This window comes from Nycticebus coucang, chromosome 6, assembly GCF_027406575.1.
Source record: "Nycticebus coucang isolate mNycCou1 chromosome 6, mNycCou1.pri, whole genome shotgun sequence".
Taxonomy (NCBI): domain Eukaryota; kingdom Metazoa; phylum Chordata; class Mammalia; order Primates; family Lorisidae; genus Nycticebus; species Nycticebus coucang.
This window is the reverse complement of record NC_069785.1, coordinates 50799145-50871233: the sequence shown is the minus strand read 5'-3', so window position 1 is coordinate 50871233 and position 72089 is coordinate 50799145. Positions and strand designations below refer to the sequence as shown.

The window sequence follows — 72089 nt, the reverse complement described above, 5'->3', positions numbered from 1 at the left end:
CTCAACCTAGACCTCCCATTCGATCCTGCAATCCCATTACTGGGCATCTACCCAGAAGGAAAAAAATCCTTTTATCATAAGGACACTTGTACTAGACTGTTTATGGCAGCTCAATTTACCATTGCCAAAATGTGGAAACAGCCTAAATGCCCACCAACCCAGGAATGGATTAACAAGCTGTGGTATATGTATACCATGGAATACTATTCAGCTATTAAAAAAAATGGAGACTTTACATCCTTCGTATTAACCTGGATGGAAGTGGAAGACATTATTCTTAGTAAAGCATCACAAAAATGGAGAAGCATGAATCCTATGTACTCAATCTTGATATGAGGACAATTAATGACAATTAAGTTTATGGGGGGGGGAAGCAGAAAGAGGGATGGAGGGAGGAGGGTGGGGCCTTAGTGTGTGTCACACTTTATGGGGGCAAGACATGATTGCAAGAGGGACTTTACCTAACAATTGCAATCAGTGTAACTGGCTTATTGTACCCTCAATGAATCCCCAACAATAAAAAAAAAAAAAAAAAAAAGTAGGTAAGGAAAAAAAAAAAAAAAAAAGTCAGTGAGAACATTCTCTGATCGACAGCCTGTCCCCCACCCCCAGTCCTTTCTTTGTATGTATCTACTGATGAAAGTTACACTCACTTGATATTAATTATGGAAATCCTTCACAGGGCTCAGGGCGACAACTCCTCACTACTAACTAAAGTGGTTTTTACTAGGAAACATTAAGTTGTAACAAAATTTAAGACAACCCCGTGACAGTTTAACTGGAATAATATAATTGGTATTTCAATCATAAAAAGAAAAAAAGAAAAATCTAAATGACTTGTTTACAAAGGTTTTTTAAGGGTCAAAAACATTGAGTTGAAGGAGATTTTTCTATTTCAAATGATAATGGCACTTCCAAATGAAGGGGAACTATAAAAGATTTATTGTTTGCAATATCATTAGATAGTATCTTCTAAAGAAAGATTGAGATTTAGAATAGTGCATGAAAATAATCTGAAGGACATTATAATAAATCTGGGAAGTTATTTCCTGTTTTTAAATAGCATGGCCTGAAGACTTCACTGCCATAAAAATGAATTCCATGTCTGACTTTTTATCTGGTTTTCAGAATTCATTTATATAATAAATTCATTCCTTTTTAACTCTTACCTACACCAGGTTATTCACTAAACAATTTATTGCGTAGTTGATCTTACCATCTACAAATCATTTTTGACGTTATCAACTTCTGTTTTATTTGTTTTATATGCAACCTATATTCTCAAAGGAGCTAGGAGGGTTTCCATTTAAATCTACCTTTTAATTACTTCTCTTCCTTCTTTTGGCAATGTCTGAGTCAGCTATAGAGGCAAATTTCTTCATTCATTCAACAAACATTAGTGAGTAAAACTGTTCTCAAGGAGTACACACTCTTAAAAAGGAAATAGTTACATAAATAATTATGCACAAGACACAAACAAATTAAGGCAGAATGTGGCACAATAAGCTAGAGGAATTTTTTTTTTTTTGGAAAGAGCGTCTTAGTCTGTTGCCCAAGATAGAGCGCCATGGTATCAGCCTAGCTCACAGCAACCTCAAACTCTTGGGTTCAAACAATCCTCCTGCCTCAGCCTCCTGAATTGCTGAGACTACAGGTGCCTGCCACAACACTTGGCTAATTTTTCTATTTTTAGTAGAGACAGGGTCTCAAACTCCTGAGCTCAGGGGATCCTCCCACCTTGTCCTCTCAGAGTACTAGGATTATAGGGGTGAGCCACTGTGCTCAGACCTAGCTAGAGAAATTTTGAGTATCCTTTCAGCCCGGAAATGGAGCAACGATTTTCAATATAGGAGAGGCATGCTAAATAGAAAGAACTGCATGAGCAAAATCAGAGGTGTAGAAAAGCAGTCAGCCATCAGAGACGTTTCTAGACTGAGCAAGGTGCAGGCTCAGAACTTGCATTTGTAGTAGTGACAATAACTATGTTCTGAGAGCCTGCTATGTTCCAGGCAGTGTTCTAAGCACTGGGAATACCCAACGGTGGGCACAATAAACAGGAAAAAATGTCATATACATGAAAATAACAATCCATAAACAGACAAGATAAATGAAATGTACAGCATTTTAGAGGGCGATAAGTGCTATGGAGAAAAAGCTGGGAAGAGAGAGGGAGTGTGTGTTTGTGTGTTGTTTTAAAGGGGGTGTTCAAGAAGGCTTCACTCAAAAGTCACATTCAAGCAAAGACCTGAAGTGAGGGCTTGAGCCAGGTGAGATAAATGGGGCATGTCCCCAGCAGTAGAAGTAGCAAGGCCAAAGGTTCCCAGGTGGGGGTGTGCTTGGAATGATATGGGAATGGTAAGGAGGCCAGTGTGGCTGGAACTGAGTGAGTGAAGGTGAGGAGGAAATAAGGCAGGGGGCATGGGGGTTGGGCCTGATGATAGTGGCCTCAATGGCCACTCTAAGGACTAGGGCTTTTATTCTAAGATAGGAAGCTCCACTGAAGAGTTTTGAAGAGAGGAGTGATGTCCTGATTTAAGATTTTATGGCTGACTCTGGCTTACTGGGAGATCATTTGCTGCAGAGATTCTGATGTAATTGGTGTAAGGAGGGATCCCAGTATCCTAGCTTTAAAAGTGCCCCAGATTAAAAAGCTTTCCTCAGGCTGGGCGTAGTGGCTCAAGCCTGTAATCCTAGCACTCTGGAGAGGCTGAGGTGGGTAGATTGCTTGAGCTCAAGAGTTGGAGACCAGGCTGGGTGCCTGTAGCTCAGCGGCTAGGGCGCCAGCCACATACACCTGAGCTGGCAGGTTCAAATACAGCCCGGGCCTGCCAAACAACAATAACAACAACCAACAAATAGCCAGGTGTTGTGACAGGTGCCTGTAGTCTCAGCTACTTCGGAGGCTGAAGCAAGAGAATCACTTAAACCCAAGAGTTTAAGGTTGCTGTGAGCTGTGACACCAAGGTACTCTACTGGGGGCAACAGAGTGAGACTCTGTCTCAAAAAAAAAAAAAAGTTGGAGACCAGCCTGACCTGTCTCTAAAAACTAGCCAGGCATTGCGGTAGGTGCCTGTAGTCCCAGCTTCTTGGGAGGCTGAGGCAAGAGAATTGCTTAAGCCCAAGAGTTTGAGGTTGCTGTGAGCTGTGATGTCACTGCACTTTACCGAGGGTGACATAGTAAGACTCTATCTCAAAAAAAAAAAAAAAAAAAAGACACTATTAATCCAGTATTAAGTGGGGACTCATGGTGAGCCTGAATGGATAATACTTGGTCCTTCCTGAGCTTGCATTATTAAACGCTATGTGCTCTATGACTCATCATGGAAGAGATAAAAATGATCCAAATACAAAATAAAGTTTCCACATCTTTGCATTATGAATTGAGCTGCTATAAATGTTCAAGTGCAAATATCCTTGTGGTAAAATGATTTTTTTCTTCTGGGCAGATATCTAGTAATGGGATTGTGGGATCAAATAGGAAATCTACTTTTAGTTCTTTGAGGATTCTCCATACTTTTTTCCAAAAAGGCTGTTTGTACTAGTTTACAAGTAGCCCACCAACAGTGCATAAGCATTCCCCTCTCTTCACACCCACCCCAGCATCTGCAGCTTTGGGACCTTGTGATGTGGGCTGTTCTCACTGGGGTTAGGGAATATCTTAAAGTGGTCTTGATTTGCAATTGTTTAATGATTAGGGACAATGAACATTTTTTCATGTGTTTCAAGTGGCCATCAACCCACGAATGGATTAATAAACTGTGGTATATGTATACCATGGAATACTTATTTGGCCATAAAAAAGATGGGGACTTTACATCTTTTGTATTTACCTGGGTGGATTTGGAGAACATTCTCCTAAGTAAAGTATCTCAAGAATGGAATAGTAAGCATCCCATGTATTTATTACTAAGCTGAAACCAGTAGATCAACAACTACAGGCCCACACGAAAGTAAAACACAATTAAATTCAAGAAGGGGGGCAAGCGAGAGGGCGGGAGGGTGGAAGGGGGTTCTGTAATGGTAAGTTCCCACTTAATGGGTATAATGTAGGGGTATATGGCACATTTACTGGGTGAAGGACTCAAGTACAACTTGGACTTTACCTTACAAATGCAAACTATGTAACCTAAAGGTATGTACCTTCATATTAACCTGAAATTTAAAACATTTGTGTATGTGGGGGTGGTGATTTCTAAATTGTTTAAATGGTTTGCGACCAATTTTTAGTTTGTCAAACCTATAATTCTGGGAAGACAGTCAAAACGTCCGGTCTGGTTATATAGAAACTTTTCCATGTAAGAAGGCTGATGCTATAACAGTAGCTAAAAGATTACTTAAAAATGTGTTTCCCTTATAGGGCATTCAGGAGAATTGAAATACTTGCTCATTCCAGAGATTGAAGTACTTGTTTCATGGAACAGGTTTTTAAACAGTTAAATAAGGTATTGCAGAGGCAAAGCTAACTGAGTCAACTGGATTGCCTTGGTCAAAGGTCTGGCGGACAGATGACAATCAGATTCACTACCAGGAGAAAACATAAGTTAACCTCTCATAAAATAGTCACTGGAAGGCCTATGTCCCTAAAATATTAACATTAATAGATCCTTATGTAACTTCTGCTTCTAAACTCTGATATGACTAAATGTCACAAGGCTTCTATGTATTAAGCCAAAATGTATTTTCACCACGTGAAGGAAGGTTTTCATGACCTACTGATAACAATCAAACCCTTACAGGGGTCCTCAAACTTTTTAAACAGGGGGCCAGTTCACTGTCCCTCAGACCATTGGAGGGGCAGACTAGAGCTAAAAAAAAACAAAAAAAAACTATGAACAAATTCCTATGCACACTGCACATATCTTATTTTGAAGTAAAAAAACAGTAAACAGTAAACAGGTTGTATTTGTTCCAACCTGGAACAAATACAATCACACCACCTCATGTGGCCCGCGGGCTTTAGTTTGAGGACCCCTGAATCTGGATATTGGGTCTTCTAGAAACAATGTCAGAGAAAGACTGTCCTTACCACCCACAATGTAGCAAAACTTTGGGACCCCAAACCTTGAGTCTATAATCTCACAACCCAGAAGGGGCCCTGCAGACTTTTGGAAGTGTACATCCATTGGACATCCTAAAGTAAAACTAATCAGGGAAGTTTCTTCCCTGAAGCAGATGGCATCCTAGATGTGGACAACTTTCTCAAGATCACAGATCAAGACTTCCCTGCCATCATGCAACTCTAACCTCTCAGTTTTTTACTTGTTTATGACTCCATGAACAATAGAACTGGAAAAGGGCCCTTGTACACACCATGGGGTATACTCTTCTTTGTGAAGAATTTTTGCAGACAACCTAAATCTTAGGCTTTGATAGAAAGAGAATGAAGGGCCAACATGGAGTAGGAATTTTTTTGAATTTTAGAATATTACTGGGGTGCAAATGGTTTGGCTACATGAATTGCTTTTGTGCAATTTGAGTCAAAGTTATAAGTATGCCCCTGCATCCAGATAATGAGCATTGTATCTGTTAGGTGTGATTATACCCATATCCTCTGCTCCTCTCCCACCTGCTTGATTTCCGTTGAGTTTTATTTCCATGTGTACATGAGTATTGATTGATTAGTTCCAATTTGGTAGCGAGAACATGTGGTGTTTGTTTTTCCATTCTTGAGATACTTAGGAGAATGTTCTCTAGTTCTATCCAGGTTGTTACAAATGGTATTATTTCACCATGAGTTTTTTTTTTTTTTTTGGCTGAGTACATCGTGGTGTACATATATCATATTTTATTAATCTCCTCATATATTGATGGGCAGTTGAGTTGATTCCACATCCTTGTACTTGTGAATTGTGCTGTGACTGGGAATTTTCATGGTACCTTTATTGCTCCATAATCAGTCAACAACAGAACATTGGTCCACTCCTTTTAACATACATCACAGGTTAAAGAGAACATTTCCAGGAAGCCTTCACCTTTCTGAATGGACATTTTTGTTAGATGCTTTTTTCCATGGTCTGGAGTAAATATAATGAGACAATTATTAACAATTTATCCCTCATAAGAGACTTTATAGCAGGCTATTGTTTAAATTCTCTTGCTAAAGTTGTGCTAGATAGTAGAATTGCTCTACATTACCTACTGGCTGAACAGAGAAGAATCTTTGTCATTCTCTGTTGAATCTTTGACACTTCTTGTTGCACTATGGACAAATGCATTTGGTATTATAGAGATTTAGTTGCAGGAGATTAACAAATAGACTGCTTAGTTAAAATGGGTACTCTTAATGTGATTCATTCTTTGATTTGTTTGATTCTAGTTGGTTTGATTCATAGGGACCCTGGCTTAGGAGCATTTTCCAAACTCTTGGTATTATCCTCCAATAATACCTAATAATTCATAATAGTAGCCTCTCTGGTGACTGTATCCTCTCAGAAGTTTTAAATGTTTGCATGCAGCCATCTGTAGAATATCAAATGGTCTGTCTTTGATTAGAACAACAAAAACTCTAAGAAATGTGTGATCATGAGGATATTGTAACCTTTAAATGAGACGAAACCCCAAAATTATTGTAACTGGGAGGACAGCTAACCCCTAAGTTTTGTCACACTCTCACCTGGGTGAGAACCTGACCAAAAGGGGGATATTATTACCCCAAATTATTTTTTTTTCTGTTCCTTTTTTTCTGACTAAGCTCCTTCATTAGGCTCCAATAGACCAGACCAAACTAGAATGGAGTCACTCATGCTAAATGCCACATAATCAAATGGACACTTGAAGGAAGTAGATAGATCCCAAAACAAACAAGCTTTTTTTTTTTCTCCCGAAAATAGGGGATTCTAATAAAACAGTCCCCTTTGCTCTAACCCTTGACATCAATGCCTAAAGACATTTCAAAATCTCAAAACCAGTTTTGAGATGCTGACCAAAAGGGGAGAGTTTCCAAATTAAGTTAGAGCTGCCTCTTTTCAAACTTAAATTCGGCCTAAAAGTTTCTCTGTGTATAGTGAACTACAATCTAACTGGCTGTGCAAACAGACTGTAACCCACTGTTGTGCCAGTCACTGGGTTTTGGCCAATCACAAGTAGCCAAGTGTTCAAGTGAGGCAAATGCCAACTGTAACCAATCCAGCTGTTTCTGTACCTCACTTCAGTTCCTTTTATGTCATTTTTATTTTTCTGTTCATAAATATTGTCCAACCACGTGGCAGTCCCGGAATTGTTCTGAACCAATTCCAGTCCAGTGGGCTGCCTGATTCATGAATTATTTGTTTTTTGCTCACTTAAACTCTATTAAATCTAATTTGTCTGAAGTTTTTCTTTTAACACTATGAACAATTTAAATAATAGAATAGTAACAATAAATTCTTAAATAAGTATTATAAGTATTTGTATTTATTTTTATATCCTAGAAACATTATTAATTTTAACATTTACCTTTTCAGCACTCAGACAAAATGTGAATTAAACGCACCTTTTCAAAATCCTCCAAATGGCATTTTTTTTTTTTTTTTTACAGAGTCTTACTCTGTAACCCTTGGTAGAGTGCTGTGGCATCACAGCCCACAGCAACCTTGAACTCTTGAGCTCAAGCGATCTTTTTGCCTCAGCCTCTTGAGTAGCTGGGACTATAGAATGCCACAATGCCCAGCTATTTTTAGAGATAAAATAGATAAAATTGCTCAGGGTGGTCTTGAATTCCTAAGCTCCAGCAGTCCACCTGCCTCAATATCCCAGAGTGTTAGGATTACAGGTGTGAGCCACCAAAATGGGTTTTGACTTAAAATTAAATCCAAAGTCCTTACTACAGTCTGCAAATTCCCACACAATCCGGCTGGGCTAGTCTCCAGTTCCATCTATTGTGTACTTCTCTCACCCTCCCATCATTTATTATTCACATTGGTCTCTGCTTAAAATTTAAAATTTAAATCCCCCCCTTGTGGGGCTTCTTCTTTGTCTTTCTTCTATCTTTCTGTGTTCTTCAAACCTCAGGTCAGATATCATCTCCTCAGAGGTCAACTCCTCTACCTCTCTTTCTGCAGTCATCAAGTTAGTCTGTTTTATTTCCTTCACAGCATTCATCTTTACTTGAAATTATCTCCTTTTTCCATATGCTCACTACGTTTCTCCTGGACTAACTCACAAATTCCACGAGGGCAGGAACTTTGTCTTGCTCACTGATGTATCCTCACTCCCTCGAGCAGTGCTTAGCACATAGCAGGTGCTCAAAAATAATTTGTTAAATGAACATGTAATATGATGTTCAATAAGGACACCGTCAGTTTTGATAAGTCTCCAAAGGACAATAGATTAGGTGTCAAGTACCTTTACATTCTAAAGCCAAGTGTTCATTTACTGTGCAAGAGAAGATAAGAAATCGTGGCTTGGCATTATTCATCACTCACCTTCCATGGGGATGTAAGGGACTAATGACTCATAAAGAGGACTGCTTTGGAGATATCTTAAACTTTACCACACCTCCCATGGGAAAAGAGATGCTTTGCCTTACCTCAACCTATGTGAGAGGTGCTGTCGGGGAAACTCTTAGAAAACTTAATACATGTCACCTGGAGGCTGGGAGAATATAAGGACCCGAGAGAAACATCGGGAATGACCTGCACTTTTTACCCACTGTAGCTACATGAATTTTTTCCCAGAGGAAAGTTACTGAACTCTGCAATTTTCTTTGATGTGCACCAAAAATAAGATGGATTAATGAGTGGACAAAGGGAGGGATGAATGGATAGTTACAGGACAAATCAAGTGTGGCAAAATGACCCCGGGTATTGGTGGGAGGGAATTCTGCATGAAGCCATTTTAAAAGGAATTACAGCTAAGAAGACTGCCTGGCTATTCCCTAAAAAAATTGAGCAGAGATTTGAACCCTCAGAAGCCCCAGGGCTGAGGGCTAGGATCTTAGGTGGTGGACCTGAAACAACTTCAGTGCATGTCATAATAATTAGTAATTGAAGATCTGAGAAGCTCTGCCACCTTCTCCCTTACAACTCAAACCTGGAGGGATCTAAATGCCCTCAGAAGCCGGGCGTTGTGGCGGACGCCTGTAGTCCCAGCTACTCGGGAGGCTGAGGCAGGAGAATCGCCTAAGCCCAGGAGTTGGAGGTTGCTGTGAGCCGTGTGACACCACGGCACTCTACCGAGGGCAATAAAGTGAAACTCTGTCTCTACGAAAAAAATAATTAATAAATAAATAAAATAAAATCCCTCAGAGCATGGTTAAAGTGGAGGAGATGGTGATAGGAAAGGCAGAAAACAGAAGTGGACCAAAGCCATGGGCTTGTAGCGTGAAGCAGGGCTAAGATAGGGAGAAGGAAAAGCTTTAACTTGGAATTAAATTAGTGTGACCTTCATGAGGTTTCATCCAGGGGAGAAAAAGAAATAGTCTTTACATAATTTGAAGGGATTGGGCAGTAAAAATTAATTTTCTACTTGTACCTTATTGAATCCTGCTCATTCAGTAAAATGTACATGCCTAAAAAAAATCCCAACCCTGGAAGAATTTTGATTTAATATATCACACATTCATTTTTTGATAAGTATTTATTGAGTGGCTAAATTTATTGAACAACACCTGCTATGTGCCAGGTGTTTGTAGTGAGGTTACAATAATGTATAGGACTCTTTAGGTCTTTGCTTAGATACTACTGACTCAAATATATCTTCCCTGACCTTCTATCCCATACCATGGCAGAACCGACAGAACTTCCTTTTACATGACTCTCATCTGACTTGTAATTACCTGTTCTGGGTATGGCATGCCCATAAGGCAAATATGGTCCCTGACCTCACAGTGCCTCATGAACTGCAGTACCTCCAGTATTTAGCACAGTACCTGGTGCATTAAATACATTATGGAATGAAATAATTAACTCTAATTAGCTAATCTCATCTGTATATTATTTTTTAAATGTCTTCATTTTCTTCATAGATTTTTTTTTTTTTTTGAGACAGAGTCTCACTATGTCGCCCTTGCTAGAGTGCCGTGGTGTCACAGCTCACAGCAACCTCAAACTCTTGGGCTCAAGTGATTCTTTTGCCTCAGACTTCGAAATAGCTGGGACTACAAGGCACCTGCCATAATGCCCAGCTATTTTTTTTGTTGCAGTTGTCATTATTGTTTAGCTGGTCTGGGCCAGGTTCGAACCTGCCACCTTCAGTGTATGTGGCTGGCGTCATATCCACTGGGCTACAGGCACCAAGCCTTAATTTTTTTTTTTTTTGTAATAGCTATTGGCACCTTTTTAAAGGATTACATTAAATAAGAAGGACGTTGTGATATTTTTGTTCTTATAATTTCTTTTGATTCTATTCTTTTTTTTTTTTTTTTTGTAGAGACAGAGTCTCACTTTATCGCCCTTGGTCGAGTGCTGTAGAATCACATAGCTCACAGCAACCTCCAACTCCTGGACTTAGGCAATTCTCCTGCCTCAGCCTCCCGAGTAGCTGGGACCACAGGCACCTGCCACAATGCCTGGTTATTTTTTCGTTGCAGTTCAGTGGGGGCCAGGTTTGAACCCACCACCTTCGGTATAAGGGGCTGGTGCCCTACCCACTGAGCCACAGGTGCTGCCCCTCGATATTATTCTTATACTTTATTTATTTACATATTTTGGACAGTCACAGAAGCTGTGACATTCTTATAATTTAAATGGATATCTTACATATAAATGATTTGCAATAAAAACTATTTAATAAGGACAGGTGTGGTGGCTCACACCTGTAATCCTAACACTCTGGGAGGCCAAGGTGGGTGGATTGCCTGAGCTCACAGATTCAGAGCAGCTTGAGCTAGAGCAAGACCCCTGAGCTAGAGCAAGACCCCAAGCTGGGCATTGTGGCAGGTCCCTCCTATAGTTCCAGCTACTTGGGAGGCTGAGGCAAGAGAATTGCTTGAGCCCAAGAGTTTGAGATTACTGTGAGCTATGACACCATGGCACTATATCAGGGGGGCAGTGAGAGAGTGAAACTCTGTCTCAAAAAAAACCAAAAACAAAAAACTATTTAATAGTCATAAAAATCCTATAATGTGGAAAGATTTTTGGAAATCTTATATTTAAATTCCTCAAAAGAAGGAAGAAAAGCCAAAGTACTGTGGTATTTTTATGACTGCATTATTATTATATTTTTACTCAGATGCAATATCTTACGGCTAGAGACCACCATTAGGAAGACAACCTGAAAATTCGGAGTTCATTTTATCTTTCAGTTGTGGAGGAGAATGATCATCTGCTAGTTTACATAACTACATCTTATAAATAACTTCATTTTTCTGAGCAACCATAAATTCATTCAGCATTCACTGAATCTAAGTAGGGGTACAATAGGCACTAGGGACCTAATATTATATTAATTGCATATATATGTAACATTGCTACAGCATGTGTATTTTAATTTTTTTTATCGTTGGGGATTCATTGAGTGTACAAGAAACCAGGTTACACTGATTGCATTTGTTAAGTAAAGTCCCTCTTATAATTGTGTCTTGTCTCCAAAAGATATGTCACACACGGAGACCCCCCTGCATCTTTCCCTCTCTCTGCTCTTCCCTTCTCTCACCCTCCTCCCTCTTTCCCTCTCTCGGCTCTTCCTTTCCCCCACCACTTCCTTTTTCTCTCTCTTTGCTTTCCCCTTCCCCCACACCATACTGTGTACGTGTACTAGGTCATTAATTGTCCTCATATCAAAATCGAGTACATAGGATTCATGCTTCTCCATTTTTTTTTTTTTTTTTTTTGAGACAGAGTTCCACTATATCACTCTCGGTAGAGCACTGTGACATCACAGATCACAGCAACCTCAAAATCTTGGGCTTAAGCGATTCTCTCTCTTTTTTTTTTTTTTTTTGGCCGGAGCTGGGTCTGAACCCACCACCTCCTGCATGTGGGGCCAGTGCCCTACTCCTTTGAGCCACAGGTGCTGCCCTTAAGTGATTCTCTTGCCTCAGCCTCCTAAGTAGCTGGCACTACAGATGCCCACCAAAAGGCCCAGCTATTTTTTGTTACAGTTGTCATCATTGTCATTTTAGCAGGCCTAGGCTGGGTTCAAACCGGCCAACTTTGGCGTATGTGACTGGCACCAGAGCACTGTGCCACGGGCACTGAGCCATGTTCTTCTCTTCTTGTGATGCTTTACTAAGAATAACGTGTTCCACTTCCATCCAGGTTAATACAAAGGATGTAAAGTCTCCATTTTTTTAATGGCTGAATAGTATTCCATGGTATACATATACCACAGCTTGTTAATCCCATTCCTGGGTTGGTGGGCATTTAGGCTGTTTCTACATTTTTGTGATTATAAATTGAGCTGTGATAAACAGTCTAGTACAAGTGTCCTTATGGTAAAAGGATTTTTTTCCTTCTGGGTAGATGCCCAGAAATGGGATTGTAGGATCAAATGCGAGGTCTGGCATGAGTTCTTTGAGGGTTCTCTATATTTCCTTACAAAAGGGTTGTATTAGTTTGCAGTCCCACCAGCAGTATATAAGTGTTTCTTTCTCTCCACATCCACACCATGCATGTGTATTTTAAACGCATATGCATATATAAAATTTGAGGAGGCAGAAGAATAAATAAAATGAAATAAATGAGAGGTCTTTTTGTATAAGTATAAATGTTTCTCCTTATAAACTGTTTCTACTGCCAGCCTTGATATACGTCTTTCTGACACAATACAGCTCCTTTCAGCAGGTTAAAATATAGTATAGATTGAGAGTCCCTTATCAGAAATGTTTGGGACCAGAAATGTTTCAGATTTTGGATTTTAAAAAAATTTTTAGAATATTTGCATTATACTTACTCGTTGAGTATCTCTAATTGGAAAATCTGAAATATGAAAATGTTCCAGTAAAAATTTCCTTTGAGTATCAAGTCTGTAATAAAAAAATTTTGGATTTTAGATTTTCCAATTAGAGATACTCAACCTATATCAACACAAGTACAGTTAAGGACTTCACAGACCAGCCTCATCTGGGTGTCTTATTAAAAAACAAACAAACAGACTAATAATCCCTGGACTAAGTGAAAAGACTTTACTTGACAGCTCCTGAAGCATGACAAAGCAAATTTCTTAATAATCTCTTTCCCTTTCCCACCTGTGGAATTCCACACTAGTGTCCAAAACAGCAGCCAATTGTCCTCTTTCCCTTCACTTAAGTAAAATTTAAGCTTACACAGTTTTCCACACGTATTTGCAGGGGGTTTCGATTCTAGGAACCCTTGTGGATATCAAAATCCAAGAGTCAAAAATCCAGTCCTTTATAGAAAATGGTTTAATATTTGCATAGAACCTGTGGACATCCTCTTGTCTACTTTAATCATCTCTAAATTACTCATAATACCTAATGCCATGTAAATCTTATGTAAATAGTTATTATAATGTATTAGAATTTTTTTTTTTAAGAGACAGTCTCACTTTATCGCCCTCAGTAGAGTGTTGTGGCGTCACAGCTCACAGTAACCTCCAACTCCTGGGCTTAAGCGATTCTCTTGCCTCAGCCTCCGGAGTAGCTGAGACTACAGGCGCCCGCCACAATGCCGGGCTATCTTTTTGTTGCAGTTTGGCTGGGGCCGGGTTTGAAAACACCACTCTTGGAAGATAGGGCCAGCGCCCTATCCCCTGAGCCACAGGCGCTGTATTAGAATTTTTGATTTGTATTTTATTGTTGTAATGTTATTTTTTATTGTTTTTTCCCCAAATGTTTTCCACCTGCCCTTGATTGAATCTGGAATGCAGCATCTGTGGATACGGAGGGCTGACAGTACAGCTTTTTATATTTCTTCCTCACCCAGGAACTGACTAGCTAGTAAGAACTCTTCAGGGAAGGTGTTGGTGTTGGAAGTGTGTAAGAGGACATGCCCAGAAGGAATCTGCCATGCTGAAGAGGTGTCCAGTTTCAAGGCAGTTTGTGTCTTCAAAGATCTAATGATTTAAAGATAAAAGAAAGTCCACAAGCACAGTGAGGAAAGCAACATACCAGAGTATATAATTACCTGTTGAGTGGTGCCGTACAGATCCTGGGTAAGAAGAGGGGCCCCAAGATGGGCAAGGCCAGCCTGGAGGTGAGCCTAGAGGTGGGCCTGGACCTGAATAATGAATTAACTAATTAATAAATATTTGTGGAGCAACGGAGCTTCTTCCAGCCATTCTGTCTATGTATTTTATATACCCATTTTTTTTTTCTGGGGCAATACTCCATTATTTTTATCGCATTCTCTTTCCTTTATAGCCATAACTCCCTTTATTTGAGTAACATAAGGAAGGAGCATATGTACAGTGGGCAGCTAAAAGCTCTTCCAACATCACTAAGAGACGATTTCAGATCCTGAAGAGGTGTCTGAGGTCCCAGGTGTCCTGGGTCTCAAGCGGCCCAACACTCCTCCACTTTGACAGCCCACGTGACCAGCTCCAGGGCACCTCCACCTGGTCTCAGCTTCTAGCCCCCCACCCCTGTTCCTCCTGCCCACGCTGAGGCCTTTTGCAGTCACTCCGCCCACTGCCCCTCCGTGTCTCCTCCCGGCTCCTTCCCACTCTGTGCACCTCCATTTCCGACTACGCCTCCCGCCTATTAAGGCCCTTCTCGGCTTCCGTCCCAGATGATCCCTCCCCGAGGCTGCCACCGCCTCCTCCGTCTCTCGGAGCTGGAGCCGCCTCTTCGGCCAGTGGCGTAGCCGACTCTGTGTCACGGCCAGACAGACAGGGGCGGAGGTCCGGAACCCAATCTGGACCCGAGCGGAGGGCCATGGAGAAAGCGGCCCGAGGCGCTCAACACACCAACTAGGGCGGGCCCGCTGCGGCTGTAGGCGCCATGGACCGAGCCCCCACAGACCAGGTACGCGGGCTCGGGCTGGGCCGGGCGAGCCGGGGGTTGGGGGTCGCCGCTTCCTCACGGGCCCGGCCCTCGTCTCCGAGCCTGGGGCTATAGCAGCCGGAGCCCTCAGGCTTCTGCGGTCGCAGACCAAGGTGGGGTCTGGCTGTATGGTGTACCCTGCTGTCCTGCATTGTTCCAGCTGCTGCCTGGAGCTTGACGGCTTTTCCAGCCCTGTTGTCCTTCGGGCTGGGGACTCGGGTTGCCTCTCTTCCCCTGCCCTGGTGAAAAGGGCCAGGAAAGCTCCAAGTTGTCGGTGCTCAACCGAGAGTAGGGCCTGTAACTTCCACCATATCTTCCCCCTCCCCCGTATTCCCTTCACTTCTGGAATGTGTTTTTAAGGTAGAAAGGCATTTGAAGGCTTCTCACCCAGAAAGACCGTCAGAGAATGTGTGATAACGACAGATGAAGGGGGAATCGTGGGTCTTTTAAATCTGCAGTCGATTGAGCATTGTTTTTGCAACGGTTTGGGGGAGATAATCCTTTTAAGAAATAGTACTACGGTTTCCCCTTGTTTGTTTATCCAATTATTTTGCAAAAATTGTAGTTAGTGTTTTTTAAAAAACGAACTTACATCAGAAGGGTGTAGGGGCCTGAGTTCATTTCCGAGCCCGTTTTCATATTCGCAGAGTAGTGCTATTAGTGTTTTGGTGTTCTGTTCTGTTTTTCGTTGTATCGGTTTCTTGATTATCCACATTAGTGAGTGCTGGGAGGCGGGGATAAAGATAAAATAAAATAATGTAAAAAAAAAAACCTAAAGTACTAGTTTTTCCCCCAGTACTTAATCATTCTTAACATTTCTACGAAATGACTTGATTTCAAGTCTATTCAGTTTCTGTTGCCCTCTTGGAAGGGTTTGCACAGTGATGAACTAAGCAAATAGGTGAAGGCAGAAGAGAGTTTAGTCATTTTTGCCTAGCAATTTTACTAACGGGTAATTAGCACCTGATTAAATGAGATAAGATTTCCCAAATTCCTGCATATGTCATATGTAGTTGGAGCAAGTTTTGTTTTGGGGGGTTTTTGTTTGTTTGAGATATAGTCTCACTCTGTTGCCCAGGGCTTCAGCCTGGCTCACAGCAACCTCAAACTTCTGGGTTCAAGTGATCCATCTGCCTCAGCTTCCCAAGTAGCTGGGACTACAGGGACTGGCTAACTTTTATATTTTTAGCATAGACGTGCTCTCTCTCTGGCTTAGGCTGGTCTCTAACACCTAAACTCAAGAGATCCTTCTGTTTCGGCCTCTGAGAGTGCTAGGATTACCGGTTTTGATTTTGAAATTGGACTCTTAGTAGGCAAAGCATAGCTTCATAGTTGGGTGTATTTGTTTTTACACAAGCTGGGTGTATTTGTTTTTTTTTTATTTAAAAAAAAGGTTTATGTGAATATAACTCTGAAAATGCAAATTAGTTTCATAAAACAATATATAGAATTGCTAAACTGACATGCAACCTCTTGGTCAAGACACAGGCTTTCCTGTGACCCAGAGTATTTTTCTGTATGTGCAGCCTAGATCCAATTTAATTAAAGAAATATTTTCATTAAGTATTTATCAGAAATACCTGAGATTTCAAAGCTTGACAAATAAATAGGAATTTTCCTTGAATCATTTCCTTGTATGTATGTTAACACTAATGAAAGGTTTCAGCATTTTGGTCCCTCACCAGGATGCCAGAACTGTAACCAGTAATGCTGCCATATGTATACTTATGGTTCCTTTCATCCTAGAGGAAATGTAATTATCTATTTAGATGGTAACTTTAGCATAGTTGTTTGTGTGTGATTATCTTCCCAGCAAGTACTATGAGCAAATTATTTAAACTAGAGAGTTTCTTCCTCTTTCATGCTGTCTTTCCAAAGTCAACAACCTATTAAAACCTTATAGGGCAGTGCCTGTGGCTCAGTGAGCAGGGCGCCCCATATACCGAGGGTGGTGGGTTCAAACCCGGCCCTGGCCAAACTGCAACAAAAAAATAGCCGGGCGTTGTGGTGGGCGCCTGTAGTCCCAGCTACTCAGGAGGCTGAGGCAGGAGAATCGCCTAGGCCCAGGAGTTGGAGGTTGCTGTGAGCTGTGTGACGCCACGGCACTCTACCAAGGGCGATAAAGTGAAACTCTGTCTCTACCAAAAAAAAAAAAACCTTGTAGAAATTTAAAAACCAGAAAAAATCATGACTTGAAGATTTGTTTTTCTTCTAGTACTCCTGCCTGTTTCCCAGCCTAACCCAACATGAAGGAATAACTTGAAACTTTTTCACTCTCCCATGCACTCAGAAAAAAGATTCAGAAAAGTGATGTGACTTTGCCTAGTTAATGCGATAGGTAGTAAATTCAGGGATATATGGATGACCTGGAAGGAATATGCTTTATTTTATATATGCATTGGGCAAGACTCCATTATTTTTATCATATTCTCAAAAGAAGGCTAAGAGACATTAAATTAATGATAGATTAGGGACTAAGATTTCTCAACTTTGTGCAATTCTTGATTCTTTCCAGCATATCATAATGTAATGGCTGAATTTCCATCTTTCCTCATAGAATGTTTTTTCCTTTCAAAGGAGTGTTGGCTTATATTCAGAATTTCTAGAAATACCTATAGCGTTCATACTTGCTCACTATAGTATTGTACTGGTTAGCAGTTCATAAAAGTTGGAATTTAAAAAGTACTATTTAATACAGAAGGCTTTGTGCATTTCATCTTAACCTAATTAAATCCTTGGAGTTTTTTACAAATGTAACTTAAAAAAAATTAAAAGTATTTTTTGCCTGAAGGCATACATATTTTGTTTTTTTTGTGTGTGAATTACCTCATTATAAAAAAAGATGTATTTTGTGTATGTTGATCAAAATTTTAAAAAGTTACTGGGAAAACAGTGCTAGATGGATAATCTTAATTGAATAATGGCTATTTGAAATATTGGTATAACCAGAAGAGAATCTTAGGAATATTCTCTTTTAGCTTTTTCTTTTACAGAGTGTTCTCTGTATTTAATCAAAACAAGTAGCTTAATTTTAACTGCCAGAGTTAGATGTTTTAAGAACAGCTATTACTTGGTTGATAAGATTTTTTTCATTAGGAAAAAGCTTGTGTAAAGAGATGAGAAGAATAAATCATAGAGTTCATTTTGTTTATAAAGGCTTAGTATTTCTTCTTTTTTTTTTTTTTTTTAGTATTTCTATTTTTAGAAAATTTAGGACAGTGTGAGATTTTTTATTATTTATTTATTTATTTTTGAGACAGCGTCTCAAGCTGTTGCCCTGGGTAGAGTACTCTGGTGTCACAGCTCACAGCAACCTCGGACTCTTGGGGTTAAGAGATTCTCTTGCCTCAGCCTCCCAGGTAGCAGGGACTACAGGCGCCCAACACAACGCCTGGCTATTTTTTGGTTGTAGTTGTCATTGCTATTTGGCAGGCCCGGGCTGAATTCAAACCCGCCAGCTCCGGTGTATGTGGCTGGCACCATAGCCGCTTGAGCTACAGGCGGCAGGCCAGTGTGAGATTTTTCAAAAATAAACAATAGACTGGAAATGACAGAACACTGGAAATTCACGATCTTTTGTATTATCACAAATAATTTAAATATTGGCTTAATTTTTAGTATATTAGTATTAGATAAGTTCTTTTAAAGGAATTTACAAACTTACTGGTGTTTGGTATCTTTAGTTCTTAGAAAAACAAGCATGTAATGATATGTATGATTTCGTGCAACTACATAGAAGGGTGAAAAATTGCTACGCTTAGAATTGTTTTCTTTTTTCTTTCTTTCTTTTTTTTTTTTTATTGAGACAGAGTCTCACTTTGTCACCCTCAGTAGAGTTCTGTGGTGTCATAACTCATAGCAACCTCCAACTCCTGGGCTTAAGTGATTCTCTTGCCTTAGCCTCCCTAGTAGCTGGGACTACAGGCATCTACCACAATGCCTGGTTATTTTTTTGTTGTTTGTTTAGCAGGCCCTGACTGGGTTCGAACCCACTAGCCCTGGAGCATGTGGCCAGCACCCGAATCACTGAGCTATGGGCACCCAGCCAATTGTTTTCTTTAAATAATTTATCAGTGCTTCAAACTAAATGTATTCTAATATCAGTGCTCCAAATTAAATGTATTCTAAGTAAGTTACTATAAAATGTTTATTGTTCAGTAATACTTATAGTTGGCCTTTATATATGTGTATATAAATAAATTTCCTATCTTATCAGATTTTAAAAATAATACTTCTTACAAGGGTACATGTGAAATTTACTAAGTGTAGAATATACATGTCTTAATAACTGGGAGGGTATGTGTGAAATTTACTAAATGTAGAATATAAATGTCTTAACACAAAAGAAAATGCCAGTGAAGGCTATGTTAACTAGTTTGATGAAAATATTTCAAATTGTATATGAAACCAGCACATCATACCCCATGATTGCATTAATGTACACAGCTATGATTTAATAAAAAATAAATAAATAAATAACTGGGAGGGTACCGTGAGGCTTTGTTAACCAGTTTGATGAAAATATTTCAAATTGTACATAAAACCAGCACATTGTACCCCATGATTGCATTAATGTACACAGCTGTGATTTAATTAAAAATATTTTTACAATAAAAAAGCATATTTATGTTCATTTAAAGAAAATACCATTTGGACATTAAAAAAGACATTTTCAAGCTCTTAGGGTTGAATAGAATGATATACACCTTGATTTTGGATTTCTGACCTCAGAAACTGTGAAACTAAATTTCTGTTGTTTTAAGCTAAACAAACAAACAAATAGAATGATACATGAAAAAGTGGTAACAATAAAATACCAACCTATGGTATTTTGAGGTTGGTATTTTATTGTTAATGTGGCTGAAGTTATACTCTGAGGCAAATGTATAGTCATGAATAACTTCATTGTTAAATAACTTAAAAAGAAAATAAAAATAAAGCATATAGGGCAGCGCCTGTGGCTCAGTGAGTAGGGCGCTGGCCCCATATACCGAGGGTGGCGGGTTCAAACCCAGCCCTGGCCAAACTGCAACAAAAAAAATAGCCGGGCGTTGTGGTGGGCGCCTGTAGTCCGAGCTGCTCGGGAGGCTGAGGCAAGAGAATCACGTAAGCCCAAGAGTTAGAGGTTGCTGTGAGCCGTGTGACGCCATGGCACTCTACAGAGGGCGGTACAGTGAGACTCTGTCTCTACAAAAAAAAAATAAAGCATATAAGGCAAGAAATTAGAGAGGAAACCTCATCAGAGGAAGAGAGAAAATAATAAGTTTAAAAACAAAAATAGATAAAAAACTAATATTAAATCTAGAAAGCTGTTGTTTGTAATTACCATAAGATTTTAACAATATCCTTTTTTGTTTGTTTGTTTTTGTTTTTTGAGACAGAGTCTCACTCTTGCTCCAGGTTTGAGTGCTTTGACATCATAGCTCACAGCATTACAGCAACCTCAAACTCCTGGGCTCAAGCTGTCCTCTTGCCTCAGCCTCCTGAGTAGCTGGGATTATAGGCACTTGCCACAACACCCAGTTAGTTTTTGTATTTTTAGTAGAGATGGTGTCTTGCTTTTGCTTAGGCTGATCTTGAACTCCTGAGCTCAAGCAATCCACTTGAGTTCAAGGGCCTCCCATCTCGGCCTCCCAGAGTGCTGAGGTTACAAATGTGAGCCCCTGTGCCCTGCCAGATTTGGTTTGTGTTTAGAAAAAGAGAAAAATGTATGGATAGCAAAGCAAGTGAGCAGAGTCTGAGTTAAATACTTTGATTTCTTCCTTCAGCATTTTCTGGAGTCTTGCAAAACTTAATACATAACTTCTGCAATTTGTTTTGACAGGTGGTTCACTTCAAATATAAATCATTTTAGTCAGAAAATGATATACAGCCGGCAGTTATTTCTTAAGCACTGATTAGTTTTTCCTTCAGAAGACATTTAATTTTACCTTTTTTTTTTTTTGCGGTTTTTGGCTGGGGCAGAGGCCGGTGCCCTACTCCTTTGAGCCACAGGTGCCACTCCTTAAAACTTTGGCCATAAATTGTAAAACATTTTAATGTTTGAGCTATTGTATTTTTACCTTAACATAGAGTATACGGAAGGTTTCCATGGTCATATTCTTTCTGTGGGTGTGTGGTGCATAGTCTGGAGTTGCGCTGTGGGAGAGTGTCTCATTATGTTCTAACTTCAGTTTTGTTTTTTAAGTGGGTGTCATATTTTTCTGCTGCTTAATCTGGAAAGATTATTCACATACTTCTGGAGGTTCTATCTAAAGAGTTTAGTGTGCATTCTCTGCTGATGTGTGCTTCGTAGTAACGTTTACCCAATTTCCCCAAATCATTCTAATGCCGTGCTCTTTCCAGAACATATGCTTAATATGTATTATTTGTTGAATTGTATAGGTCCCAGTTATCTGAATACATTTGTCTAATAAACTCTTTTAAACAAGGTTTTTATAGTTTCACACCTTGATAAATTTATTGGGCTTTCTCGATTATTATCAAAGGCATTTTATTTATTGACATTTGCTTTAAAACGAAGTGTGAAACTGCTTAAATATTTTTTTCAAAGACACGTTTTGGGATTATGGTCTTTTTTATTCATTTGGAAAATTCTGACATTTCCTTTTTTAAATATTTATTTATTTATTTATGGCTGATCAACTGAAGCAGTGGGAGTGGAAAAGGAACAAAGGAATCTGTAACTGGTAGTGATAAATTAGTTGTAAATACCACTGTGCTCAGACCAACCTGAAATTTCTCTGAAAGATAATTTTGCTATTAGATAGTTGCTTTTTCTTTTAAACAAATAATAGTACAGGGTGATTAAAATTTCTTCGGTATACTTTTGATTAATCTCATATTTCTTTTCTTTATTTTTTGAGACAGAGTCTCAAGCTGCCACCCTGGGTGGAGCGCTGTGGCGTCACAGCTCACAGCAACCTCAAACTCTTGGGCTCTAGTGATTCTCTTGCCTCAGACTCCCAAGTAGCTGGGAATACAGGCATCTGCCACAATGCCTGGCTGTTTTTTTGTTGCAGTTGTCATTGCTGTTTTAGCTGGCCTAGGCCGGATTCAAACCCGCCAGATTTGGTGTATGTGGCTGGCACCCTACCCACTGAGGTGTGGCGCTGCCTCATATTTATTTTCTTTAAAGAGACAACTTATTATTATAAAATGTCTGATCCCTAAAAGAATAAATCTTGGCAAAAGTAGAGAGACTAAAACATAGAAATTTAAACTGAGGAATATCATATGAAGCAATTAATCTAATTTTTTATTTTAAAAACAGCAGTTTATTGTCTATTAATGCAAGACATTTTTCTTTGATTCCTATACTAATATAATTAAAATAAGGCCAGAATCTTTTGCTTACTTAACATGTTACCTGTGTGGGCTTTATTATTAATTTTTATGAATAGTTTGGGATCTATTGTCATTATAGTAAACAACCATTTGAAACTATACAGAGTTGTAGCCATAAGAGAAAATTTGCCAGTTTGTTCCTATTAGTGACATCTTCTGTTTGTGCAGCTGTTGATTATAGCAGCTTCTCTTTCTCTTTTTTCTTGCTATAAACAAAGGATCATTTCAGTGTGTGTTTTACTGTTGAACTCTTGTATCTAGAATTGTACTTAGAATAAAAACCAATAAAAACTTCTATATTTAAAGGTATATGCTGTGTATACAGACATTAGGTATAAATCATGCATGACACCTTTTGAACAGCAGGGCTGTCTTAAGTTTATAAAACTCGTTTTAAACTACAATGAAATTTGTCACGATTTTTGACCTGAGCAAAATTTTGAATTTGCTGTTAAAGTAGTTTATGAGTTGATAATTTTGGGGGAGTTGTCAGGAAAAGTGTTCTTTTAAAATTATTTATTTATAATTATATTATTACGATTCTTTTTTGTTTTAGACTGATACTTTGATGTGCCTATGTTTCTTGCTTTAAAACAAAAATCTAATGTCTGCTAGTCCACATTTATGAAACTGTTCAGCAGATTCTCATGTGTTTAAAGGGACTTTTTAATTTGTAAAAGATATCATAAACATTACATTTTTAGTACAGTTAAAGTGTGATTTGAGGCTCCCCTCTTTTTATCCAAATGTATGAACTATGTAAAGCACGTTTCTGTTACCTTTGCATTCATAATTGTTGAAAGTCAGCTAGGTTAACTTTTTTCTGATTGAAGAAACATTTATTAGTTTTATATATTATGCCCTATGTAAATAAGTTTGGGTTTTAATGAATATCAACTGTGAAAATTACTAACTTATTAGAGTGTGAAGGTGTTTTTGCCTTTCATGTTAAAATTGAAGAGAGTAATTTAAGTTCACAAATGCAGGTATTTCTGAGTATTATTACCATAGTATGTATACTTCAGATTTGGTTAATACGTAAATGTAGACTTCAAAGTTAAATTAGGTAGAGACGAAAGATACTGAATTAATACTGCTATATAGTTCAGATTTTATTCCCTCCCTGCCTTTTAAACAAGCATTTCTGGATATTTATGGGATACTCCTTTTAAAGAACTTTTATTTTTCTGAATAAGGGCTGTATATTGAGCATATCAAGTCTTACCTTTAGATTTTCTTAGATTCCTTACAAACTACTTTTGTGAGAAGCATGCCTGAAATTTATTTTGACAACTGTGCTTTGTCCAGAACTTCTAATAAATCTTCCTAGAAAGTTTTTTTGGAAAATGTTCTGGTTAGGACCATTGCTTTTAAGGAAATTGTTTTGAATGGTTAAAATATTTGCATGGCATTTCATTTACTGGTTTTGTTTATGTGGTTTTTACTACTCTGCAGAATGTGCCTATTGATGTTTTAATAATTTAACTGTTAGATTTAAATTTAAATTGTTGGTAAATAGGTAGAAAACTGTGTAAAGCCATTGTACAGTTTAATGAATCATTATAAGGTACACACCTTGTAAGTTTTACCCAGTTAGGATGTGGAAGATTGCCAGGTGCCCCAGAAGGCTCTCTAGGTGTCCTTCAGTTGCAACTCCCTCTTTCCTAAGAGTAATTTCTATCCTGACTCCTCTGACTTTTATGGATTATTTTTACTTTTCTTTTTTTTTTTAATTGAGACAAGAGTCTCACTTTGTCACCCTGGGTAGAGTGCAATGGCGTCATAGCTCACAGCAACCTCAGACTCTTGGGCTCAAGTGATCCTCTTGCCACAGCCTCCCAAGTACCTGGCACTACAGGTGCCTGTCACAGCACCCAGCTGTGAGCAAGACCTAGAGGTCTTGCTCTTACTCTTGCTCAGGTCTTGAACTCCTGAGTTCAGGCAGTCTACCCATCTCAGCTTCCCAGAGTGCTAGGATTACACGTATGAGCACCGTGCTGGGCCTATGGATTCTTTTAGTTTAGTGAGATGTCCACTGGGAAACTGAAGTTCTTATTTTTTTCCCAGTTTGTGAACCACAAGTTTTTTCTCCTTAAGTATTTTTTCAACGTAGACATTTTTCTTCCTTTTAATTTAATGATACTAATTCACTTTTCTGAATTGAACACATGTGGACTATTTTTTAGACTACTGAAAGAAATATAGTTATCCTTCAGAACTCTGATCTTTTTCCTAACAAAATTAGTTAAAACCACATTGTTTTGTCTGAAGAACAACATGTATTACTATCAACTTTATTTTTAGACCCTGAGATACGATTTCTTTGTACCCTTTTTTTTTTTTTGTAGAGACAGAGTCTCACTGTACCGCCCTCGGGTAGAGTGCCGTGGAGTCACACGGCTCACAGCAACCTCTTAACTCTTGGCTTACGCGATTCTCTTGCCTCAGCCTCCCGAGCAGCTGGGACTACAGGCGCCCGCCACAACGCCCGGCTATTTTTTGGTTGCAGTTTGGCCGGAGCTGGGCTTGAACCCGCCACCCTCGGCATATGGGGCTGGTGCCCTACTCACAGAGCCACAGGCTCTGTTTTAATAGCTTTTTTTTTTTTTTTTTTTTTTTTTGAGACAATCTCACTCTGTTGCCCTGGGTAGGGTGCCGTAGCATCACAACTCACAGCAACCTCAAACTCTTGGGCTTAAGTGATTCTCTTTCCTCAGCCTCCCAAGTAGCTGGGATTACAGGCGCCTGTCACAATGCCGGGCTATTTTTTTTGTTGTTGTAGTTGTCATTGTTTAGCAAGCCCTGGCTGGGTTTGAACCCTCCAGTCCCACTGTGTGTCACTGGTGCCCTAACCATTGAGCTATGGGCACAAAGTCCTGTTTTAACAGCTTTGTTAACATAAGAAATGATTGTACTGAAATGTAGTAACTTCTGATAAGTTTTTCCTTATTTTATTTCATGGCTTCTTCCAAATAATTTCATCATTATTCAGTTATTTTGAATTGACATTAAATTGCTATTTCTTTTGGTTGTCTTGTGAATACTGAGAAGAGACCCAATTACTGTTCGTAAAGACCAACTCTTCTGTTCTTAAATGATAAATTTGTATGTTAAGTTGCTTGCTCATTTATTATTAATGGATTCCACCTTCTCTTTGAAGAATGTAAAGCTGTCAGCTGAGGTAGAGCCGTTTATTCCCCAGAAGAAGAATCCTGATACATTTATGATCCCTATGGCTCTCCCAAATGATAATGGAAGTGTTTCTGGTGTAGAATCGACTCCAATTCCCAGCTACCTGATTACTTGTTATCCATTCGTGCAGGAAAATCAGTCCAATAGGTAATTTGTTTATTATTTACTTTTTGCTAGGGGGGTATAGAAGTTGGCAAAGCATACTTGTTTTCTTTTTAAACTTTTACATGTTAACCATTTGTCTTTTTTTAAAGAGGAGTTAATAAAACCAAGTGATTAAAAAATTTGAAAATTGTTAACATGGATCATTTTCTCATTCTTTCTAAGAGGAAATGGAGTTGTTTGGATATGTCTCTACATTAAGTTATTGAAATTTATTTGAAATAAATCAATCCAAAGGGAGGAATGAAATACAGTAGAATCTTCATAGTTGACTATCTTCCTACACTGACCACTTCTTCAATTGCCCAGATTTTCCTTTCTTTTCTTTTTTTTTGAGTCAGTCTCACTTTATTACCCTCCTCGGTAGAGTACCGTGGCGTCACAACTCAGAGCAACCTCCAGCTCTTGGGCTTTGGCGATTCTCTTGCCTCAGCCTGCTGAGTAGCTGGGATTACAGGCACCTGCCATAATGCGCAACTGTTTTTGGTTGCAGTTTGGCCAGGGCTGGGTTTGAACCTGCCACCCTCGGTATATGGGGCCGGCGCCCTACTCACTGAGCCACAGGAGCTGCCTAAGAGGTCATTTTTAATGGGGTTTAGTTATGTATTAAAAACCTTTGACCTATGTTGGATGATGTGTGAGGTGATTTATAAACTAAATTTAATAGTATTTTTCTGTTTGACAAAATAGCCTGGTGTGCAGTATGATAAATTTAATTTGTTTTCTTGCTTTACCAGATAGTCTTTGAGAATTCATGAGTAAGCCAGCCAGAAGATTATTTTAAAACATTTTTTTTGAGACAGTTTCATTATGTTGCCCTCTGTAGAGTGCTGTGACGTCACCATTCACAGCTACCTCAAACTCTTGGGCTTAAGAGATTCTCTCACCTCTAGCCTCCTAAGTAGCTGGGACTACAGGTGCCTGCCACAACACCCGGCTGTTTTCTTGTTGCAGTTGTCGTTTGGCCCAGGTCAGCTCGAACCCTCAGCCTCAATGCACTACTGTGCTACGGGTGCCGAGCCAATTTTAAAACATTTTTTAAAATATGGTAGTGAACATTTTTCCATTTTGCTTTGTCATAGGAGTAGTGAGGAATAGTTCTGTGCTTCACTTCCACTCCCTGGAACCTTATATTCATCAGCAGCAGCCTTTGGGTGTAAAGAATTTTGCTGGTGCTTTACATGAACTGCACAAGAGGAAGCTCTAATGCTGAGGATAAGATGTCAGGGGACAGGCTTACTTCTTTTTTTCCCCTTGGCCCTGAAGCCTGCTTCCATTGTCAAGGAGGGGAGCCAGGAAAAGAGCAGGACTTAGCCAAGTGGTTAGAGGATTATGGGAAGAGGAATAGGAGGCCCTGGGATTGAACTGAAGAATGAGAGGTGGAGGAATAAATCACCCTATGTTATGATCACCTTACACAATTTTCACCTTACTCTGTTTTTTGCAGAAGCCTGTCACAGTTGTGAATATTGGGTGGGACCTTGGACTGCTTTTGGAAGATCTAGTAGTAGGTGTTTAGTACTTTGGGGCAGAAATACCTGGAAGAGGTTGAGGACAGAGTTGCAAATAATAATATGTGGAATGCTATGAAACTGTTAAGTTAGTTTCCTTTATACTGTCATTTAAATTGTTATTACCTGTACATAGTTATCTATAATTATAGCAAAGATACTAGTTTTGTCCCCTTTCCCAGAATTATTATGAAGCCACTGTTGTGTTTTTTTCTTCTAACTTAATGTGTTAAGAGATTTTGGTTTAGTATGCTTTTTAGACTTGTCAATAGATTTGTTCTTTTTTGATTTGGTTTTGCAGACAGTTTCCTTTATACAATAATGATATACGATGGCAGCAGCCAAATCCAAATCCCACAGGACCATACCTTGCCTACCCCATTATATCTGCTCAGCCACCTGTTTCTACAGAGTATACATATTATCAGCTGATGCCAGCACCATGTGCCCAAGTTATGGGTTTCTATCATCCTTTTCCTACACCATACTCCAACACCTTTCAGACTGCAAATACTATAAATGCTATAACTACAGAATGCACTGAGCATCCACATCAGCTTGGACAGGTCTTTCCATTGTCCAGTCATCGGAGCAGAAACAGTAACAGAGGACCTATGGTACCAAAAGTAAGTGTCTGGTTTTGATTCTGTTGTTTACTATAAGTAATTTGCTACTTCTATTGATTGACTTTTAATGCTGAATTTACTATAAATCATTTTGTTTACTAACATAAAATGGTCAAGCATTTTTTTTTTTAGAAAATAATTTTTTCTGGGCAGCACCTGTGGCTCAAGGAGTAGGGTGCCAGCCCCATATACCAGAGGTGGTGGGTTTAAACCTGGCCCCGGCCAAAAACTGCAAAAAAAAAAAAGATTAAGAAAAAAATACTTTTTTCTTTGTTACTTATTGTTACTAATTCTTGATTAGTGATATGATTTACAGTCATATTCATGTTCTGTCTGAGAGTTGTATGTAAATATACACAAATATTTCTAAATTATTTTCATTTAATGGTAGAAATTTCATGGGGACACCAACATTTATAAAAGTAGGTAGTATGGATCCTATGCTAGCCGTGTTGAATGATTAATACGCTTCAAGATATTTCAATCTTCAAAAATCAGAAGGAGATACTATGGAAGGAACATTTGTGATTCATTAGGTCCCTTCAACTTCGTTTTTTCTAGCCTATGAATTTTTAGTGGGAATAGCACTTTGTTACTTAAGAAGTGCTTTACTATTATATGAACAAAGTGTCTGCTAGGGCTAAAGAAAATGAAAGATAAAGTGCTTGCTTTGGCAGCACATACACTGAAATTGGCCCCTGCGCAAGGAAGACATGTTAATTTGTGAAGCATTCCATATTTAAAAAAAAAAAAGAATAATAAATGTGAAACTACTTCTTTTATTTAGGACCAGCCTTTTGACTAAGTTGGAAGGAAGGAAAAAAGAAGGAGGGAGGGAGGGAAGGAAAGAAAGAAGGAAAGAAAAAAATGGAGGGTTTGCAGTCGGAAGAGCATTAAGGTTTAATTTAGGTAACTGTTTTTTACCTAAAAAGCTACTTTGCATTGAGGCCTTAATATCAAAGCTAATCAGAATAAAAACCCTATTTCTAGTCAGTACTTTTGACTTGATTGCAGAGTGACTTCTTAGATGCATCTTAATGACTATATCAAAGAGTTTATGCTTTCCCTGGATTCTGTTAGCCGATCTGCTTCAGTGAGGTCTCTGCTGCCTCCTGGCATAATTTTTACAAATTAAAATACAAACTAATATCAGAGGTTGCTTTGAAAAAGCTTTTAGTCTTTGTTCTTGGAAACACTCTGGGACAGAGAAATCCCTTTGAGAATTCTGAGAATGAAAAAAACAAGTATTGGAAATAAGATGACAGTATATAATTTCCAAAAGTTGAGGGAACATGATTTCTCAGAATTTGTTTTCTAGCGCTTCAATTTAGGAAGTCAAAGTAAATTCAGAGTTCTATTGTGTGAATTGCTATTGAGTGATGAATACTTATATTTTGAAAGGTGAAAGAAGTGATCAGCTTTTTAATATTTTCTTTTTGAACTCCAAAGCAGAAAAATTATTTTATATATCATTGCTAGCATGAAACTAAAATTTGGCCTTGGGATAAGTTACCCCCCTTTTTAATTATCCTTTTAAATAAATTTATAATCCTTATATGATATGATTATATTCCTGTTAGTTATTGATTGAGAAAATAAAAAATGTAACAAAAATGAATTAATATTTTATTAATCATAGCAGTGTTAATGTTGTTTGAAAAATAGTTTGTAAATGTGTGTACATTATTTAGCTTATTATGCTTGCTGCAGATAATTTCATGAAACCCTAATACAGAAATCCTGTTGCCCTGTAGATTGGAAGCCACCAGTTTATAACATATGTATAGGTGTATTTTATAACATTTAGTATATTGAATAGGTTCTTTTCTTTTTTATAATTTAGCAACAGCTTTCGCAACAACACATAAAAAGCAAAAGGCCACTGGTGAAAAATGTAGCTACTCAGAAAGAAACAAATGCAGCGGGTCCTGATAATCGATCAAAAATTGTGCTTCTTGTAGATGCTTCACAGCAAACCGGTAAGACAAGCATTCTTATATATATATCACTGATTTTTGCCTATTTTCATCTTAAATTACTTACTTTGTAATTGTGGTCTGTACAACTTTTCAGGATTCTGGATTTTCATCCTTTCATTTGTCCTGCCACTTTGTGAAATCCTCTAAGAAGGATAGAATAATACATGTCCTAACTGTTCCTTCAACTTGCTTCCAGCTTGTGTACAACTTTGCATAGGGTTTAAGGTTTCCTTTCCCTTTGTACAGGTGGAACAGTTCAGAAATCAGAGATGGAATTTAGCAGATACTGTACAAATATGAGGGACTCATTTAGTTGAAATCAAAATTGTATGTGTTTTTACAACCAGATTAAAACCTTTTAAAAAAACATCCTAACATCCTATAACATCTTTATAGGAAGAACTTAGCAAGTTTTCTGGTGCCTTATTTTAGCATGGATCTGAACCAAACCTATGAATGACACATCCTATCAAATGAATAAAAATTTGAGTTAGTCAGATTTTATCAAACAATTTTAGAGGACCCTGTAAGCCAAATAAAAAAGCTTTCTCCTGGTAATAAATAAGAATAAATATTCTTATCTACACTATTAAAAAAAATCCTTGTTAACTATCTGAAGCCAAGAATTAGAGCTATTCAAAGGCATAATTGCTTCTTAACTCTCTATAGCCACTACTGAAATAAAGTCTGGGTTGAAGTGAATAACATGACTTATGGGTGGCGCCTGTGGTTCATTGGGTAGGGTGCCGGCCCCGTATACTGAGGGTGGTGGGTTCGAACCCGGCCCCAGCCAGACTGGAACAAAAAAAGTAGCCAGGCATTCTGGCAGGCACCTGTGGTCCCAGCTTTCGGGAGGTGGAGGCAAGAGAATCGCCTAGGCCCAGGAGTTGGAGGTTGCTGTGAGCTGTGACGCCACGGTACTCTACTGAGGGCAATAAAGTGAGTCTCTGTCTCTGAAAAAATAAATAAAATAAAATGACTTATTCTTTTTTTCATTTGGGCTGTGCCTTTTCTTTTGGGGATCTCTTCATTTATCCTTTTACAATTAGTCCATTAGGAGCAGAGAAAGGATCTGAGAATTTTTAAAAAACAATCTTGCTGGTAGCACAGTCATCGTGTGGTTAAAACATAAAAGACTTAACACATAAAGCTGTGAGATTAACAGACTCTAACAAATGCTCTCATTGGCTATGGGAAAGAATCACGATGTAATGTATTTTCTTAAAACCTTAATGATAATTTAACAAGAATTTATGAATTTGTTCATCATAATGAGTTGTCACCCTTTCCTTGCCTTTGTAGATTTCCCATCAGATATTGCTAACAAGTCTTTGTCAGAGACCACTGCCACAGTGCTCTGGAAGTCCAAAGGCAGGAGGAGAAGAGCGTCCCACCCCACGGCAGAATCTTCTAGTGAGCAGGGGGCTAGTGAAGCCGACATTGACAGCGACAGTGGTTACTGCAGTCCCAAACACAGCAACAACCAGCCTGCAGCTGGTGCTTTGAGAAATCCTGATTCTGGGACCATGAATGTGTGTAACATTGCCTTGATTTCTTTATCAATCATTGATATCATTATTTGCATCCTCTGCTAAAGTATCTATTTTCATTAACAATTTCTATAATAGGATAGTTAAAAAGGTATTTTGTATATCTTAGTAAGTTTAAGTATTATAAGATTATAATAAGCACATTTCACGCTCAACTAAATTATGAATTATTTTGCAAAGTACATAAAGTTGACTCTTAAGTAGAAAATAATTCTTTTTTCATTTCTTTTTTCAGCATGTGGAATCGTCTGTGTGTGCAGGTACTTATTTTCTGTATTGCATTTTTGCCATATTTCTTTGTTCATGTTAGGATTTTCCTTTTAAGCATGAGGTTTGCTGATGCTGAAAAAAAAAAAAATTAGAAATCTTCCCATGATTCAAGTTCATTTGTAAGTAGATTTCCAATCAATTTGAGAAATTGCTAGCTGGAGATATTCTACAAGATGATACTGTATTACTAGGAACTAGAATACCACTTTTAAGTTTATACAGTGATTCTCAATATTACATTTATAGTGACTAAATTTCAATATGTGAAGTTAGGGGGCAATTCAGGTTTTGGAATCTTTATAAATAAATTATATTTTTAAACTCATTTGTTATAGGTGGTTTAAATTGGTCCAATGTAACTTGCCAGACAACTCAGAAAAAACCATGGATGGAAAAAAATCAGACTTTTTCTAGAGGTGGAAGGCAAGCTGAACAAAGAAATAATTCACAGGTAATTTGAATTAGGTTGGAGAATATTGATTAGGTGTACTCTTTATTTTTTATTTATTTATTTTTGAGACAGAGTCTTACTTTTGTCACCCTCAGTAGAGTGCTATGGTGTCACATCTCAGAGCATCTTCAAACTCTTGGGCTGAAGCGATTCTCTTGCCTCAGCCTCCTAAGTAGCTGGGACTACAGGTGCTTGCCACAACGCCCGACTATTTTTAGAGATGAGGTCTCGCTCTTGCTCAGGCTGGTCTTAACCTGAGAGCTCAGGCGATCCACTTCCCTCGGCCTCTTAGAGTGCTGGGATTATAGGCGTGAGCCACTGCACTGGTGTAGGTGTGCTCTTTAATCCCATTTCATCTGCCATGTCTTTTTTCTATCCTTACAAAAATTTCTAAAAGCATTTTATGCCTTAAATATTGATTCTTTGATCTTAAGGAATATAGTCTTGTCCATGTGTCTTTACTTGACTATAAATACTCTCTGTATTAGCAGTGATGCCGTAGTGGTGGCTGCCTCATGCCATATGTAGTCAGACTGGGCAGCTTTCTGAAGGCCTTGAGAAACAAGGTATATCTGCAGTACAGAAGACTGGGCTTTTTACTGCCACAAGCTTCCAATAACTGTCTTCCTGCATTGGTTAGCTATGCTGTGAATCAGGAAGTTGTTTATGTCATCATTTTTCTTTTTCATTTTTTACGTAGCCTTCCTGGATTCCTTAAATCAAGTTGAAGAATTAAAGCTATAATGATTATGATGCCTGTGGATAAACTGAAATAAGAGCAAGTTACTGATGGGTCAGATTTGCTACCACTTGCCTATACATCTCTGCCTCCCTGAAATGAAGTATAGGTTGACATCCCTAATCCAGAATTCAAAATGCTTCAAAATTTGGAACTTTTTTCTTTTTTTTATTGATTCATAATAATTGTATGTATCTATGGGGCACAGTGTGGCATGTTAGCATATCTATACCAAGGTCATTATGAAAGTTTTGAGACAAGAAGTACAGTTAACAGTGGTGACCTTTTCTGATTCATGCATGCAAGTTTCAACTTGTTCAGCTTATGGCTGTTGTTCGGAGGGCCTCATTTGTGTCTGTCTGTGCAGCACTCAGTTGACATCAGCTGTGGAGCTAGGAAGAGAGCACTTTTCATGTGATTTTCTATGATTTTAAAAGTAGGTTAAATGAATCTCAACGCCTTAATTGTATACAATGGGCTTTCAGGGACCTTATTCCTTTCCACGTGACAATTTTTTGGTTTCAAGAATTTAGAAGAGGCTGAACTTCACTGAAAGATGAGAAAAGTGGTGTCTGGTGATGACAGTGATTGAGGAGAACATCGCCACTGCAGAAAAAATAGTTCGCCAAAACAAGTGACATTTAGGGACATTGAAGTGGCACTACAGGTTGGGTGGCTGGCAGTCAACCATCCAGAATCCTGCATGATTTTCTTCCTGTTAGTAAAGTTTCATACCAATCTGTGTGACTTTGACAGATGAGTACATCCATGTTGAATGGTTTGAAGAAATGCTGGTCAGATTTGATGCAGGCAAGTCTCGATGTGTTTCTAATAGTGTAACTAGTGATGAAACCTGGATTTATCAGCGTGGTCCAGAGAATAAGCGTCAGTTGATAGTGAATTTTTCCCAATGAACATCCACCAACAAAAGTGAAGCAACCCTAAGGTGACGGAAAGAAAGTGGTAGCAGCTTTCTTCTCCAAAAGTGGTCATGTGGCAACTGTTTCTTCACCAGAGGAACAGTTGTGTATTACTGCTTAGTGATACACAATAACCAGAAGTTTTAAGGAAGCTCATGACAATGAGTTCACCTGCCCAACCAACGTCACTGTTCCCTTCTGGTGGTCCACAGAGGTTAAACTCACAACTCAAGTGCTCTGTGGTCATGACTTGGCCTCATGTGGTTATTTCCTGTTCATGTAGAAGATTACATATGCAGAAGAAGGTTCTCCAGCCTGAAGAAGACGTTCATACATACAAGAGTGAGCTTACAGCACTTGAAGAAAATGACTGGAAAGAGTGTTTTCAAAATCGGTTTACAAAAGAATGCAGAAGTGCATAGAATGTTGTGGAGATTATTTTGAGAAAATATAGTAACTAAATGATTTTACGTTTCTTAATTTGTCTCAAAACTTTATAGTATCCCTTATATAATACATAAGGATCAAATCCAGATAATTAGCATATTTATCACCACCAACATTTATCATTTCTTTGTGGTGTTGGGAACATTCAAAAGAAGAAGAGGTCTTTTAGGTGCTTGAAAATATATGATAAATTATTGTTAACTACAGTCACCCTATAGTGTTTTTGAACTCTAGAACTTACCTTTATTATAATTTTGCATCCATTAACCAACCTTTCTCTATCCTCCAATGAGATTAACTTTTTTAGCTTTCACATGTAAGTGAAATCATGTGGCATTTCCCTTTCTGTGCCCGACTTACTTCATGTAACATGATGTCTTCCAGGCTCATCCATGTTGCTGCAAATGACAAGATTTCATTCTTTTTTATGTCTGAATAGTATTCCATGGTTTATATGTATATACCACATTTTCTTTATCCATTCGTCTTTTGATGGACATTTAGATTCTTTATCTTGGCTTTTATGCTAATCATATAAACACGGGGAAGTAGGTATCTCGGACATTGATTTCCTTTCCTTTGGACATATACCTCGTAGTGCCACTACTAGATCATATGAGTATTCTATTTTTAATTTTTTGAGAAACTGCCATGCCATTTTCTGTAGTGGTTGTACAAATTTGCATTCCAAACACTAATGCTTTTTCCTTGCCAGCATTTGTTATTTATTTGTCATTTTAATAATAGCCATTCTTTTTTTTTTTTTTTTTTTTTTTTTTTGTTGAGACAGGGTCCCACCCTATGCCCCTGAGCAGAGTGCAGTGGGCGTGGTAGCTCACCACAACCTCAGACTCGGGCTGCGGGCACCCCGCTGCCTCAGCCTCCGGAAGCCGCTGGGATTACAGGCGCTCGCCGCGGCGCCCGGCTGGGTTTTTCCATTTTTTTCACGAGTCGGGGTCTCACTGTCGCTCAGGCGAGTCTCGAACTCCTGAGCTCAAGCGATTCTCCCTCCTCAGCCTCCCACAGTGCTGGGATTACAGGCGTGAGCCACCGCGCCCGGCAATAGCCATTCTTATTATGGTGAGAAGATACCTCATTTTGGTTTTGATTTGCATTTTCCTGATGATTAGTCATGTTGAGCATTTTTTCATATATGGCTTCTTTTGAGAAATGCCTATGCAGATCATTTGCCCATTTTTTTTTTCTTTTTTTTAGTTAAAAGTTAATTGAGGGTACAAAGGTTACAATGTTTGCATTTGTTAGGTAAAGTCCCTTATTTGCTCATTTTTTTAATTGAAAACATGACACCACAAGTGAGAAACTTTGCACATAAGTACTTAACAGGAACATTGTTTTATGCATAAAATTGTATAGGCTGGTGTGGTGGTTCACACCTGTAATCCTAGTACTTAGGGAGGCTGAGGGGCAAGGAACTCTTGAGGCCAGAAGTTCAAGACCAGCCCGGGCAATAGAGAGACCGTTAGCTCCACAAAAAATATTTTATAATTAGTCAAGAATGATAGCGCACATCTGTAGTCCCAGGTTGGGAGGCTGGGGCAAAAGGATTGTTTGAGCCCAGGAGGTTGAGGTTGTAGTGAGCTATGATGGTGCCATTGTCCTCTAGCCTGGGCAAGAGAACAGACCTCTATCTCAAAAATAAAGTAAGATAAAATAAAAATATTTATACAATTACCTTTAGGCTATGTGTGTAATGTGTATATGAAAACAAGTACCATTTTGTAGCAGGCTTGTGGGACAGTCTAGTTTTGATTAAAAACAAACGAGCTGAAACAAGAGTTATTTAAGTTAGATAAAACAAAATTTATAAAATGTTTATTTATGTGCTGAAATTTTCTGCTGAAACTGTAACTATTGGTCCTGTTAGCCTACTGAAAAAGAAATAATACGGAGATGAAAAACATTTTATCTCTGTTTGAAAACTGGTGAGGAATGGTAAAAGAACAAAAAAGAAATTATGTAAATATTTGTGATATGTCGAGTTTTATTTTATAGCTCTCTTTTGTCCAAGAGAACTGGAGCCAGATGTTTGACACTCATGTGCTTTTTTCCCTTCTACTTTTGCATTGTTGTGCTTGTATTTATGTATATGTTTGTTTTGATTTTTTGAGATTCAGAATCTTTTTCCTTTAATGTTTTTCCTCCTTGGAATTTCTGATTGTTTTTAGCTTTTGAAAGTCTTTCAGAAATCAAGTAAATATTTACCTATATTTTCTGCTACTCTTTTATAGTGTGATATGTTGAGACATTTTTATTTGACATTTATTTAAATACACTATAGCAGTATACCAGTTGTCCTGACATTGTAATTTATTCTTTTCTTTGGGTTGTGCTTTCATTTTAGTCATTTGCTTATTTCTTTTTTCTTTTAATTTTTTTTTTAATTTTTAATTTCAGCTTGCTTGTTCATTCTTCTTCATTTGAAGTACTCTTTTTTTGTTGTTGTTGTTCATTTTCTTCTTCCTCTGGCGATGCTCTGCCCTGCTGTTTTTGATGTTAGTAGAGACGTGGTCTTATTCTGGCTCTCTGCTGGTCATACTGGTCTCGAACCTCTGAGCTCAGGCAATCCACCCGCCTCGGCCTCCCACAGCACTGGGACTACAGGCGTGAGCCACCACGCCCGGCCCATTTGCTTATTTCTTACGTGCTAGTTGCTATTCTTGAGCTATTGGTTTTATTCCATTTATCAGATTTTTGTGTCTGTGCGCTAGTGCTGTACTATACTGTTCACAGAGATTTTATTTTGTTTGCTATCTGTCTATTCTATCTTTTTTTTTTTTTTTTTGCAGTTTTTGGCCGGGGCTGTGTTTGAACCTGCCACCTCTGGCATATGGGGCCAGCGCCCTACTCCTTTGAGCTGCAGGCACTGCCCTATCTTACTGTTTTGAGACAGGGTCTCACTCTGTCGCCCTGGCTAGAATATGGTGGCATCATTATATCTCATGTACTTCAGCCTCCTGCCTCAGGCCTTCCAAGTAGCTGAGACTACAGGTGTATACCACCACACCCAGCTTTATTTTTCTATTTTTAAGAGTTGGATCTCTTGCTCAGGCTCATCTTAAGTTCCTGACTTTAAGCTATCCTGCTTTAGTCTTCCAGAGTGCTAGGATTACAGGCATAAGCCACTGAGCCTGGCCTACAGTGATTTTAAATATTTTTTACCAGTGTTTTAACATTTGATAAGGCAGCTCATTTTCTGTAGTTCAGAGTGGCTTTAATTCTAAATGATGTCTTAAAGTAGTTGATGATCTTTCCGTTTGTTTAAGGGCCATTTGTTTTGTTTTTTCTGTGAACTTCTCTGGATATATCCTTTGTACATTTTTTGAGTTTTGAATTACTTCTTTCTCTTTTTTGGATACATTTTAAAATCAATTTGATTACTTATTAATTTCTTAAAGTTTTTAGGAGCCTTTAATCTGTAAGTTGCAAATACTTTGCTAGGTTTTCATCTTTATTTTTACCTTGCCCCTTATTATTACGATTATTGCCATGTACAAGTTTGGTTTTTAAATAGCGTAAAGAAGTTTATTTGTCTTTTCTATTTTTTGTTGTTGTTGTTGTTTTTGAGACAGTCTCACTACGTCACCCTCGGTAGAGTGCTGTGGCATCACAGCTCATAGCAACCTGAAACTCTTGGGCTCAAGTGATTCTCTTGCCTCAGCCTCCCAAGTAAGTAGGGCTACAGGCACCTGTCACAACACCCGGCTATTTTTGTTGTTGTTGTTGTTTGTTTATTTGTTTAGCAGGCTTGGGCGGGGTTCATACCCACCAGCCCTGGTGCATATGGCCGGCGGCCTAACCACTGACCCACGGGCGCTGAGCCTGTCTTTTTTTCTAAAATGGCTTCTGGGTTTTAAATCATACTTGGAAGAGCCCTACACCTACTCCAAGGTTATAAAAAAATTTCCTGTGTTGTTCTCTAGTATGTTTATGGCCTTGTTTTTTTACATTTAAGTCTTTACTACATTTGGAGTTTTTCTTGGTGTATGGTATGAGATATGTGTCCTATTTTTTTATTTTTCAGGTGGCTATCCAAATCTTTATACACCATTTATTGAAAAGTTATCTCTTCTTCACTACTTTGCAAGAACCACCTTTATCACTTGTTAAATTTCTACATATTAGGCCAGGCACAGTGGCTCATCCCTGTAATCTTAGCAGTCTGGGAGACTGCCGTGTGAGATCACTTGAGCTCAGAGTTTGAGACCAGCCTGAGCAACAGCGAGGCCCCATCTATACAAAAAATAGAAAAATTAGTCATGTAGTGGCACACAGCTACTTGGGAGGTGGCTGACATAGTACAATCACTTGAACCCAGGAGTTTGAAGTTGCTGTGAGCTAGGCTGACGCCATAGTACTGTGGCCTGGGGCAGCAGGGTGAGACTCTGTCTCAGAAAAAAGCACTCACATATTTTAGAATCTGTTTCTGTGTACTTTCTATTTTGTTCCATTGGTCTTTAGTCTATAAACTTAGGGAGAATCAACTATCTTTTTGATGTGGTGTCTTTTTTTTTTTTTAAATCATAGCTGTGTACATTAATGTAATCATGGGGTACAACATACTGGTTTTATATACAATTTGAAATATTTTCATCAAACTGGTTAACATAGCCTTCACCACATTTTCTTAGTTACTATGTTAAGACATTTATATGCTACACTTAGTAAATTTAACACGTAACCTTGTAAGATGCACCATAGGTGTGGTCCCACCAATTACCCTCCCACCACCCATCCTCCCTTCTCCCCTTCCCTCCCCCTTCTTCTTTGCTATTATTGGGTTACAGCTTTCATGTGAAAACTATAAATCGGTTTCATAGTAGGGCTAAGTACATTGGATACTTTTTCTTCCATTCTTGAGATACTTTGCTAAGAAGAATATGTTCTGGGCTGCACCTGTGGCTCAGTGGAGTAGGTGCCAGCCCCATATGCCGGAGGTGTTGGGTTCAAACCCAGCCCTGGCCAAAAACTGCAAAAAAAAAAAAAGAAGAATATGTTCCAGCTCCATCCATATAAATATGAAAGAGGTAAAGTCTCCATCTTTAAGGCTGCATAATATTCCGTGGTATACATATACCACAATTTATTAATCCATTTATGGGTCGATAAGCACTTGGGCTTCTTCCATGACTTAGCAATTATGAATTGGGCTGCAATAAACATTCTGGTACAAATATCTTTGTTCTAATGTGATTTTTGGTCTTCTGGATATATACCTAGTACAGGAATTGTAGGATTGAATTGCAGGTCTATTTTTAGATTCCAAGTGTTCTCCAAACATCTTTCCAAAAGGAACATATTAGTTTGCATTCCCACCAGCAGAGCAGAAGTGTTCCCTTTTCTCCACATCCACGCCAACATCTCTGATTTTGGGATTTTGTGATATGGGCTAATCTTCTTGGAGTTAGATGATATCTCAAAGTAGTTTTGTTTTGTTTTGTTTTTTGCAGTTTTTGGCCAGGGCTGGATTTGAACCCACCACCTCTGGTATATGAGGCCGGCGCCCTACTCCTTGAGCCATAGGGACCGCCCATCTCAAAGTAGTTTTGATTTGCATTTCTCTGATGATTAAGGATGATGAGCATTTTTTCATATGTCTGTAGGTCATATGCCTGTCTTCTTCAGAGAAGTTTCTCTTCAAGTCCTTTGCCCACCCTGAGATGGGATCACTTGTTCTTTTCTTGGTAATACGTTTGAGTTCTATATGGACTCTGGTTATTAAACCTTTGTTGGAGACATAAACTGCAAATATCTTCCCCCATTCTAAGGGCTGTCTGCTTGCGTTACTTACTGTGTTCTTGGCTGTGCAGAAGCTTTTTAGTTTGATCAGGTCCCAACAATGTATTTTTGGTGTTGCTTCAGTTCCCTGGGAGGGTCCTCCTCATAAAATATTTGCCCAGGCCAATTTCTTCAAATGTTTTTATGATGTGGTGTCTTTTCTAAGCAGAAATAATTTATCTTCCTATTTTTTGAGTCTTCTTTTTGTAATTTTTCAGAAGTGGTGTAATTTTCCTAAAATAAGTTTTTATGTGTTATGTCAATTTCTAGTATTTTTTTTTGTTTTGTAAATGAAGTATGAAAACTTAAATCTTTTAAAATTAACTTTGTGCTAGTCATTAAAGGATTTTAATACATATCTGCAGCTGGAGCTTCTGCTTTGTTTTGTTCAGTATGCCCACTTTCTATCAACAGAGCTCTTAGAACAGCTGACAAAAAGTAGTTATCAGGTTATTGTTTTATTCAGGAGGTTATTGGAATACTTGCCTATTTGGTTCATATGAACTTTCTATCAACAGAGCTCTTAGAAGAGCTGACAAAAAGTATTTAGTTATCAGGGTTATTGTTTTATTCAGGAGATTATTGGAATACTTGCCTATTTGGTTCACATGAACTTTATTGGGACCATTACTTTGAGAGTTTTTGTTGTCTTGTTTTGGAAACAGTCTCACTATGTCGCCCTTGGTAGAGTGCTGTGGCATCACAGCTCACAGCAACCTCAAACTCTTGGGCTTAAGTGATTATCTTGCCTAAACCTCCTAAGTAACTGGGACTATAGGCGCCCCCCACAATGCCAGGCTATTTTTTGTTGCAGTTGTCATTGTTGTTTAGCTGCCCAGCCTTGGTGTATGTGGCTGACACCGTAACCACTGTGCTACAGGCGCCAAGCCATACTTTGAGAGTTTTAATTTCATCCCAGTGCTTTATTGTTTGCAAGTATAAGATTAAAGTTGCATTTGTTTTTTTTTATTTTTTTATTTTATTTATTTATTTTTTGCAGTTTTTGGCCGGGGCTGGGTTTGAACCCGCCACCTCCGGTGCCCTACTCCTTTGAGACACAGGCACAGCCCCCTGCCCCCCCCTTTTTTTTTTTTTGGAGACAGAGCCTCAAGCTGTCACCCTGGGTAGAGTACTGTGACATCACAGCTCACAGCAACCTCAAACTCCTGGGCTCAGGCGATTCTCCTGCCTCCGCCTCCCGAGTAGCTGGGACCACAGGCGCCTGCCACACACCCTGCTATTTTTTGGTTGCAGCCGTTGTTTGGCGGGTCCGGGCTGGATTCGAACCCGCCAGCTCAGGTGTATGTGGCACCTTAGCCACTTGAGCCACAGGCACCGAGCCAGTTGCGTTTGTTTTTAAAGAAAGTTGTTTTAGGGTGGCGCCTCTGACTCAGTGGGTAGGGTGCCGGCCCCATATACCGAGGGTGGCGAGTTCAAACCCGGCCCGACCCAACTGGAACAAAAAAAATAGCCAGGTGTTGTGGTGAGCACCTGTAGTCCTAGCTACTCAGGAGGCTGAAGCAAGAGAATCGCCTAAGCCTAGGAGTTGGAGGTTGCTGTGAGCTGTGACGCCACAGAGAGTGACACAGTGAGACTGTTTCTTCCGAAAAAGAAAAAAGTTGTTTTAGTATTTATGATACTATTAATGCAGATGATTCTAGTATCTAACCACAAGCTTCGGAGATGCCAGGTGCTTCTAGGTCTTTGTGTGCATATGTTTGATTTCAGAATCCAAGCACCTTCTCTCTAGGTTTGGTTCATATTCTGTTCATTATTAGAATTTTGGGGTAGCTGTTCATGAAAATCATACTTTTTACATCTTTTAAGTATCCTGGTTAAGAGAGCTAGTTCATTTAATATTAGCGGCTTTGGATACTTAAGAGAAGTAACTTAAAATGTCTTAAGATTCTTAGAATGTTTAATGTTTTTTTCTTGCCCTTATGACAATTGAACATTTTGCACATTTGTTAACAATTAGATGTCCCTGTCTGTTCAGGCTGCTATAAAAAAGTACCATGGACTGGATGGCTTATGAACAATAGACGTTTATTTCTCACAATTCTGGAGGCTGGGAAGTCTTAAGATCAAGGCCCTGGCAAATTCAGTGTCTGGTGAGGGCCTGGTTTGTAGATGGTGATCTTCTAGCTGTGTCCTCACGTGGTAGAAGGGGTCAGGGAACTCTCTGGGGTTCCTTTTATAAGGTCACTAATCCTGTTTATGACGGTTCTGCCTTTATAGCCTATTCACCTCCCAAAGGCCCCATCTCCAAATACCATCTCACGGGGGCTTAGGATTTCAACATGTGAATTTTGGGAGACATACACATTCAGTCCACACATAGGATTATAATTATTTGTATGATTGAATAAAAATTTTAGCTATTAAGTTTGTTTTCTTGGAAGTAAGATTTTATTAAATGGTCTTTCCTAGGAATTCTGTTTTGTTGTTTTTAAAAAAATAAACTACAGGTATCAAGAGACTTATATATTAATATATAAAAAATATTTTTATAAAAAGTATCAATACTAAATATAATACTAAGTATTAACACTTAATATAATACCAAAAATAGTACTTTTCTTCCAGGGGTAACATCTTATAAAACTATACTACAGTATCACAACCCACATACTGACATTGATACAGTCAAGATACAGAACAGATTCATCACCACAAGAACCCTTCATGTTGCCCTTTCATAGCCACTTTCTCTTCCCTTTCCCTCAAGATGATCCTTATCCCCTAGGATCCACTAATCTATTCTGCCTTTCTTTAATTTTGTTGTTAAGAATGTTGTATAAATGAACCCATATGGTCCTTTTGCTATTGACTTTTTTTCATTTGAATGGTTCTGTGGAGATCATCCAGTTGTTGGGTTTATCAGTACGGTAATTTGTTCCTTTTTGTGGTTGACTGCTGACCTCTGTGCTGTAGTATGAATATACCACAGTCAATTTAACTCTTCCCCCACTGAAGGCCATCCGGCTCGTTTCCTGTTTTTGGCTTTTATGAATAAAGCTGATAATAAATGTTCATGTACAGGGAAAAATAAGGAACATGCATAAATTGTTTCATTTTCTTATTTTCCTTATACATAGTAGTTTTTGTCAGAAGTTTTGACCTTTTAAAATAAATTATGCACTTTGTGAAAATTTATTGAATTGTACACTTTTGTGTACTTCTCTGCAAATACATTATACTTTAAAATATTTCCTTAAAAATAATAAGATTTTCTTTTCCCTTCTGGGATTTACTTAGGTTGGATTCAGATGCCGAGGACACAGTACTTCCTCAGAAAGAAGACAGAATTTGCAAAAGAGACAAGATAATAAGCATTTAAACCCTAGTCAATCCCATAGAAGCGACCCAAATTCTGAGTCTTTATATTTTGAGGTATTTTTTTCAAACTCTATTTGTAAACTGTTACAGCAAATACTCCTTTTAAGAACTTAGTTTAATTGTAAACATTATGATGAGTACTTACTATGTCTTCACACTGTCTTAATGTGTGACTCCACTGTTGGATTATAAATTATTTAGAAATATTGACTCATCTTTATTTGTCTTGGTTATATGTATTTAACCTAACAATCTTATTAATGTTTTTTTTATTTTTTTATTTTTTTGGTTCTTGGCCAGGGCTAGGTTTGAACCCGCCACCTCTGGCATATGGGACCGGCGCCCTACTCCTTGAGCCACAGGCACCACCCTATTAATGTTTATTTTTATAAATTTTTGTCATGTGTGCTCATCATTTTGAGGTAATGTGTAGAGGTAGAACTTGATTTCATGTCGACTTTAGTATGAAACCTTTGCTTTTAATTTTTGTTGTTATTCAGTAACAACAAAATTAAGAAAAATAACAAAATAAAAATTATTTATGTGATTGAATAAAAATTTTATTCTCTTAAATCTATTTTCTTGGAAAAAAGATTTTTATTAAATGGGTTTTCTTAGGAATTGTTCTGATGTTTTTTAAAAAATAAACTCTAGGCAGACAGTTTATATCTTATTTGCACCATTTCTCTTGTTGGTGGCCTATTGGATATGTAATGTGTTCCAAATGATACATTAAGGTGAACAGACACACTGTTTCCAGCAAGTTGCTATGCAGTAGGGGAAATGTAGGCATTTACACACAGTAATACTTGGTTGAATATGGTTGATATTGAAAGGAGAAACCAATCATTTTGAGTTTGGAGCAGGGCAGAAAGAACATTTGGAATGAATTTTAAAGAATAAATAGAATTTGGTGGCTCAGTGCCCATAGCTCAATGAGTAAGGTGCCAGCCACATACACCAAAGCTGGCAGGTTCGAGCCTGGCCCAGGCCTGCTAAACAACAATAACTGCAACCTCCCACCCCACCCCCACCAAAAAAAAAAAAAATAGTCCGGCGTTGTGGCAGGCGCCTGTAGTCCCAGCTACTTGGGAGGCTAAGACAAAAGAATGGCTTAAGCCCAAGAGTTTGAGGTTTCTGTGAGCTGTGATGCTACGGCACTCCACTGAGGGTGACATAGTGAGACTATCTCAAAAATAAATAAATAGAATTTGGTTGTATCAAGATGTTTTTCACCAAATAGCCCTGCTAACTTATTTGAGTAACTTAATTTGGTTGGATCATAGATTCTATAAAATGGGTTAATAAGTAGATATTAAACTGTAAAACTTGCTCGAGGTCAGAGGATGGAAGTGAATAATATGTAAGTTTAGTAATATGAGCCAAAGGACTTGACAGTACAGCTTAATTATTTTATCAAGAACAGTTTTACGTATATCCAGATTTAGCAATTGTATTATATGCATTTAACCATATGATTGGTTCCATACTTTTAGTTAAAGACATTAAATATAATTTTCATTGTAAAGGAAGATAGATATTGATTAAGAAATTAATTTGAAAACAATTTTTTTATCTTTTAACCTTATTGACCACTATATGTAGTAATGAGAATGTGAGTATACTGTATTAATTATATTGAAGTGTGCTAAATCTTTTCCAAATTGAGTAGGTGAAATTTGGTTTGAATTTCTTTTTAGTTATATATCCATCTTTGAGCACAGTTACTAATGAAAAATGGAATACTAAATGCCATAATCCAAAAGATAGACATGTGTGATATGCCTCCAACCTTGAATAATCAAATTGGCTATGCTTTAGCATATAAGAAATGAGATTTCCTTTTTAATACTGACTTTATTTTAAATAATTCAGGAGTAGAATACAAAAAAATATTACTTTCCTACTTTTCATTACTCTTGTTTTGTTTTGGTTTTTTTTTGGAGACAGGGTCTCAGTCGCCCTGACTAGAGAGAGTCCCATGGGCTCAGCCTAGGTCCCTGCAACCTCAAACTCCTTCCTGGGCTGAAGTGATTCTGCTGCTTCAGCCTCCTAAGGAGCTGAGACAACAGGCACCTGCCTTCACACCTAGCTAATTTGTCTATTTTTAATAGAGATACGGTCTTGCTCTTGCTCAGGCTATTGTCAAACTTAATTGATCTCCTACTTTAGCCTCCCAGAGTGCTAAGAGCCATAGCACCTGACCTTCATTACTCTTAAACTTTATAAAAAAGCTGTTTTGATGTGGGGGGGGGTTACCTTTAACTCTATTTTACTTAAAATATGTTAACTGTTTTAGGATGAAGATGGGTTTCAAGAATTAAATGAGAATGGAAATACTAAGGATGAAAATATTCAACAGAAACTTTCTTCAAAAGTTGTAAGTGATTTGTTTTAAAAAGATAAGCAAAATAGAGCATCTTTTCAACTATGCTTATGTTGAAAAGAAATACTAAAAGTCAGGATAAAAACACATAGGCAACATGGTAGATAAGAGGCAGTGTTTAGTTCTTACCTTTAATATTTCTTTTCAACCCAGCCAGAACAAAGATACTTTCGTTTTAAATCCACACTTCTGCTTCAGACAAGAAAATACCATTAAAAGAGTCTGTACTTAAATTTCCCTAATTGTTGCCAAACTTTTACTTTGTAGGTATTTTGTTTTATTTCCGTCAAGGATCCAGGCAAGTGTAACTCATTGTATTAAGCTGTTTTATCCCTTTATTATTTCTCGGTCTGAAATGATCCCACTGTCCCACTGTTCTTTATGATGTTGAATTTCTTAAAGAGGCTAGTCCTATTATAATGTGGAGCATCCAACATTTTGGAACATTTTTCCTTATGATTAAATTTTAATGGGATCACTAATGAATGTTTTTTTCCCCCCTTTGGTTACCATAGTTGGATGATTTACCCGAAAACTCACCAATCAATATAGTTCAGACTCCAATTCCCATTACCACCTCAGTTCCTAAACGTGCAAAAAGTCAGAAGAAAAAAGCTTTAGCAGCAGCCCTTGCTACAGCTCAAGAATATTCAGAAATAAGTATGGAGCAAAAAAAATTACAGGTACATATTCATGTGTATGAACACATATGATTATTAGCGAGATTGGGGGAGTGGATTGAAGGAGTAGTATGATCATCTTAAATTGCTGCATTTTCATACTGTAACAAAAATAAATGTTTTTCTATTCGCCTCACAGGAAGCTTTATCAAAGGCAGCTGGAAAAAAGAATAAAACACCTGTGCAGCTAGATTTGGGGGACATGTTAGCTGCTTTGGAAAAACAACAACAAGCAATGAAAGCACGGCAAATTACTAATACCAGACCTCTGTCATATACAGGTGATAGCATTTGTCTGAGTGATTTGCTATTTGGCTTTGCTAATATATTTTGGATATTGTTAATCTAAATTTTTTAAGTTACATATGTATTTTTTCCAAGTTAGCTCAAACTTGAAATTGTCCATGTGCCTTCTCTTTCCATATCTAGTCCTTCAGCAAAACTTGTATGTTCATAATCTAGATCTTTTTCTCCTTTCCTGCCACTACAGTAGTCTCTTTGCTACTACCTGCCTGTCTCTTTCTCTAACCCCCAGTCTATGTTAAAATGAGCGATTTTTTAAAAATACAAACTGGTTTAGGTCACTGCACTGCTCAGAACCCTCTAGTAGGTCTTCATTTCACTTAGAGTCAAGCCAGAGTCCTGACTAAAGAATCTTAGCTGACCCTGTTGCGTCTTTGTCCCCATCATCTCCATTCTCTCCTGATGCATTCTGCTCTACCTGCATTATCTGTCCTCAGACACACACTGAGTGATCCTACTTTAGTATCCTTGGGCTTATTGGTCTTTCCTGGAATGTTCTTTTCCCGGGTATCAGTATAATTTGTTCCCTCAGGTTCTTCAGATTTCTGCTTCAATGTTAGTTGATAGACTTTGAATCAACCAAATTTATTTCTTCTCCAGAGATTGAAATGAAAATCACAAGTAATTTGACCTTCTTCGCTGTTAAATTATCCATTGTAATGATAATTTTTGGCAAACTAAATAGCAAACAAGAGTTTTGAGCAAATTGTGTGTACCTGTATGTGCGCGTATGAGAAAATAATCTGGCTTTTTATTGAAACAGTAATTTCTATCTTTCTATTTTAGTAAATCTTGTCAAATTTAGAGTTCAGCTGTTCTTATATGCTCTCTCATTTCTTTTTCTCATGCTTTTTTTTTTTTTTTTTTTAAAGAGAATGAGAAATAGGACAAAGGAAAGGGAAAGGTACCAATAAGAAGCACAGCTGTTAAGGCAGTAAATGAGCTAATACAAGGGATGGGGCAGGGAAATGAGGGAGATGGGAGAAGGGAAGGGGTTGGGGTGTGTCACAGTGTGTGGCACACTTTGGGGGCACCATACAATTCTAAGAGGGACTTAATCTAACAAATGCAATCAGTGTAACCTAACTCTTTGTTCCCTCAATGAATCCCAAACAATTTAAAAAAAACAAACAAAAAAAAAACGCAGCTACTAAGAGGCCATAATTAAATTTTCTGTTACTTCTGTTTCTATGTGAAGGGACGATAACTTGTTAGATAGAAAAGATAAATAACTGTATAATTTTAATCCTATGTGCAGAATGTTTAAACCTAAAAGAAATGAGAAGAGCATAGTTACCCATCCACATAAACCTTCTCTTTGAACAGCTGTTAATGTCAGAGGTATACATGTTACTGAGGTAGGAAGAGTAGCAGTAACATCAGTAAGAGTTTGGAATAAAGTAGTTTGGAAGTAGTTTGACTGTATGGTCTAGTAGCTAAAAGTAGTGGCTCTGATGTCAGGCTGCCTTGGTTTGAATCCTGTTCTTCCATATATTTCTTTGGCAAGTTAGTTAGCCTTTCTTTGCTTCAGCTTTCTTATATTAAAATGGGAGTAGTGATACATGTAGTACCTATTTCTGGATTGTCTTGAGGATTAAATAAGATTATACATGTAAAGTGCTTAGAGTATCTAGGGAATAGTCACCCAATAAATGTTGACTAATATTATGGGGAGAAGATTGTTAACCTATGATACTTCAAATAGCTTGTTATTAATACAACTTTATTCATTTACCCAAATATTAATACATACTGATGTAAATGTGTATATGCTAACATGGTTTTAGGAACTGTTGGAATTACAGAAATGATTAAGATATACCTTTGGTCAAGAAGAAGTTTATAATCTAAATAACTAATTAATAACAGTTTCTTAGGAAAGACACAATACCAGCTAAGTTTCATGAGCTTGCAGAAGAAGGTGTGATTTTTTTTTTTTTTTTTTTTTGTAGAGACAGAGTCTCACTTTATTGCCCTCCGTAGAGTGCTGTGGCGTCACACAGCTCACAGCAACTTCCAATGCTGGGCTTAGGCTATTCTCTTGCCTCAGCCTCCCAAGTAGCTGGGACTACAGGCGCCCGCCACAACGCCCAGCTAGAAAGTATGATTTTTTTCGATAAGATGATATGAGGAAAGTGTTACGAAGGACTTCATAAAAGATAGCATTTCAACTAGGCTTTCAAGAGGGAATAGAACGGTTGGCAGATAAAAATGAGATTAACTTCTAACTTCTTACCATTGATTAAATTGGAAAGTGTTAATTACAAAGAAAACCTTTGGGAAATTCAAGAAAAGGATGAGCCTACAGTAGTGATGAAAAATGATTGTAAGGAATTGATAGGGTTTTTAAATGGTGGAATGTGAAAACAGGTCAAAGATAACCCCGTCTTTGCCTAGGAGGACTGTGGTCATGGTAAGGTCTATGATGATATTATACAAGGTGAGGATCATAGAAGAGCAATTTTGTTTGGAAGATCAGATGGCCGACCCTGTTATACAGAGTGGACATAAAGTTCATGTGCAGTTTAAAATAGTTTCTTTTTTTTTTTTAGAGACAGAGTCTCACTGTACCGCCCTCGGGTAGAGTGCCATGACATCACACGGCTCATAGCAACCTCTAACTCTTGGGCTTACGCAATTCTCTTGCCTCAGCCTCCCAAGCAGCTGGGACTACAGGTGCCCGCCACAATGCCCGGCTATTTTTTTGTTGCAGTTTGGCCGGGGCTGGGTTAAAATAGTTTCATGTAGTAAATTGCACATGAACTTTAAGTCCACCCAGTATTTTTAAATGCTGTCAAGGGAGATCCTGGTGGTTCCTGTTTAGCACTTAGTTATGAATGTATAGTTAGGTTAGAAACTCAGTGAGTTTCAAATAGAGATTGTTGAATGTGTAGAAGTAAGATTGTTAAGGGAAAGAGAAATTAGGAAGATGATGTTTATGGATAAAATGCTTGTGGGATGCCCAGATTTAAAGGACAAAAGGAAAAACAGCCAGGAAAATACATTGTGAAAGAGTAGAAATAACAAAGTGTAATGTCACAGAAGATGGGAATAGAATTTTGAGAAAAAAGATGTAGACCTTGGTACCCAAAACTGAGGAAAACTAGAGTAGAGTGAAGATGCAGAAAATTTTATTTGGCAATTGCAGTGTTATGTGTGGTCTTGATAGTAAATTTTAAGAGAGTGAGGAGGGCAGAAGTCAGATTGTAATCTGGGAAGTGATGATGAGAGGAAATCTTCAGAAGTTTAACAGGGAAGGAAAGGGGAGTGATGGTACCTTAGCTTAAAGGAAGTAGTCAAGGGAAGGGTTTTGTTGGTTTGCCTTTTTTTAGCCCCTGTGTTTCTTTTAGAGAGGGGAGATTTAGGGCTGGGCACGGTGGCTCATGCCTGTAATCCTAGCACTCTGGGAGGCTAAGGTGGGTGGATTGCTTGAACCCACAAGTTAAAGACCAGCCTGAGCAAGAATGAGACAGTGTCTCTGAAAAATAGCCGGGAATTGTTGGGGGGTTCCTGTAGTCCTAGCTACTCAGGAGGCTGAGGCAAGAGAATCACTTGAGCCCAAGAGTTTGAGGATGCTGTGAGCTACGACACTCTACCCAGGGCAACAAAGTGAAACTCTGTCTCAAAAAAAACCAAACTAGTTTTGTTTTAACTAGTTATAGGAGGTCAGGGAAAAAGAGTCAGGGGTCGAGGAGGAACTCAAAAGCTGACAAGGGGATAGGAATAGAGCAAGATCGTAGAGTTGCTGATATGGAATATTGAGAGAAGTAATTAGTGAGCATTGGACAGGAGTAAGGCTATCTGCCACCTCCTTTGAAGTGGTTTATAAATTTATATTGGATACCATCTCAGGGAAGTGGGAGGAAAACTGAGTGAGAGGGCTGAGATCAGAGATTTAAGAATGGTAATGGATTGAGGGTAGTCACGGAGAATGAGGGTAACAAGCAGGCATAAGAGAATTACTGAATAGTATTGAGGGTGCAGCTTGGTGGGGAAGGGGGATCACCATTCTTTACTGACACTAAAATCAGAGGAGTTATATATAGCCTGTGTAACTTATATAAGAGTGAATAACAAATGTAGTAGGAATAAGGAGAAGTGCAGAGTTTTGCAATTTCTTTTTTTTGTCTGTTTTTGTTTTGAGACAGAGTCTCTGTCACCCTGGGTAGAGTGCCATGGCATCATCATATCTCACAGCAACCTCAAACTCTTGGGCCCAAGCGATCCTCTTGACTCAGCCTCCCTAGAACCTGGGATTACAAGCATTTGCCATGACACCTGGCTAGTTATTTTATTTTTAGTAGAGATGAGTGTCGCTCTTGCTCAGGCTGGTTTCGAACTCCTGAACTTACGCATTTCACCCACTTGGGCCTCCCAAAGTGCTAGGATTAAAGGCATGAGCCACTGTGCCCAGTCAGAGGTTTGAAATTTCAAAGATACACTGGTCCTACTGAAGACCAGTTACAAAGAATTGCTATGTTTGTGGTTTGGTAGAGTAGAACTAATGTTTTTGTTCCTACTTTGGAGCTCTAATTTGGTTAATTGCATTGGCTGAGTCTTCTTTTATGGGGCTAAAAGGCAGATGAAAGCTGTATGTGAGGGGCACTGTATAACCATGTACTGCTCCTACTATTACGTTGGCTTTTTTCATGGGGAGAGGATGTTTTTGTTTAGGTTTATCATTGGAAATTTTGAAATTATGTAGAATTGGCCATGATGGTTAAACTAATGTTCTTGTTTATTTTAGTGGTTACTGCAGCTTCTTTTCACGCTAAAGACTCTACTAACAGAAAACCTTTAACAAAAAGTCAGCCTTGTTTGACATCCTTTAATTCTATGGACATTACTTCCTCTAAAGCAAAAAAAGGAAAAGAAAAGGAAATTGCAAAGCTAAAACGACCCACAGCACTTAAAAAGGTAAACCAAAATTGGGGGATGTTTCTTTTACAGGATAGATAAGGGTTTAAATTTGTTTCGGAAAAGTAGTTGTGTTTTAGCCACATGCCTATGAAATATTCATAGGTACGCATCTTTATCATGACTAGTTAGTTGATTTGAAGTTCTGCATTATTGTCAGCATCATGCCTGCCTTTCTGTTTAGAAGAAGGCCTTGGAAAATGAATTCTTTCTATAAGGTTAAAAAAATACAGTTAATTAAGGTAGCTAAAGGTATTAGAAAAAAGAAAAAAAAAGTCAGTCATTTAATATCTAGAAACATTAGATCCTAGGATTTCAGTACTAATGTCAGCATTTGCTATGTTTAGGATAACTTTTTACCCCCATCTTTCTCTTTTATAAATTGGGGATAAGTTTTTTAACTCACTATTATTATTAGGAACATCAGAATGAGATAATATATGTCTAAAAAAATTGGAAACTATAAACTGCAAGACAAATGGAAGTATATGACCTGGTTTCATCTATTTTTTTGGAAACTCTTTGGTTTGTTACTAGGATTTAAGAATGAAGTAGATGTAGATGATAGTTATATAGTCTGTAATTTAATTGCCTTCCCTTTAATTTCAATATAGTATTTCCTTTAACTTATAGTGCCTAAAATTACTTTTAAAGTTTGGACAGTTAGCTCAACCCCTCCTGTTTGTGTTTTAAGTGATGAACTGTATACCTTGTTTATAATTATTCATTACATGGTTGAAGAGTGATCAGTAATTAAAAGCTGATATGACTTTTAGGTTATTTTGAAAGAAAGAGAGGAAAAGAAGGGGCGTTTATCTGTGGACCACAATCTTTTGGGATCTGAGGAACCAACAGAAATGCACTTAGATTTTATTGATGATTTGCCGCAGGAGATTGTTTCCCAAGAAGGTAAGGCAGTCCACTTTTCCTTTCTTCCATGCCGTGGTCTCCTTTCATGTAATGGGTTTAATTACGGGGTAAGCCATGACTAGTTATACTTCTAATTAGAGGGTGTATACCATAGTTTATGAGGTTGGACTGTTAAGTTTACCAGCTCAGCCTAGAGAAAGTTCTGTATACCTCATTGCTGAACATCACTAGAGTCACCAGATGGCCAAGTATTTCAAAGGTGACTAGTGACATTTGGCAGTGAGGTGTGTAGAATTTTTTCTAGGATGTATTCATGAACTTGATTGTCAGACTTCATATCATGCCAGCTCTGATGGCCGTTCCAGATAAAGAGTTCCAAATTAATTTGAAGTGTGGAGTAGGCAGTGGTTTCAGTGCATAGTTTCTGAAAGGGAGAACATCGAAAGTGACCTTAGTGATAATTCAGCTATGAGGTATGTAGCACTTTTTCTAGGATGAGTTTGGCAACTTAATTGTTTGATCTTTTATATAAATTTATTTTTGAGAGTAGATTCTTTTGAAGGTGCTTTGGTAGGGAGGTGGTTAAAGGGAGGAGACAGTTATTATATAGTAAGGTATATGATGTTTTTTAGGCTTAAATCCTGAATTTGTAGTAAGCCCTCAAAATTAAGATCTCACCAATACATGATATCTCTTCCAGAATTCTCAATAATTCTTTTCATTTCTTCTTCTTTTATATCCCAAATACTGTTGATTTATCTTTCTTAGTAGGGCTGTTTTTCATTAAGTCATTTTTACTGATTTTCTTTCTTGCTTTTGGGGAATTAATGTATATACCACAATGAATAGAGAAAAGCAGAGTCCAGTTGCTGAGTAAAATTTAATCCTGAACTACTAGTAAATAGCCAATACATAGAAGTCTAGTGGGTCACTCAGCAAAACTGTACGTTTCTTCTAATATTTATACTATAATAGAAGGAGGATTTTTCTCCTAGTACGTATTTCTCAACTTTTTGCAGTACATTCAAATCTGATTTACACAGAGATTAAACAGTGTTCCATTGTTAAGAATTGTTCAGCTAGGACATAATTGGTTAGGATTTCTCTCTTGATTTGATTCCGCTTGTATTTAGGCATGTCCATCCACCATTCATCCATTCAGCAAATGTTTATTGAACACCTACCATTTGCATTTTATTATATTTTATTATTATTTATTTATTTTTTTTTTTTTGAGGCAGATTTTCACCTTGCTACCCTCGGTAGAGTGCTGTGGCATCGTAGCTCACAGCAACCTCAGACTCTTGGGCTCAGGTGATTCTCTTGCTTCAACCTCCCAAGTAGCTGGAATTAAAGGCGCCTGCCACACACCTGATTAGTTTTAGAGACAAGGTCTTGCTCTGGCTCAGGCTGGTCTCAAACCTGTGAGTTCAGGCAGTCCACCTGCCTCAGCCTCCCATGTGCTAGGATTACAGGCATGAGTCACCACACCCACCTACCATTTGCATTTTAGTAACTACTGTGGGAGTGGGGAGGTGGGAGAACGTAATAAAGATATATAGTGGATAAGTCCTGCCGTCAAAGAGTTTATAATCTGGTAGGGAGAAGATATTTGGGGGGTAGATTTTAGACAGTTTAAAAAAAGAAAAGAAAATGATTTCTAAGAAATAGAAAAATAGAAAAGAAGGGGATGGGTAATTTGATTTAGAAAGAGGTGCAGATCTTTGTTCTTTCATTTAAATCTTATAGGAATACATGTTTTAGATAATTTGATAATTTGGCCTTCTCTCTTCTCTGTGGAAACATCTGGTCTGTGCTTGATTTTTAGGAGAATCTGTCAAATTATATACATAATTTGTATGTATATAACGTCCATGGTTGACCACCTCCCTACATTGACCACCTCCTTAAGTTGACCTAATTTGCATAAACTAAATGTATCAGTATAGTAGGCCTAGTTCCTTGTGCTGACCACCTCTGTATGTTGACTAGTTTGTTAACAGTCCTTTGGGTAGTCAACTTACAGGGTTCTACTGTATTTTTAAAGAGACAGGGTCTTGCTGTGTTGGCCTCAGACTCCTGGGCTTGGCCTCCTGAATAGCTGAAGTCACAGGTGCCTGCCACTGCACCCAGCTAAGAGTATATTTTAATAGATACTAGGAAGATTTCATTTTTGCAGCGTATGAAAATATTTATTTGTGATACGAAAAATACCCAATCTAGGCCATGCATAACGGCTCACGCCCATAACTAGCACTCTGGGAGGCCAAGGCAGGTGGATTGCTTGAGCTCACAAGTTTGAGACCAGCCTGAGCAAAAGCAAGACCCCGTCTCTACTAAAGATAGAAAAACTGAGGCAAGAGGATTGCTTGAGCCCAATAGTTAGAGGTTGCCTCTACCCAGGGCAACAGCTTAAGACTCGGTCTCAAAAAAAAAAACCAAATCTGTTAGCTTCTGGAGAATTTGGGAATGACCCAAAAAACAACTGCCATTCTTAATTGTGTTGTTCAATATAGAGTTTTTTAGCATTTGAAGTTTCTGAATTCTTTCCCTCATCCACATCTCCACAGATACTGGACTGAGCGTGCCCAGTGATACTTCTCTCTCTCCAGCAAGTCAGAACTCTCCTTACTGTATGACACCTGTATCACAAGGCTCTCCTGCTAGTTCTGGAATAGGCAGTCCCATGGCGTCTTCAACAATAACCAAAATTCACAGCAAAAGATTTAGAGAGTAAGTTTTATACTCATTGAGGTTGAATACTTTAAAGATGTTGATTGTAGTTCTGAATTTGGTATTGCCATTGTCACTCAGGGAATTGAGCAAACGGAACACCAAACATCTTTACGTGCATTCAGGTTTTATTTAACAGCTGGTTTTATGTAAAGCATTGCCTTATGCCAGCTGTCAATGTACATGTGAAAGTAATTTGACAGTGAATATATTCTCTTTATTTATATCAGATAGTGTTTCTATTTTAAAAATCTGGCCTCCTATATGAAATGTCTTACTGTGCGTTTTGCCCCTCCAAATGCCTTTTGCCTTTTTTTTTTATAATATTTGTCCTTCAAAAACATCACTCTAACCAATTAATAACAGGTTTCTATATACTATTACATGAAATGAACCTATTATTTAAAGTTCTTGGTTTTTAAGCAAATATTTGTGTATTTAGAGCTCTTTGTTTTTAAGCAAATATTTCTAAGTTTTAGAATTGAAATAATTATGGGATTTCAAAATATACTTGTAATACCTCATCTATGACTGACCTTATGCTGATAATTTTTTTTAAGCTGACAATTATTGCTGTGAAGAATTTTAAAATTTTAATATTTATGTAATGAATTAATTTTACCTTTAAAAATGACATGAAAGAATCCCAGGGTGCTAGTATAATCTGTGTGAGTTCAAACCACATTGGTTTGTTTTGTTCCTTTTCCTTATCATTGTTTCTGAGCAAATACTTCTTGCTTAGCTTTGAGAAGTTAATTAAGTGTCAAATAACAGATTAGGAATAAATGAAATGTTTGGGGAATAAAACATTACACATGTATGAAATAAATAGCTTGAAAGAAAAAAGGAGAAAGAATGATGAAAATTACATTTTTTGGATATTCTGTTCTTTGATTACATTCTTTAATTTTGTATACTTTAATTATGCTTTCTTCAATCTGTCCAGCCTATCTTCTCTTCTGAAGTAGTGTCTTTCTTGTAATTATTTAAGCATTTTCACATAAACACAAAAAAATTTTCCGAACAATTTTTCTTTGCGCTGTAGAAGGGAAGGAATAGACTTTTTTTCACCATATTGTCTAATTTAACAATATAAATTTACTTGCCTAATTATGCCTAGATTAGTAATTATGCCAATTTTCCTTGTTAAGTACCTCCTTAGAGTAGAGAGGAGGGATGAGAACTAGAAAAAGATGGAAAGCATATGCAAGAAGTATACTTGAATGACATCTGTATCCCAGAAACCATTATTCATACAAATAGTGGCCTCATGCTTATTTCCTTTCTGTTTTTTACATTACAGCTACACATAATACTATAGAGCAGCGGTTCTCAACCTGTGGGTCGGAACCCACAGGAACTATATTAAAGGGCCATGGGATTAGGAAGGTTGAGAACCACTGCTATAGAGAGACTTATTCAGTTGCATTGTCTCATATAAAGACATGTGACTTTCACCTCAAGACCTCTTTTTGGCTTCAGTATAATTTTGAGGCCATGGTACCTAACCCCTTATTTTTATGGTTGAGAAAGTCAATTCCCAGAGAAAGTCAATTACCTGAGTTCAAAGGATGGATTGTTGGTATTAGGACATTCAGTTAGAAATTATATTTCTTTTCCTACTAGAAGCATATTTGTTATTCATTAGAATGAAATAGCTTTATATTTCTTCACCGAAAATATTATACCTGTTTTTGTCTAACAGCAGGCTAACATTTGATATATTTACTTAGAATTTAACAATTAGGAGTTTATATAGTACTTCCCTGAGGTTAACATGTCCTTCACATAAAAGCCAGTGTGTTGAAATTCAGAAACAAAGACGTATTATCACTGTTGTGTTTTTCTAATTGAAGGATTTAAGAAGTTTTAAAGACTTGGCCTTTTCGGGTGGCACCTGTGGCTCAGTGGGTAGGGTGCTGGCCCCATATATCGAGGGTGGCAGGTTTGAACCTGGCTCTGGCCAAACTGCAACAACAAAAAGAATAGCCAGGCATTGTGGTGGGCGCCTGTAGACCCAGCTACTTGGGGGATTGAGGCAAGAGAATTGCCTAAGCCCAAGAGCTAGAGGTTGCTGTGAGCTATCTATGATGCCACAGCACTCTACCGAGGGCGACGAAGTGAGACTCTGTCTCTAAAAAAAAAAAAAAAACTTGCCTTTTCATGAGAACTTCTTACAGGATGTATTTTCTCTTAAAGATACTTTCTTAATGTAGTTTTATAACTCCAGGAAAATAAATTAGTATGGAGTTACCCATTTTTGGTTTCCTTTACAGGTATTGTAATCAGGTTCTTTGTAAAGAGATTGATGAATGTGTGACTCTTCTTCTCCAAGAGCTTGTCAGTTTCCAGGAACGCATCTACCAAAAGGATCCTGTAAGAGCAAAAGCAAGGAGACGGTTGGTTATGGGTCTAAGAGAGGTTACCAAACATATGAAATTAAACAAGATCAAATGTGTTATAATTTCTCCAAACTGTGAAAAAATCCAGTCAAAAGGTATGCACTTTTTGCTTTTGAAGTGTTTTGGTGTTTATTTGGCATATTTGTCGGATATACAGTGGATTTAAAGTGTAAGCCATATGTCTGTCTTAGCAGAGTTTAGGTATGAAACAAAATATTGGGCATGAGAAAAGAAAATGAAATCTTATACTACCTGAAATTAAGTAGGATAATAGAGATTGGGCTGTAAAGAAAATCTTATAGGGCAGCGCCTGTGGCTCAGTGAGTAGGGCACCAGCCCCATATACCAAGGGCAGAGGGTTCAAACCCGGCCCCAGCCAAACTGCAATGAAAAAATAGCCAGGCATTGTGGTGGGCGCCTGTGGTCCCAGCTGCTTAGAAGGCTGAGGCAAGAGAATCGCCTAGGCCCCGGAGTTGGATGTTGCTGTGAGCCGTGTGATGCCATGGCATTCTACCCAGGTGATAAAGTAAAACTCTGTCTCTAAAAGAAAAGAAAATCTTCATGTATGGACTCTTACTGAGGGATTTCAGTTGGGCTCACGAAAGTGTCCCCTATGTTGTGATCAGAGTGGGAACTAAAAAGAATATATTTCTTTACCTCTGCAAATCTATTTGGCTTTTATAATTTTTGTATTATTTTTCCTTGATATGTCTCTGTTCTTAAAAGAATTAGAAAAAAAAAAGAAAGGGTCCCACACCTGTTATAGTGGATTTGTTTCAGAAAGTTACATGTAGAAACTCTTGGGTAAGCTGGCATACAAGTTTTTTGAACCATGTCATGCACCCTCATTTGTCCTTTTTAATGGGCAACTTTAGGTTAATTGGAGTAGACAGATGCATCAAGTAGCTATAATAGACATATACAAAATAGAGAATACTGGTGAAACCAGCAACGTACAGTTGATCTCACTGCATCGTGACAAGTCACTACTTGAGCTGAAAGACTGAGAAAATGAGTTAGCCACTATTTTTTTGTGTGTGAGACAGTCTCATTGTGTCGCCCTCAGGAGAGTGCCGTGACATCACAGCTCACAGCAACCTCAAAGTCTTGGGCTTAAGTGATTCTCTTGCCTCAGCCTCCCAAGTAGCTGGGACTACAGGCGCCCGCCACAATGCCTGGCCTTCTTTTTTGTTGTTTGGCAGGCCCAGGCTGGGCTCGAACCTGCCAGCTCTGGTGTATGTGGCTTGCTCCCTAGCTGCTGAGATACAGGCGCTGAGCCCACTATTTTTTATTTTTTTGAGACTGAGTCTCACTATGTCACCTCAATAGAGTGCTATGGCTTCACAGCTCACAGCAACCTCAAACTCTTAGACTAAAGCCATTCTCTTGCCTCACCCTTCCAAGTAGCTGGGACTATAGGTGCCCACCGTAATGCCCAACTATTGTTTGTTGTTGTTGCATTTGTCATTGTTGATTTTAGCTGGCCCAGGCCGTGTTCGAACCTACCAGACTCAGTGTATGTGCCAGGTGCCCTACCCACTGAGCTATGGGCACTGACAGAGTTAGCCACTATTCACAATTTAATTTCTTTGTAATAAATATTTATTGAAATGAAATTTGATTCCTGCTATGCTAATCTCCATGGAGAAAAAACATTCTGGGTTTGAGGAAATTTGGAATTTAATTGGGGAGGAAAGAAAATACAAAAACCTACCTATATCCGTATATCCATATATAGTACAGATTCAAATAAGAAATATGTATAATAGCACAAGTACTATAAGCATTTATAAAATCCTTTGGTGTGATGTTTTATGCTTTAGTTGTTGGGTGCTGTATTAGCTCCTTTTTAAAATCTCTACATGTTTTGATTTTCTCAGGTGGCCTGGATGAGGCTCTCTATAATGTTATAGCCATGGCACGGGAACAAGAAATTCCTTTTGTGTTTGCACTTGGAAGAAAAGCTCTAGGACGCTGTGTGAACAAACTGGTTCCTGTTAGTGTAGTAGGGATCTTCAATTACTTTGGTGCTGAGGTAAGAATTTAGAAGACATACTCTGTCACTCCCCCACACATCCCCTAAATAGCACATTTTCTGTTGACACCTGACAGTGTTATGTTTTAAGCCTTTGAAGGAGTTGATGACTCTCGAAGAATAAGTGGAAAATCTTTTGAGTATTGAATTTCTTTTTTTTAGCCGTTAAAAAACATTTACGTGGGTTAATCCTACAGAATTTTGAAAGACTTTTAGTTCCTATTTTTGCCAGAGGTGGTATTTTTCTTCTGGGCTTAACTATGCAGGGCTTCATAATCTATTTTACTGCTACCCTGTTTCCCCGAAAATAAGACAGTGTCTTATTTTAAGGTGTGCTCCCAAAGATGCTCTACGTCTTATTTTCAGGGGACATCTTATCTTTCCGGTAAGTAGGTCTTATTTTCAGAGGATGTCTTGTTTTCGGGGAAACAGGATAGTTAAAGATACCTGGTATTATGCAAGGTGAAATAATTTCTTTAGTCTGTGATGGGTATATTTTGTGTGACAAGCAGTCAAGAGAGAAAAGAATCCTTTAATTGGAGGGGATTTTTCTTTAGAAAATAAAATTCCTAAACGAGTTGTCACAAGAATTCTGTGCCCCTGATACTTTCCTCTGTTTCTGGCAGCCTGCTAATAACAGAGCTTTGCCTATAGGGGCTTATAATATAAAGGTTATTAATTTAGAGTAATGCTCATCAACTTTGGTATTTTAGGACTTTTTAATGAAGTTATCTATCTATCCCTCTACTCTCCTATTAGTATATATTTAACTAATATCTGTGCTTCCACAATAGCTCATGGTATAGCGTAGCACATTGCCTTGCTGTACTTCATACGTATTTCTTTAGCTGTGAATTCTTTAGCAGCAGACCCCTTGTCTCTTGTATCCTTGGTATCTTTCACATTCCTTGAGAGTAAGTAGATGATAAATGTGCTTTTGTTTGTTTTTTGAGACAGGGTCTTACTCTTTGCCCAGGCTAGAGTGCAGCAGCATCAGTTAGCTCACTGAAACCTCAGACTCCTGGGCTCAAAGCAATCCTCCTGCCTCAGCCTCTCAAGCAATTGGGACTATAGAAATGTGCCACCACACCCATCTAGTTTTTCTGTTTTTTAATAGAGATGGGGTCTCACTATTGCCTATTGTTTTTTAATAGAGATGGGGTCTCAAACTCCTGACCTTAACTGAGCTTCCTGCCTCAGCCTGCCTAAGTACTAGGTTTACAGGTGTGAGCCACTGCACCTGGCCCATGATTTTGAGTGAATTGTGTGATAGATATATATCTACCTGCTATGTTAAACTATATGTGAGAATTTTGATGACAAATATTAGTGGAAAAGAAGGGTCATAAATAAAGACACCTAATAAAAATGGACTTTTTTGTTCGCTATTAATGGGATCAAAATTAGGAAAATGGACATGTTTGTTTATAACTGTATTGGCTTCTTCCTAAATTGTGTATGTTAGTTTATTAGTATGATTTTGTATTATAAAATGCTTGCCGGTTTTATTTGTACATTTTTTAAAACTTGCCCTCTATCCTTTCAGGTAGGTAAATTATTGTTTAAATCGAAATACACTCTTAAAAATTGTGGTAGTGTACTTTTTTTTTTGTTTTTGAGATAGAGTCTCACTATGTCACTCTTGGTAGAGTGCTATGGCATCACAGCTCACAGCAACCTCAAACTCCTGGGCTTAAGTGATTCTCTTGCCTCGGCCTCCCAAGTAGCTGGGACTATGGACATCTGCCACAATGCCTGGCTATTTTTGGTTATAGTTGTCGTTGTTTGGCAGCTGCAGGCTAGATTCGAACCCACCAGCTCCAGTGTACGTGGCTGGTGCCCTAGCTGCTGAGCTACAGGCACCGAGCCTACTTAAGTTATTTTTACCTACTGATAAATTAACCTTAAAATTAAGTTTCCTATTCTTATTCTCACATTCTAGGCTTTTACTCCCTGATTCTAGCTTCTCTTTTTAATTTCATCTTTCCTCCCTTATATTCTTTTATTCCTAAGAATTTCTGTCATATTTAGATTGCAAAACCAATGTTAAAACTTAAAACAATTTGGACTGCAGGTGGATAAAGGATGCTACTTACATTTTTTCTTCTTCAGATTAATTTTCAGAGAGATTTTATTTCAGAGGATTGTGGTATTTTTTGCTTTCATCTTAAGGTTTATACTTAAATGACAGTATCTTGGTAAGAAGAAAATATATTGTGCTGTATTTTCCTGCCATTGTCTGCAAACATTATTTTATGTATAAAGTTAAACAAATTCTTACAAATGCCCAGGTCATGTTTGCCAGTGGAAATTCTTTACTTGATGTTGTAGGTATGTTGCATTGTGATACTAAGTCAGGACAGAGTGGAATGTTGTTGAATGATGAAGAGGAGCCAAAAAAGTGTTGTTTTAAAGTCCTTCAGGAGTATTTCCACCTTTTCTTCCCCAAACTCTCTTTTGAAGTGCTCTAAACTTTTTCTTTGTTCTTCCTAAATAAAATCTCTTTGTTACCCTGAAAAAAAAAGTCCTTCCCATAGCTGTGGCAACTTAAATTTTCTTTGCACATTGTTAGATACCATGGTAATTGAAGTACAACTTTACTGCTGTGTGAATTTTGCCATTTTATTAAACAGAAATGTGCTCAGTGCACCCATTTCAACTGAAATTATTTCATTCATATTAATTTTTTGTTTCTGTGATGCAGGAACTTCTGGTTACTTAGCTCCACATTTTACTTCCAGGTTCTAGATTCAGTCTTGATAACTTGCCTTGGCCCAATATTCTTACTTCTTGTCTATCTTGTGTTATATTTCCATCATCTTCAAGCTATCTGCACCATCACTGTCTGCAAATTCGTCTAACAAGCGAACATTACAGGGAATTTTTAATTCCTTTGGAGGCTGTCATCTTCTACATCCCTGGACATCATTCTGTGTTGTTCCCTTATATTGTAAACTAAATAAGATCATTCACTGCTCCTCAAATAAGCCTTGTATTTTTGTATTTTTAATAGGGGTCCTCAAACTTTTAAACAGGGAGCCAGTTCACTGTCTATCAGACTGTTGGAGGGCTGGACTATAGTTAAAAAAAAAGAAACTATGAACAAATTCTTATGCACACTGCACATTTCTTATTTTGAAGTAAAAAAACAAAACAGGAACAAATACAATCACACCACCTCATGTGGCCCATGGACCGCAGTTTGAGGACCCCTGGTACCATCATTCATGGGTTTGCATGGTTAGCTAAGAATGTCCTGTCTTCATTGATCAAAACTGTAACTTTTTCAAGGTCTGTATCAGATGTCATCTTCTTTCATGAATTCCTCAGTGATGCCAAGCAGTTTAGTTTGATGTTTTATCTGTTATAAAAACTGTGTAACACTTTATACCTCTCAAGACATTTACGGTATTATGTATTATTGAATTATAGCTGTCTTCTTTCTTCTAGTCAAGTATAAGTAAGTTCCTTGAAAATAGTTTTTTACCCTCTGTAGTGCTAGACATTCTGCTAAAGGAGAGTGCATTTGTTGAATCGATAAACTTTGTAAGAACTTTTAATATATCACATTTAGTGGCTTGTGTTAGAATCCAGAAATTCCCCCAGACTTGTGAGAATTAAATAAACAATATATCTTTCTGTGGTCTGGATACAACTTGGATTTTGTCCTGATCAAAGTGTACTTGACCCTGAAGCAATCAGTAATGACATGTACTGCTAATAATAAAAATAAAAAGTATGACATAACTGAACTAATCAAAATCTCTTTCTCATTAGAGCCTGTTTAATAAGTTAGTAGAACTCACGGAGGAAGCCAGGAAAGCGTATAAAGATATGGTTGCTGCAATGGAACAGGAGCAGGCTGAGGAAGCTTTAAAGAATGTGAAAAAGGTACCGCATCACATGGGACATTCTCGGAATCCCTCTGCAGCAAGTGCCATTTCTTTCTGCAGTGTTATTTCTGAACCCATCTCTGAAGTGAATGAAAAGGAGTATGGTAAGTTGTTAAATACCATTTTAAGTGACTTAAACCATGAAATAATTTAAGTGATTAAAATTATTTTGTAAATGATTTTCCATTCTACCCTTTATTCTCGATTACTCAAACCCATTAAAAAGTAGGAGAATATTTAGGACTGAGACTTCTTGTGAGAACCTGGAATTTGATAATTTAATCAATTACCCGAAATCTTAAATTAAGTCTCAGGGGATTTAAAAAGCAAAACACACTACACTTGTACTACACTTGTGACTTATCATTAGGTAGATACTAGTATGTTTTATTCTAATACTTTCTGCTCAGCTATTAAAATTTTGTATTTACTAAGACCTGCATGATATTCAATCTAAGTTTGTAAAACCTACACATTTACTTTGAGTTAAATCTGATTGTAGTCAAAAAGAGATGCAGACTTAAAAACAGTATCTGTGTTTTAATGTTTAACATCATTTATTGCAGTTTTCATCTTAGTAGTTTCCTTGCCTTGTTTCTATAATACTTTGAACTTTTAAGTGCTCTTCTTTCTTAATCTAGTTTCTGATTTGTTTCCCCTATCTTTTTTTTCTTTCTTCTTGTTTTTTGTTATTGTTGTTTAAATAGCACAGTGGCCTCTTTTTATTTGGCCCTTGTTCTTTTCTCTTTTTAAGTCTGTCTGGGAGTTTGCCAGATAGCTTCTTGCCACCTAAAATTTAACATGTAAAAAACAATCCTTGCTTTTCTTCCCATACTCCCTTTCCTGGCCTTCCTGCCTGTGATTATAATTAAATGTTTAGAATGCTTTTGATAAAGTCCTAGACCAGAGGGAATTAAAAAGTTGTTGGCTTTTGGGAAATTGGTGGTTGTGGATAGGTGGTACTGGCTTAGAGGTAGACATGTTTCTTTTGCTGGAATGATCCTAGTTGGAAATAAAGAATGTCAAGAGAAAGAGCTAACTTTGTAAATGAGATCTATCCTGTCCGTATAGTGAGGTACTAGGTTTCAAAAGAAAACTAAGATAAATTCATAAATCTGTGGGTGTGGGCAAATGACAGAGCGACAGATAATCTTTATATGGGCACATATAAAAAAAAGTACAAGGTGTCCCAAAAGTTGCCATACATAGTGATTGGGAAATTGTGGGTTAAATATACCTTTATTTGCAAAATATTCATGACAAAATGTTACAAAATATTTACAAAATATTCTGTATGTGTTGGCTACCTCTTTGTAAAGTTTTGTCAAGGAGGTGGCCTGAGCTAAGTTAGTACTAACCAGATTTAGTAATTTTTTAGCTAGAGGTGATATGGTATAGTGCTGAGTTCAGTATAAGGGGGTATTGTAAGGGGAAAAGATTAAGGGTTACTACATGTATAAGGTTTCTTCTGCTTTGAGACCATACTAATTTAGAATGAGAACAGGAGATTTTTTTTTTCATGAGGTATAAAAGAGTAGAAAGGACTTGCTCCACCCAGAAATAACTGTTAAGAAAGAATTTTTTTCCCAAACCTCATGTCCTGACTTGAAGTGCCCCAAATATGGTCTGTATCAATATGTGACCCACAGGTTCTAATCAGGTTGAGTATGTCAATGTGAATAGATTTGCTACAGGTTGATAAGAATATTATACATGTACCTATAAAGTGCATATAGTAACTGTAATATAAATGAAATGTGATTTTTAATTTTTAAAAATGTAAAAACAGGGATAGAAGAACTTTACTGATTCTGTTTTTACTCTGAACCGATTTTCTATCATTAAAAATAATTTAGGTTATCGTCAGTGTATTATGTAATACGTTTTTTTGCCCTCCAAAATCACTTTGCAAGCCAAGCTATGTAAAACACATTTTCTCAAATGTTAGAAATGCATGGGTGGAAATACAACTATTACCCCTTGGATCATTCTGCTCTTTTACCATTAAGAGTATACTCTGCTTTCAGTAAATCTTTCTCCCTTGCCTAAAAATAAATAAAACAAACAGAAATACATGTCCCAATGCAAGTCAAAATATAACTCAGATAACTTGCTGTGAGTGAGTTACAAACCCATGAAATCAACTATTTTTGCTGGACGTCTTGGCTATGCCATTTGTGAGTTGTGGGTACTTGACCTCAAGATACTGCTAAGCCACAAAGTTAGACAGTTCATTGGTTTTTATGCATATACAAATTTTCTATATGAACATCATTGAGCTCCTGTTGGTATAGATCTTTCGCTTTCTGAAGCATTAATATACTTACTTTTGTCTCCTCGTTTCCTTATCTTGAATATACTTTTTTTGAGAATTGTTTTCCCTTTATAACCTTTAAACTAGTACAAAATAAAGTTTTAGTCTTTCTAATCAGTGACTGAGCCAATAAATTTCTGTATCTCGTTCTTCCATCTTATTTTTTTTGGCTTTTTAAGATTTTCTTGATTCCGAAACAGCATCTAGTTTTTTAAAAATCTGTTTATTTATAGAAACAAATTGGAGAAACATGGTGGAAACTTCAGATGGACTGGAAACGTCAGAAAATGAGAGAGAGGTTTCCTGTAAGCACAGCACTTCTGAAAAACCCAGTAAACTTTCTTTTGACATGACCCCTGTTTGTAAGCAGCTACCCTTAGTGGCTGCAGGCAATACTACCTCAGCTACAAATGCTGGGAAATCCACAGCAAGTGATAAAGAGGAAGTGAAGCCAGATGACTTGGAATGGGCCTCCCAGCAGAGTACAGAGACTGGCTCTTTGGATGGCAGTTGCCGAGATCTTTTGAATTCCTCCATCACCAGCACCACTAGCACTCTTGTCCCTGGCATGCTTGAAGAAGAGGATGATGAAGATGATGAGGAGGAGGAAGAGTATACTCATGAACCCATATCTGTGGAAGTGCAGCTCAATAGTAGAATTGAGTCTTGGGTCTCAGAGACCCAGAGAACTATGGAAACCCTTCAGCTTGGAAAAACCCTCAATGGTTCTGAGGAAGACAATGCAGAACAAAGTGGAGAAGAGGAAGCAGAGGCTCCTGAGGTGCTGGAGCCAGGGATGGACAGTGAGGCCTGGACTGCTGAGCAGCAAGCCAGCCCCGAGCAGCAGAAGCCCAGCAGCTATAGCTCAGTGAACAAGGAGCTCTCTGATTCTAATTATACACCCCAGAATATGTAACTCAGGAAATGTTCACTGTCTGTCTCCACCTGTGTAAGGGTTGCAGCCATTATTTTCATGCTTCATCTCAACACTTTGCACTGTCCAGTATTTAATATATGTATTTAATTCCTGACAAATATTTTTGTAGCTTTTACTTGTTTGTTATGATCGATAGCTTAGCTTTTATTTAGCTTTTAAGTGTCTTTCTAAGAACTATGTGGAACATGTAGATATGTTTCAACTTATTTTGTAATGGAAAATAATTATTAAAAAAGAAGACCAAGTTTTAAAAAGGAAATAAATTGTAGATGCCTATTTAAAGACATTTTGATAGCTAAAGATCAAGGTTTTAAGGATAGAAACAGTTACTAGCGTTTGCTTTAAATCTGCACCTCCTTCACTCTAATTTGTCTGACTAAAAAGTTGTTTGGTCTTTAAAAAAAGGACTGGGGATAAGAGTAACTAAGTCCACAAAGTGTTCTATGTTAAAAGATTGATATGACTTTTATTTGGTCAACAAACACTTTTCAGAAGTCACTGATCACTGTAATCAGTTATGTTGTGATGGGCAGAGCCTTCCAAACTTAGGCTAGCAGTGGAGCCACCGGGTGAGACTGGAGCTGGCCAGCCGCATTTGTGGAAGGCGATGAATGTTGTCTGTAATAGTGAACATTTTATCCATAATAGGACTGTCCAGGTTCTGTTATTTGCTTCTTACTTACCTCAGGAATGCTCTTGTACATAGACTTTATATAAGTTAGGCACATTTTGACAGGCGAATAACTGTAACCGATTGTATGACTGCTGCACTTACATGTGAACTGTCCACAACAGAGTCTTATGCTGGTGTGTTCTCTTGCATGCTTCTGGTTCAGGACCCTCTTGATTTGACATACGGATTTGATTGGCTTTCTAAACTTGTCCTGAGTGCAAAACCATTTCACTTTTTACAAATATATATATATTTTACTCCTAGCCTTGAGCACGTCATGTTCCATGTAGCAATGGCCATAATTACTGTCAGGAGGTCAGGGAAAGGAACTTCACACAATTTGTAATGTGTATCTTGAAAATCAAGGTTTAAAAAAGGAAGTTATAGAAGAAAAAAGAAAGTTATTCTAAATGTGCTGATACTATAAGGTGATTTAGAGTATACATATATATACAGGTATTAATTCTCTATTCACTATTATTTATCTTTGCTCTTCTCTAGGAATGTGTGTACCTGCTTGGGAGACATTAAACTTACTGAGCTAAATGTTTTATTTGCTAGTCACTGCCTGGACTTTAGTAGTCTCTACAAGTTTATATAATGGTAAGAGATTGACAAAGTATCTATTTTTCTGTCTTCTCTCCAATTCACGCCCACCCCCCACCCCCCATCTCCAGCTGGCCAACACATGAACAACACACGTGTGTGCCAGCTTTCCACTTAACAAAGCTCCCATAAGCAGGCACAAAATGAGAAGGGAAGGGTATTTTCCCTGCTGTGGTTATACACTTATGGGGCAGGAGAGAAGAATTGGGCAGATACTTTACTGAACTTGTTGGGACTACTGTGCTAGTTTTGATGTTTTATAATGCTAGCATTTAACTACTGCAAAGATTAGATTCTTGGTTGATGATTTTGTACTTGTGAATTGTGAAAGTTTAGGAGCATTGCTGTGTAGAAAAAATCTTGGTCACCTTTATTATTGTGCTAAAAAGGGACATTATTATACTGTCCTGTCCAACCTTTCAATATAGACTTCCTGGGCACTAGTTAATTATTCAGTAAAGGAACGCAGCATGTAAGGAAATGAAGCCTCTAAAATAGTAATCATGGAATTATATATGGCAGATCTTACTGTCTCTACACATTTGGAAGTGTTAGTTGGTTTAAAGAAATGATAGAGGTTTTGAACTACTGACAATCTTAAAGGTGAATTTAAAAAATTTTCATACTTTTTATGGTGTAAATTTCCTTTGCTTGATGTCAGTGATTCAGATAACTCTTGACCTTGAGGTAATGGCTTTATAAAGGTTTCTTATATTTTTTATCTCTCTGAACATGAATCATCATTTTAGATTTTTGACATTTGTATCAAAAGAGAAAAGAAGCTGAAGAATCTTCAAAACACCAATAACTTAATTTTGCTATAGATTTCAGAAGTGTCCGTTTGTATGTTCACTAAATGCTTTCACATGTGCAGTACCTTTTCTGCCAGCAAATCCAAGGGACCATAGCCTTTTTTATATGAGACAGGTCACTTCTAGAGGACAACCCAAGATTTATTAAAGGAAATGCTACTATGTTGAAAATATGCTTAAGTATTAATAATATCTTTATAATTTGTTTTCCTTTGAATAAATTTTAGAATTTGTATATGTTGAATTACAGGCTTTGGAAGAATTGTGAAAATTAGCAAAGTGGTGTGTTTTTTTTGTTTTGTTTTGTTTTGTTTTTCTGGAAATGGGTATGGTGTCTCTTTGGAGACCTAGAAAGAAATCTAATGGTAAGAGTAAGTGTTCATCATTACAAGAAATAAAAACATAGTGATTTTTTTTTTTTAGTGTGCGAGGTTGTTTTACTGGCAATAATAATAGATTTCTATTTCAGTATGTAAGTATACAAATTACAGTATGAATTACACTCCCAAAATTAGATTTCTGCTTCAGTAGGTTTGTTTGCTGTGAAGATTACTTCTCAAAAGACAAATGTTCATATTAGCTTAATTTTTGGTTTAAATATGTTTGTAAATGATGTAATATATTTCTTTTGACTAAACGTGGAAAAATAATGTGTGTTATACATTGAAAAGTTTTTACAGGCTTTGACTGGAGGTCGTTTTTGCAGAGATGGTATTTTATATGCTTCCAGTATTGGGAAAAGAATTAGTCAAAAGTAATTCACATAGTTTAAATACTGAGAAATGAATATCCAAATAATGTACTTGTTTGATTTCTTAATAAGCTGGGGGAGGGGTGGGTGGGTGGGAACTGAACTGTGCAAATGAGTAGTGAACGCTACATTCATTTTCAGCTCTTTAACCTAAAACTGTTAAAGCTTAACATATTGTTACTTTAATGTATTATAAAGAAGTACTATTATTTGTAAAGCTGCTGTTTGCTTAAAAATACCACCCTTGTCATTTAAGTACTTTCTGTACCTTGTGCCAACAGGTTAGAACATTAATCCATTTAAAAATTTATCTTCTTTTGATTTAAAAAAAAATTTCTGTGAAATAATTTATTTACACACATCTTATCTTCCTGCTCCTTTATCCCTTCCAGCCTTTACACATAGATTCACCTAAACTGTTCACCTTATTAGAAATCTGAATCCTAATTAATGATAGATTTAAACTGTTGGCACATCACAACTTAAAAGTATTTGTATTATTTTATAATTTTATTTCTAAATATACCACGTGGATTTATAATTTAATGTCTTAATTGTAATGCTCTAATAAAAAACTAGTAAAATTAGTATGAGTTATGAAGGGATTTTCATCTTGTCCTTTGCTGTATGAAGGATAATTGTTTTATCACATTTGGGGGGTAATAACAGCTTTTTTGCACTATGTAAATACTAATGGGGATTCTTCTGTACTAATAAAATGATTATTGAAATGAAGTCTGTCATTTCAGAATAGATAAAGAGTTCATAACTTGCCCAATATGTAGGATAGAGGAAAAAAGAAAAATCCAGCTCATAGTATTGCACAGTGCTTGCATAGGCTTACCAAAAATGTAAAATCTGCAGGCAGGAGTTATTAATAAAAATCTCCATCCGGGATGGTAGTGATCTGTGGTGTGGGCCTAGGGATCTAGCTAGAGACCAGCCATGTGTTAGGAGAAGGCTCCTATAGATTCTCTCCTGTTTATACTAGTTCTTCTGAGCCAGACACTGTTCTAAGCCTTTGCCTGATAGTAATTTAATCATCACAAGCCTTATGAGGTAGATTTTGTTACTGTATCTCACTTTACAGGTGATGAAACAGTCAGATGTCTTGCCCAAGATTCCACACCTGGGATTCGAACTCAGTGCCATTCCTAAGTCCATGCTCCAGATGACATTACTTTGTTCTCTTAGCAGAAAGCGCGCAAATGTACAAACCAGGCATGCTTTCTTTACCTTCAGGTGTCTTCTGGAATTGAACTGATGGTCTTAGGGACAATTTATTGGTCCCTGCCTTATTTAAAGAACAAGAGTTTTTGGTTATCACACAGAGAAAGGAAGGATACCTCATCAGTATTATCAGATGTTTCCTTTAAAACCAGTGCCCTGTAGTTCTTTTCCTGGTATTGATCAGTTTTTCTCATAACTGACCGGAAGAGGGTGTGCATGGCACCTGAAAAACAGAAGTACCATGTAATATTGATAAATTTTTAAAGTGGGGAGAAGAGGAAAGGAAGTATCCTGAACTATGGGCCTTGACATGAAAGTGCTCTATTCTGAATTTAAGCCCAGAACTTGAGAACCTTGCCCATGGGTATCATTTTATTGTAGAAAAAAAAGCACCATCAAAAGATCAGACCACATGTTGGCTAGTTGAGTCATCTGAAATTTCTCAATTAGCAATTCAGTCAATACTTTTGGCATGACTTGGGTCCTTCTGGTGTAACTGACATGTGAAATATGACTCCTGGCTAAATATTAGGCACTAGTGGCAGCCTTGTAGATCGCAGGGCCAAGCATGCTCCATTGGAACTCCCATGGTTCAGGGTTTGGAGAAATGGGAGATGTTTCAGTTTTGTACCCAGTCTCAAAGACTATTCCTCCCCATCCCACTCCTCCCATCTTGACACAGTAATTATTTGGCAATCTTCTAGCCAGCAAAATGATGTTCCTCTTAGAGAAATGCCTTAGGTAATTGTGTGGCTGTAACCTAGCTGTGCCTGTATCTGAGGTTGCAGTCTGGAAGCAAAGGGTTGGAGCAAGCAAGATTACAAGCTGCATGAAATTTGGAGCTCCTAGCTAAGCATGTGTTCTTTACCCAATTGCTGAGGAACCAAATAGAATGAAATTGTGCCTTGGGGAGCTATGTGTTTACAGTATAGGCTTCTGTGGAAGGAATGAGTGCTTCATCTGGCCATGGCCTTAATAACACAGAGGGAACAGGTGACAACTACAGCCTTCCCATGGTGGAACTATATTTGAAGCAGTGTCAGTTGCATCGTTATCTCAGGATGAGTGATAGGAGTAAAAGCAGTACCTTTATAAACATGGAGATTCCCCAGGTTATGTCTTCACCCTTTGCTTCTCAGTCTTCTCAACCTGAGTTGGAGAATTTCATTGCTTTGTAAACTCTCGGCTCGAGAATGGAGTAATGAACTGAACTTTAAGCAACTGCTTTTGTGTTAGCTCTAGTTAAAAAAAAATGAGAGAAAAAAGTGAAAATACTGGCTTCTTGAACTTAGGAGAAATATCATCATCCCTGTCACTTTTCCCTCTTATTTCCCCCTTCGTAAAGCCAACGTTATAAG

The 72089-nt window shown here is 37.8% G+C and overlaps 1 protein-coding gene across 4 annotated transcripts; it reads left to right on the top strand.

Annotated features, from left to right (window-relative positions):
* The first annotated feature begins 14554 nt into the window (after positions 1–14554).
* On the top strand, positions 14555–70236 carry SECISBP2L (SECIS binding protein 2 like). 4 transcript variants are annotated; one of them, XM_053594610.1, is made up of 19 exons: positions 14650–14842; positions 20242–20382; positions 25368–25546; positions 27374–27698; positions 29542–29677; positions 30980–31209; positions 31463–31487; positions 31833–31948; positions 43109–43243; positions 45489–45569; positions 46091–46258; positions 46395–46536; positions 51306–51475; positions 52252–52384; positions 54916–55078; positions 57355–57575; positions 59361–59515; positions 63293–63512; positions 65956–70236. In XM_053594610.1, exons 3-19 carry the CDS (start codon positions 25431–25433, stop codon positions 66636–66638), a joined length of 3219 nt encoding a protein of 1072 aa, XP_053450585.1. In that variant the 5' UTR covers positions 14650–14842; positions 20242–20382; positions 25368–25430; the 3' UTR covers positions 66639–70236. The 4 variants fall into 4 exon arrangements, with proteins under 4 accessions (XP_053450584.1, XP_053450586.1, XP_053450587.1 ...); XM_053594609.1 differs by lacking the exon at positions 20242–20382 and having other exon boundaries at positions 14555–14842; XM_053594611.1 differs by lacking the exons at positions 20242–20382; positions 43109–43243 and having other exon boundaries at positions 14579–14842.
* The last annotated feature ends 1853 nt before the right edge of the window (positions 70237–72089 follow it).

What these genes read in the sequence shown, in the direction of transcription:
- SECISBP2L (XM_053594609.1), top strand. Translation starts at nt 14,819, where the DNA reads ATGGACCGAGCCCCCACAGACCAG. An exon ending in AACAAAGAAATAATTCACAG is followed by an intron (nt 31,949 to 43,108) that starts GTAATTTGAATT and finishes GGATTTACTTAG; the next exon opens with GTTGGATTCAGATGCCGAGG. An exon ending in CAGACCTCTGTCATATACAG is followed by an intron (nt 46,537 to 51,305) that starts GTGATAGCATTT and finishes TGTTTATTTTAG; the next exon opens with TGGTTACTGCAGCTTCTTTT.